Source organism: Mya arenaria, chromosome 17, assembly GCF_026914265.1.
Source record: "Mya arenaria isolate MELC-2E11 chromosome 17, ASM2691426v1".
NCBI lineage: Eukaryota > Metazoa > Mollusca > Bivalvia > Myida > Myidae > Mya > Mya arenaria.
The window spans coordinates 43,683,547-43,755,635 of record NC_069138.1 but is presented as its reverse complement, the minus strand read 5'-3'; the positions used below and the strand labels follow the sequence as shown (position 1 = coordinate 43,755,635).

The 72,089-nt window shown below is 36.8% G+C and overlaps 2 protein-coding genes across 2 annotated transcripts; one reads left to right on the top strand and one right to left on the bottom strand.

The window, feature by feature from the left end:
- Positions 1-13,308: 13,308 nt before the first annotated feature.
- LOC128222830 (uncharacterized) lies at positions 13,309-26,250 on the bottom strand. The gene is made up of 11 exons (XM_052931962.1): positions 26,194-26,250; positions 26,022-26,036; positions 25,824-25,868; positions 23,566-23,672; positions 22,256-22,327; positions 21,158-21,225; positions 20,556-20,608; positions 17,041-17,150; positions 16,294-16,365; positions 14,328-14,475; positions 13,309-13,491 (listed from the first exon to the last, which is right to left on the bottom strand). The coding sequence occupies exons 2-11, from the start codon at positions 26,023-26,025 to the stop codon at positions 13,394-13,396; spliced, it is 777 nt and encodes a 258-aa protein (XP_052787922.1). The 5' UTR covers positions 26,026-26,036; positions 26,194-26,250; the 3' UTR covers positions 13,309-13,393.
- A 37,734-nt stretch (positions 26,251-63,984) lies between these two features.
- Positions 63,985-71,254, top strand: LOC128222864 (paired box protein Pax-6-like). The gene is made up of 6 exons (XM_052932018.1): positions 63,985-64,069; positions 64,724-64,870; positions 66,530-66,688; positions 68,864-69,118; positions 69,339-69,538; positions 70,576-71,254. Exons 2-6 carry the CDS (start codon positions 64,726-64,728, stop codon positions 70,810-70,812), a joined length of 996 nt encoding a protein of 331 aa, XP_052787978.1. The 5' UTR covers positions 63,985-64,069; positions 64,724-64,725; the 3' UTR covers positions 70,813-71,254.
- Positions 71,255-72,089: the final 835 nt, after the last annotated feature.

The following is a 72,089-nucleotide window of genomic DNA, read 5'->3' as shown; positions in this document are numbered from 1 at the left end:
TAGTTCACACAAAAAATAGTGTAAATGTTGAAAAAGTATCCATTTGAGTATGTTTGCGTCATTTAAAGAGTGCTTTGCAAACGAACTGTTGTGAATGATTTTTTTTTCCGTATTTTTTCGGCTTTGAAAACCTGAAATTCTGAATTTTCCGTGTTGTAAGAAAAGACAATATTCAGCATATAACGCTCTGATGCGTAGTGTGGTAAGGGTAAACTAAATTACAGCTTAAATGGCAAAATGAAGTGTTTTGAATTTGAAGACGCGCTTTTTTAACCAAAACGACGGGAAACTTCGCACGATTTCGTCTTAGCAGAGCGATAAAAATCGAGTGAAATTGTAGCAAGATTACGTTAAATAATTAGTGTTCTTTAACATTTTACGTCTTATCTTTGCTTAAAAGTCATTAAACTTGGAATCATCCGAACGTTACACATAGTTAAAGCCTTGTATCCAGCCCGTGTAAAAATATCGTTATACGCTTGAGGCTGCCCTGGGCTGTCCCAGGCTGCTAGAAAACTAAAGTCGAAAAGTGGAGTAAAGTGATGATTTTAGTTCACACAAAAAAATAGTGTAAATGTTGAAAAAGTATTCATTTGAGTATGTTTGCGTCATTTAAAGAGTGCTTTGCAAACGAACTGTTGTGAATGATTTTTTTTTTTTTTTTTTTTTTTCGGCTTTAAAAACATGAAATTCTGAATTTTCTGTGTTGTTAGAAAAGACAATATTCAGCATATAACGCTCTGATGCGTAGTGTGGTAAGGGGAAACTAAATTACAGCTTAAATGGCAAAATGAAGTGTTTTGAATTTGAAGACGCGCTTTTTTTTAACCAAAACGACGGGAAACTTCGCACGATTTCGTCTTAGCAGAGCGATAAAAATCGAGTGAAATTGTAGCAAGATTACGTTAAATAATTAGTGTTCTTTAACATTTTACGTCTTATCTTTGCTTTAAAGTCATTAAACTTGGAATCATCCGAACGTTACACATAGTTAAAGCCTTGTATCCAGCCCGTGTAAAAATACCGTTATACGCTTGAGGCTGCCCTGGGCTGTCCCAGGCTGCTAGAAAACTAAAGTCGAAAAGTGGAGTAAAGTGATGATTTTAGTTCACACAAAAAAAAGTGTAAATGTTGAAATAGTATTCATTTGAGTATGTTTGCGTCATTTAAAGAGTGCTTTGCAAACGAACTGTTGTGAATGATTTTTTTCGGCTTTAAAAACATGAAATTCTGAATTTTTCGTGTTGTTAGAAAAGACAATATTCAGCATATAACGCTCTGATGCGTAGTGTGGTGGTAAGGGGAAACTAAATTACAGCTTAAATGGCAAAATGAAGTGTTTTGAATTTGAAGACGCGCTTTTTTTTTAACCAAAACGACGGGAAACTTCGCACGATTTCGTCTTAGCAGAGCGATAAAAATCGAGTGAAATTGTAGCAAGATTACGTTAAATAATTAGTGTTCTTTAACATTTTACATCTTATCTTTGCTTTAAAGTCATTAAACTTGGAATCATCCGAACGTTACACATAGTTAAAGCCTTGTATCCAGCCCGTGTAAAAATATCGTTATACGCTTGAGGCTGCCCTGGGCTGTCCCAGGCTGCTAGAAAACTAAAGTCGAAAAGTGGAGTAAAGTGATGATTTTAGTTCACACAAAAAAATAGTGTAAATGTTGAAAAAGTATTCATTTGAGTATGTTTGCGTCATTTAAAGAGTGCTTTGCAAACGAACTGTTGTGAATGATTTTTTTGATTTTTTTCGGCTTTAAAAACATGAAATTCTGAATTTTCTGTGTTGTTAGAAAAGACAATATTCAGCATATAACGCTCTGATGCGTAGTGTGGTAAGGGGAAACTAAATTACAGCTTAAATGGCAAAATGAAGTGTTTTGAATTTGAAGACGCGCTTTTTTTTAACCAAAACGACGGGAAACTTCGCACGATTTCGTCTTAGCAGAGCGATAAAAATCGAGTGAAATTGTTGCAAGATTACGTTAAATAATTAGTGTTCTTTAACATTTTACGTCTTATCTTTGCTTTAAAGTCATTAAACTTGGAATCATCCGAACGTTACACATAGTTAAAGCCTTGTATCCAGCCCGTGTAAAAATATCGTTATACGCTTGAGGCTGCCCTGGGCTGTCCCAGGCTGCTAGAAAACTAAAGTCGAAAAGTGGAGTAAAGTGATGCTTTTAGTTCACACAGAAAAATAGTGTAAATGTTGAAAAAGTATCCATTTGAGTATGTTTGCGTCATTTAAAGAGTGCTTTGCAAACGAACTGTTGTGAATGATTTTTTTTTCCGTATTTTTTCGGCTTTGAAAACATGAAATTCTGAATTTTCCGTGTTGTTAGAAAAGACAATATTCAGCATATAACGCTCTGATGCGTAGTGTGGTAAGGGGAAACTAAATTACAGCTTAAATGGCAAAATGAAGTGTTTTGAATTTGAAGACGCGCTTCTTTTACCAAAACGACCGGAAACTTCGCACGATTTCGTCTTAGCAGAGCGATAAAAATCGAGTGAAATTTTATCAAGATTACGTTAAATAATTAGTGTTCTTTAACATTTTACATCTTATCTTTGCTTTAAAGTCATTAAACTTGGAATCATCCGAACGTTACACATCGTTAAAGCCTTGTATCCAGCCCGTGTAAAAATATCGTTATACGCTTCAGGCTGCCCGGGGCTGCTGGGGGCTGCCAGAAAACTAAAGTCGAAAAGTGGAGTAAAGTGATGTTTTTAATTCACACAAAAAATAGTGTAAATGTTGAAAAAGTATTCATTTGAGTATGTTTGCGTCATTTAAAGAGTGCTTTGCAAACGATCTTTTGTGATTTTTTTTTTTTCATTTTTTCGGCTTTGAAAACATGAAATTCTTAATTTTCCTTGTTGTTGGAAAAGACAATATTCAGCATATAACGCTCTGATGCGTAGTGTGGTAAGGGGAGACTAAATTACAGCTTAAATGGCAAAATGAAGTGTTTTGAATTTGAAGACGCGCTTTTTTCTTACAAAAACGACGGGAAACTTCGCACGATTTCGTCTTAGGAGAGCGATAAAAATCGAGTGAAATTTTATCAAGATTACGTTAAATAATTAGTGTTCTTTAACATTTTACATCTTATCTTTGCTTTAAAGTCAATAAACTTTGAATTATCCGAACGTTACACATAGTAAGAGCCTTGTATCTAGCCCGTGTAAAAATATCGTTATACGCTTCAGGCTGCCCGGGGCTGCTGGGGGCTGCTGGGGGCTGCCAGAAAACTAAAGTCGAAAAGTGGAGTAATGTTTTTAGTTCACACAAAAAGAGTAGTGTAATTGTTTTTAAATGATTCATTTGTGTATTTTTGCGTCAATTAAAGGGGTGTTTTGCAAACGAACGTTTATGAATGTTTTTTTCTTCAATTTTTCGGCTTTGAAAACCTGATTTTCTGGATTTTCCGTGTTGTAAGAAAAGACAATATTCAGCATACAAGGCTTTGATGCGCGGTGTGGTAAGGGGAATCTACAGCTTAAATGGCAAAATGAAGGTTTTTGAATTTGAAGACGCGCTTTTTTTTTACAAAAACGACGGGAAACTTCGAACGTTTCATATACTAGAAGCCATGTATCTAGCCCGAGTAAAATACCATAAAACGCCCAGGGCTGCCTGGGGCTGCCCGGGGCTGCCCGGGTCTGCTCGGGGCTGCCAAAAAACTAAAATAGAAAAATGGAGTTAAGTGATGTTTTTAGTTCACACAAAAAGAATAGTGTGAATGTTGAAAATGTTTTCATTTTAGTATTTTGCGTCATTTATAGAGTATTTTGCAAACGAACTATTGTGAATGATTTTTTTTCATTTTTTTTTTGGCTTTGAAAACATGAATTTTGAATTTTCCGTGTTGTTAAGTCATTAAACTTGTTATCATTCGAACGTTTCATATACTAGAAGCCATGTATGCAGCCCAGGTAAAAATACCATAAACTGCCCAGGGCTGCCTGGGGCTGCCCGGGGCTGCTGGGGGCTGCCAGAAAACTAAAATAGAAAAGTGGAGTAAAATGATGTTTTTAGTTCACACTCAAAGAATAGTGTAAATGTTGAAAAAGTATTCATTTAAGTAGTTTGCGTCATTTAAAGCGTATTTTGCAAACGAATTATTGTGAATGATTTTTTTCATTTTTTTTTCGGCTTTGAAAACATGAATTTTCCGTGTTGTTAAGTCATTAAACTTGTTATCATTCGAACGTTTCATATGCTAGAAGCCATGTATACAGCCCGCGTAAAAATACAATAAAACACATGGGGCTGCCCGGGGCTGTCAGAAGCGTGAAATCGAAAAGTCGATTTCTTTAGTTCACAAAAAGGGAATAGTGTTAATGTTTTTAACTTATTCAATTTAGTATTTTTGCTTCATTTTAAGGTTTGTTTTGCAAACCAACTATTGTGAAGATTTTTTTCATTTTTATGTTTTTTTTTGTCTTTGAAAACTGAAAACCGACTGGAAACTTCACACGAGTTCGTCTTAGCATAGCTGCTAATCTGCTCAGCTGCTCAGCTGTTGACTTCACGCCGTCAGGCTTCCAGACTGCTAACTCGCGCTGCTATGCTGCTGGGCTGCTGACTTCACGCTGCTAGGCTCTCAGTCTGCTGGGCTGCTGACTTCACGCTGCTGGGCTGTCAGTCTGCTGGGCTGCTGACTTCACGCTGCTGGGCTGCCAGTATGCTGGGCTGCTGACTTCACGCTGCTGGGCTGCTGGGCTGCTGACTTCACGCTGCTAGGCTGTCAGTCTGCTGGGCTGCTGACTTCACGCTGCTAGGCTGCCAGTCTGCTGGGCTGCTGACTTCACGCTGCTGGGCTGCTGGGCTGCCAACTTCACGAACATTTAAATCTAAGGTACGAGAACAATTCTCACGAAAATCCAGATTTTTACGTTGGCAATGCTAACGTCTAGCAAATTTATGCAAGTTCTAGACGATCAGATATTAAATTTTATTCAGGACTATTACATCTAGAACAACTCATGGCCATTCCTATGTGGAACAACATTCTCCAAATTTTTAAATTTAATCGTATAAACCTCTAAAAATGAAAACTAAGAAACCATACTCACTGTTTACATCCATATTCCACTCATTGGCACTATAACGGAAGACGCGTTGGAGCATTTTCAACACATAACAAAATGTTATGGCTCCAATGATTACCCGGCGTGACAATGGTCGATACCTATTCATGTTATTTTGCATACATACACATGTTGCGTAATAACCCGCAAACGCGCCTCATGAACCGCCTTTGCGCATATGCAAACGTACCAAATACTGACACTAGGCCTAGTTTAAGGAATGTTTGGCATGATAATCCCCTGCTGTGCATCTCCTGCTTATTGCACTGGTGTCACAGTAGGGGCCAATTTCCTGTGTATTTGTTTATTGGCGCAGCGGCATTTAGGGTCCATTTTCTATAATAAAACATTATAAACTGCACAGCAGGATACTCAGATTGGCGATCTGATAAGACAAATAGGCAATGAGATTAAGATCAATTAACAGGTTGTTTACAGATACACGGTTGTTTGTTGTTGTTTTTGTTTTTGTTTTCTTTTCTTTGGGGGGGTCACTTATTCAAGGCTTAAAGTAGGCCTTAAAAAAGTCACAATGAAAAATAAATGCAGATTAACAGAAATAAATACACGACATATTTCAAACATGATGAAATCCAATTGGACTAAAAATTGTTTTGAACACTAAATAACAGTTTATTAACTATTTTATATTGATGTCAATTTTTGTCCAAACCTCTGTACAAAGGCCTATTCTGTAATCTGACACCCTTGTAATGTGAACGCTGATGATCATTGGAATAATTGCTCACAATGTATTTCTGATGTTAAATGTTTTGCTTCGTGTTATCTATTGTCATCTCTATAAAAACAAATATTAGAACGGTTTTGAAAATTTTCCCATGATCAATTAGTTATACTGAAATAATTGCCATTAGATCCAACTCATTCAACGAATAGTCATAACAACTAGTATAAAGTACACCATTGTTGTGTTTGCGGGCTACCATAAGGCCACTCCTTTTTATATTTTTTGGATTACAAACCGGCGGCCGTAATTTTTGGTAAAACGGAAAAAACTCATTTTCGCCGTTTTTTTTTTTTTTATTTTGTTTCCGACCGCACCGATAAGAGGGACGAAAATATAAAAAAGTAATAAATTGGTACGAATAAAATCAGTTTTGTACGTCGTTGTTCATTGGTCGGCGAAAGGTATTTGACACCAATGATGAGGCGTCTAGCATACATATGAACATTTTTTTACTGAGAGATTATTAAACTGGTTAAAGAACATGCACTTCAGGGTATTATTAAGATTGCCATAATTATAATGCTACACAAATTCACTGTAAGTTGTGATGCTGGGATTTATTCTGGTCGTTTTCTATATTGAAACAATGAAAATATAAATCGGAAGTTATTGAAATGAGCGACTTTTTTCCTGATTCCTCATCGGTTACTTAGACGCCATCCTGAGAAAACATAATAAGCCAGAATGTAACAAAACGTTTAATATAAGAAATATAAGCATCCACAAAACACTAATGATACAAATATCGGAATGAACCAAGAAATTTTTGACTGTCATAAACTTACTGGAACTCTTCGGCCTAAAATAAAGCAATGTTTCCCCTCGTATAACTTTTCAAAAATAATGACTCGCCTCAAATTATTTTATTGCTAAAAATGTCACGATATTATTGGATTTTGAACAACCCGGTTTGTAACGAAATATTTGATTCAACAGCCTTTTGCTCGCAACTTACTTTTAATAGAAAGAAACACTTTTGACAAGATCCGATTTGGAAAGTTACCCGGACCTGGTTTGATTGCGATTAGGGTCAGTTGCTTTCGATGAAACTGTCCTTTGACGTGGAATGTAATGATACCAAATGTAGTCCTTGCGCCCTTAAGTTTCTTTCCGAGCGCCCTTTAAGGAAATTATAAATGGCCGATCGAAATATAAACTTGGGACCGCTTTGGATCGCGTCAAGGGTCACAGTGTAACATTCGATAAAAAACACACGTTTGATCTGGGGCATGATAAGGTCTTTCGATCTTGGCATCCAATAAATGACTCTATAGGAGCCCCTTAACAAATTGTGCATGGTCGTTCGCAATTTCGCATGATAGGAAAAGTCCGAGAGCGCAAATGTTTAGGGACTCGTTTGGTTCTCGTTAAAAGTAAAATTAACTCAGTCCCTAATGGTCAATCAATAGACTCATGTAAACAGGGGCGTAAATTTGTCATTTGCCCATAATGTCCAAAAGTTGAATTATCAGCGCCGTTTATTAGAGCGGATAGTTCTATGCTTCAGTGAGATATCGATTTTATTTCATTGAGTGAGCACCGAAAATTTTCGGTGAACACGTGATGAGAACAAATCGATTTCCCAGTGAAACAAACTTTTTTTTTCCTTTAATGCTTCCAACGAAGTGATTAGCGTTTTCCCGTATTTACTCACCATGACCTTTGCCATACGCACCCTTTTGAATGTCTCATATTTGACCGCATATCTGAATTATTAAAGTGCATGTCGGAGTAAATCAGGGCTGCATTGCAATACACAGTCATTTATAGCATTCCTTTTTTTAGTAAACACACAATTAACAAACAATTCTGATAAACAGTACATACTGATCTTTAAACAACAAACTGTTTTTGCGATAGCTTCAAAAAACATTTGATTGCGTATGAATGCATTCATCGATAGTACATTGAGTGAGTCATAGAAAAACTGTCAACATTTGTTCATATGCCAAAACACGTGGAAAATAAATACATGCCATCAGTCTGCTGATTCAAAACGATGAAGTAAACAAGTGTTTAGTTGTCACTGTCACTGCTGTCGGAAATCATGCGGATTATTTTGTATTCGCGGGAAGAAGACTGGCGAATGGCGAATTTCTGATGATCGGAATATTTGTTTGATTTGCTGTTATTTAATTTGCAGTGTTTGTTAATGCTGTGAATGAAATCCAGCTTCTCGAAATATTGTGAAATAATTGGTGTGCATGTAGCAAAATCATGCATTCAAATATTTGCCTGTTTCGGACAGCTTGGCTTCTACTCCGGATAGATCATGACATTTACCCGTGAACGAGCTTTTTTAGTGGAAGTTATGACGATCATCACAGCTATCAACAGGGTGTCGAATCAAGTGACTTCAACGGGGTTCTCACACGGGTCACCAAGGATCAAAACCGATGTTAACAAAAAGTATGAGACGTTGATTTATAAAATCTTTTGGTCTGAAAAGATATGAAAATATTCCTTAGCCTATAAAAGACTACGCTTTTTATCTGCTTTTACACGTGTGAAATATTTTATATTTGCTGGTATTTTAACGATGCTATCCTTAGCCAAAATTTGTTTAACGATGCAACGCTGTGTGCGCCGTGATTGTTTATTTTGTGTGCATTTTTATTTAAAAAGTTAAAATATTTAAGAATCAAACATACGTTAAAAGGTTAGGTTTTTTATGGCCTTCATCAAACGAATTGTTAGTAACGTGAATTTAAGCTCTAGCAATGCATATCGAATTTTCAAGAAATGTTTTTAACGTGAATTTTATATATGCTGTTAAGGTGAACTTATTATCAGCTATATAAAGCAAACTATGTTTAATATGTATGCTTTACAAATTGATTGTAAAATGCTTATTTTATTTTGTTCTATAGTGTGGATTACTCTCTCAACTGTGACGATAATGCATATAACATAAAACTATTATTCCAAATGATCATTTGTTCATGAAATGAATTTATATATCAATTTGATCGATTTAAAAAATGTTAAATTTATGTTCTAGGTAGGCCGCCATGAGGTGACGTTCGAAATACTCATTGTCCCTCTGTATGAGACGGCGGCGGCCCGCATACGATTCACCAAATGTTAACAAAAGGTGGGTAAATGCAATAGATTAAGACATGAATGCAATAAAATGAAAGGCAAAATCTACTCCATTCAAACCCAAGGACAGTAATGTAAGGCCCGTCAAGATTTCCTGGTTCATTGTTTGGGGTGAAAACGCCCTCGATTTGGCGAGAATAGACATTGTTTTCTACATCTTTCAATGATATTTTATTAGAAACGACCTTGTGCACCGAATGAATGGCAATTGCTTGTTTACTATGACGCTTGATTTAGATGAAAATTAAGTCTTTATTAAAATATCTCCTAAAAACTATGCACCTTCTAACTAGGCGTACCGCCTTACTCACTGCACTTTATTCTTTAAATCTACGATTTTATACCGTTCTCGTTCGTGCAAATCTCATCCGATATCTTGTTTTGGTCAATGAAAGGTATTGTTATTGTTTTCCAGCGCAGATCGTCAGTTTTGGAGATAGAGCAGCACATTTAAGGAAATGCTTACTGTTTCATTCTGCTCAATTTTAGAACCCAGGCTCATCCCAAATCTGGTAAATATATGGTTCAGTAAAATAACGATTAAAAGGCGAAGATTTATGTTTTCCTAATTCATGTATGTGTACCTTAAAACGTATAAGAGGGGTCATTTTGAAAAGTACCTCAAAACTAACTGCTTAAAGTAAAAGTCATTATAAAGTATTGTAAAATTATCTACGAAGTTTTAAAAACTGATGCTGATTTGCTTCCAAATAAAGTATCGTGGGTAACATTACTTCAACATTTATTGTCATCATTCGGATTTTATGAAGTTTGGCTATCTCAGGGTGTTGGTAATGCAAATGTTTTGTAAGCATTTTTAAACAACGTTTGTGTGATACAAATGTACAAAACTGGAAAGCGAAAATTGAAAATTCACCACGCAGCACTTTCTTTATAACCATTGTTTCCTTTGGCTTTCAGTATTATTTAAAATGTAACGTATGTAATAATTTAACTATAGCAATGTCTAGGTTACTTCTTTCATCTCATAATCTGTCCATTGAAACAGGTCGATGGCATCGTCCAAACTGTATACCACGTCAAGACAGAAAGTGTATTACATGCAAAAGATTGGAAGACGAATACCACTTTGTGATAGAATGTAATTCATATACTGAACTCCGTAAAAGATACATTCCAAAATATTATTGGTCCAATCCCCGTATACGAGGATCGATAGTTTTGTCTTTGAAATACGTAAATGTTTAATTTGTAAAAAGTTCACCTTTCTTAGATTTCTATGTTGCACTATGTTGGCACTGTATGTATTTATAGGTATATGAACACCTTCTCCGTATATGATGTCGACTTGCACCTTTAAGTATTACGTTGTCTCTAATCATGTCATTCGTTACCTGTAAAATCTTTCGTAAAATTTAAACAAGCCTTACGTGCTCCACTTGCTATGTCATTTGTAAATGTTAAATCGTGTATTTTGTTTTTCTCACGGGCCATGTGGCTTATTGAACATGTTTTCAAAATAACTATTTATCTATCATTATATTTGGGCGGTTATAAGTCGAGACACGGTTAAGGTTTTCATTGAAATAGTGTTTACTTAAGTTGTGATTAACTAAATTTAACATGTTAAACTGTTGACAGTTTCCTAAAGGTGTTCTCCCTTTTTATTTTCATAGCCAAATTTAAACATATTGCTTAAAGACATCTGCATACTCTGCAAGGTAAACTCTTTGTTGTTTTTTGTTTTGTTTTTTCCAAAAAAGGCAAATCATAATAGTCCACGATTTTGCTATTATTGATAAGAGTTTAGTCTACATAAAACTCGATGGATCAACACGTAGCAAAATATCACGACTATTTTAATATACTTTTAACAACCTTTTCTTTATAAATTTTATCATCAATTTCAGTTAAAAATGTCAGCTACCTCTGTCTGTCATCACTGCGGGTAACTCTTTAAAAGCAATAAAACATGACGGAAACGTCTCGTCTACATTACAGAAAATGTGAGTGCTGAGTTTGCAGATGACATTCTAATATTACAAATCAGCATGTGATTCATTTCATGATGATTCATGAAACCTAAGTTTCGTCAGCTTACTCCATTTTTCTTTTAAAAAATTGTAGCAAACCCCTAAAATTGTATATTATTGAATGTTTGTTCTATTTAAGGGAAGAAACTTAAGGAAATACTTTGGTTTGTATTAACTACCAGGTTTTGCTTCCACAAATGGAGCATTTACAATTTTAGTTCGATTAAGAAACAAGGGATACAAATCCGGAAGAAGAAGTTTCCTTTTAAAAACGGTGAAATATCATATTGTTATTTCACTATTTTAAAACGATATATCAGCGTTTTAAAACAGTGAAATATCAAATTAAGTTCACTGTTATATCTCTGTAAACCATCGGAAAGCATGAAATTAATGTCGATATCTACCGTCTCCGTGGCATAGTGGGGAAGGCGTCCGCCTACGGAGCGGGAGGTCGTGGGTTCGATCCATGATTACGCCAGCTGCACTATGTACGCCTCTCTGGTTCCACTGCATTTACGCCTTTCGCGCGTTTTTGTTTCAAATGCATTAACTAAAAGCGTCAGTGTGTTGTGCCCTTGGTTTTTGTAAAAAAAAAAAGGCGCGGAAAGCGGATACATTATGCTTCAAATGATATTTCCAGCATTAGCGTTCAGCCTCGACAACACTGTTTGAGACTAAAATAGAGGAAATAGTCACAGGGACTTAAATCTGAAAGGGACACACCGACGTTCAAGCGAAAGTTCATAGTTTGGTCTAGAAATGACACCAACACCTTAATTAAATGCGCTCGAAAATTGTTCTGTAACAGGAAAATGTAATTCCGTGTCCTTCTTTTCATATCATATTTTTGCTTTAAAAAGTACATATTGTCCAACTCTTTTCCCGTCATCTGTTGCACAGCAGCAATTGCTTTACTGTCAAAGGTGAATTTACCGTCCATCACGGAGATTATCGACCATCTGTAAATATCTTTATCTACCGAAGTTATCATTTTAACTGAATATGTTAGATAGCTATTCATAGAGATTAACTTGAAAATCCAATTAGAATGTTTAAAAATGATGTCTGAAATGCTTACTTCGTAATACACAGTCCAAATAGTTTCCTGGGTATGAGATATGAATAACCTTTTAATTACTACATAAAATTCAACGAACCTTTCTGGTTGACCAAGATGTCAAAATTTCCTTCATAAATTGCCAAATTTAAGCATAAAATATCATTTGTAACAGAACTGTATTAAACTAACACTACACCTCAGAAATTCAGCGAAATATGAAAACAGCGTTCCTTAAGCATTACTTTTGTATTATCCGTTGGCATGTCCATAAAACATCTTTATAAATTTTTAAAACATCTGGAAATCTCTTTTAAATACATTGTAAGAAGCACTTTTGGCGCTATTTGCAAGTGGTCTAATTACGTCACTGGTTCAACTGGTGTTTTTTTTATCGTGCCATGAGCTTTTAAACATGCATTTCATTCTATAAAATTGGCATTAAAATATTGTTTTATACTTTAAATTCGGATTTTTATTTTATCTACGCGGTATTTTTGCCGTTCACAATACATGTTACGCCCAGTACTTTATTTCCTTAACACTTCATTTTTCACTCAGTACTAAATTTAATCTATGCCGTTCACACAATTCACCGCGATACTTCATTTCGTTCCCATTGCATAATTCATCCCGATACTAAATTCACCAGAGTACTTCATTTCGCTCACACTACATTATTCACCCGGTACTAAATTCACCAGGGCACTTTATTTCGTTCATACTACATTATTCACCCGGTACTGTATTCACCAGGGTACTTTATTCCGTTCTTTCTACATTATTCACCCGGTTCTATATTCACCAGGGTATTTTATTGCGTTTATACTACATTATTCACCCGGTACTATATTCACCAGGGTAATTTATTTATTAAAAGAAGTTCACACAAGTTCACCGATGTTTTCACCGATGATCGAGGGACACATTTGTTGAATCGATGGTCTCCTATTTCTCTAATACATGGATGCGAAACAGTGTCTCCAGCTCTTTTAGGAGCTGTATATAAAAACAAGAGCCAATGGCACTTCCGAGCTAGTGCAAAAAAAAACAGACATCATCATAAAACGTACCTATGACTCGTTATTTTATTTAATATCACAATTATGAGGGCTTATTTGAGAAATCGGGGAATGCAGTGCCATATAAATATGTTTAATCTTCACACGCGTTTCGGTTATTTTGAAAACATTGTTTATGGAGTTATAAGACCGATTCTTCCAGCAAACACATGCATGACCTCACGCGGCCTTTCGCAATATTTATAGGGCAGAGCCTTATGCAGTATGGTATATACATTTCGATGATGCACGTCATTTTATTAACGAAACAAAATGAGAATTTCATCAAATTTTTTAGATGGTGTCCGTTGCACGGGTCTATTTTCCGCCCGGCGACTGGGTCGTGCCTCCTGATTTTGATTCCAGAGTATCCAGGTCGAAGACCCCGTTATTCTTGTACTGGTCATAAAGTTGATCTGAAAATCAATTTTTAAAATTTAAATGCGTTTCCGTCTTATTGTTCATAACTAACTGCCACAACATTTGGCAATTCATATTAATGAAAAAGTATAAATTCATGTGTAACAAAAGCCAGTTGTTCAAACGCGAGAAACGATCCCCCATATACAACAGCAGCAGTAGTTTATTATGAAACAGTGGAAAAATAAATTTATAGAATCACTGTTTTTTTAGCCCGTTCTCACTTCCAAATCAAACGTCAGCGCGAACACGTTAGCTTACAATTTGACGCGCTTTTCTGAAAACTACACTTATTCGTAACTGTTAATCCATTTTCGAAATAAAAAGAACAGATTAACATGTTTGTTATAGTGTAAAATCGCAAAATGTTTCACTTCGTGGACAACGAAAGCAGCTCGTTAAATACAGCTTTTGGTGCTTACTCGGTGAAATATGTTACGATCCTACACTGAGACAAACAATTATCTTATATAAAGAAAAGAATCATGCTTCTGTGTTTACGGAGAATCCAGAACGAAGAAGACTTTTGATAATGCGATCAAACCACGAAAGAAAACCGGGACCTTGAAAAAACAATATTAATTCAACACAATATTCGATTAATAGTTTGATTGAAGTAATGGTTTGTTTTACTATGTTTACATATTTTTTTAATTCCGGACATTTAATTACTTTTATTTATTAAAGGTCTTCTAAATTACAGGGGATGGGTAAAACGTTTCAAAGATATTGACTCATTCGTTTTGAGGTAAAGTTTCAAGGGTTGAACTAAAAATATGTATATAGCATTACTTTTAATAAACGTATAACACATTTTTTAAAAGTAGCTTACTTCTGATAACATGGCAATCACCATAGTTACACCCTCCTCCTCGACAACAGACGTTACAAACGCCACTGTTGTCGGTCCCACAACTATCTCCGCCATTTTCACACCGCGCAAGGTCATCGAAAGCGGTTTTCATCAACACCCTACACATCTAAAACAGAAGTTAATACTAGTGTGGCTGAGGCGTAAAATGTTCTTTGTTTCAACTTTTTCATATCTAAATGGTAACCAGTAGGCAGAGCGCTAATCGTGAAATAAATAAAATAGCATGCAAATGAAATATGTGCTGGTATTCATTATCGGTCTTAATTTCATCCACGAATGTTGTAGCTAATCGGATTACCTGTTATTAATAACTGACCAAAAGAGTGAATGAAGTCAATGATGTATGACCCTTACAATAACTTGCATATTGAATACCACCCATGAAGATGTTTACTTATATGCAAACGACTTATGGAACGCCGTCCTTGACAATATTAAAACAATATTAATATAAATCTAGACCCGAAACAAGAATACAATTTATTATTGATTAAATAGTAACACGTAGCATTTAGATATCAGGAAAGACACTATACATTATAATGTTAGCGAGGATATCAACGAAGTGACACAAATCCTGCTCAGCTTTGTATAAGAAAATAGAAGGAGTCTTTAACATAGAAGAATGTTCGCAATTAAGCATTTCTATAGTTTTATACATATTTGGCCGAGCACGATGACGTCTAAGCAAACAACCGGAAACCTTAGTTTCTAAAACCTTTATTATTTGGATCATGCAAAGAGCATGACCATTCGGCACTCACCGTCGGATCTGCGATAAAGATACGACCTAAGCAATCATGATTCAGATTTCGCTTCAGAGATTAAACTGGATTCGGATTCTAACTAATAGCGCAAACTTGAAACGGATTCCACCTAATAGCGCAAACTAGAATCGGATCCCACCTTATAGAGCAAACTTGATTTGGGTTCCATCTTATAGAGCAAACCTGATTCGGATTCCACCTTTTAGCGCAAACTGATCCGGATTCTGTCTAAAAGCGCAAACTGGATTAGGATTCCACCTTATAGTGCCAACTGGATTCGGATCCCACCTTATAGCACAAACTGGATTAGGATTCCACCTTATAGCGCCAACTGGATTCGGATCTCACCTAATAGCACAAACTGGATTAGGATTCAACCTTATAGCGCCAACTGGATTCGGATCCCACCTAATACCGCAAACTGGATTAGGATTCAACCTTATAGAGCAAACTGGATTTGGGTTCCATCTTATGGCGAAAATTTGATTTGGATTCCACCTTATAGCGCACTAAGATTCGGATCCCATCTAATAACGCAAACTGAATTTGGATCCGATCTTATAGCGTAAACTTGATTCGGATTCCTCCTTATGGTGTAAACTGGATTCGGACTCCATTTTATAGTGCAAACTGGATTAGGATTCCGCATCATAGAGCAAACTGGATTAGGATTCAATCTTATAGCAATTTTTATACAGTTTAAACACCATTTGTCGAAGTCGTCGGAACCTCGGGAAGTACTTCGAGATATCGAATACTCGATATAACCGAAATACAAAACTCTGCTTATTAAAGCCAATACATTCGAAAAAATTCGAAATAACCAGAACGTCGAGAGTAAATAGTTCGACATAGCGACTTTTGATTGTACTAAATAGATTTCTTAATTCCAGTTTAAAAAAGAAAGGGATTTCGGATTCCGATCCGAGGTTAAGTGATATTTTGGAGTCCAGGGGACATCTTAGTCCTGTGTCCGCCAGTGTATCCTCATAAATTACTTACGTTAGATTGCAACCGATGAATGTTTTACCGTCCTATATTAAGTAATAATGCTTAATTGGTTGTTTCCATGTATAAATAGTTTGCTATGTTATTTGTTAAACGTTCACATTAATTCAAAGTAGGTAAAGGTTAAAAAAGAAATTCATGATTCTTACCTCAAAGTTGAAGCACCCATATCGGAACGACGTTGGTTGCCCAGGGTGATACTTATTTTGGCCGAAACACGCCTAAAAGAAATTCAAAGTCTGACTTAAAAGTCAATTAGGGACGATGACCCTAACAAAATTCCGTATTATACGCAATTAACATGTGTGCATGTAAATATTTTACATTTGTTAAAGATGCACTATTACTCCCAAATAAGATTTAACACATTTAATACAATTGTTTAAAAATACCAAAAAGGATGAACAAATGTCGAAAACAATGGTTCTTATAAAGGATGCCGAGTTTAATTTAAAAGAAATGTGCAGAAAGCATGGTATTGCTACCTTATGAGACCATAGTAAATCGCAGTAAATCTTTTAGCATTCACCAATCAATTAATATTTTTGCATTTTCAGCTATTAAATACATAGTTATAATATTGTTTATAGTAACTAATATTTTCCATGAATGCATTATTTATTAAGTAGTTGAGGGTGTATGACTCAAAATTTAGGTTTGTTTTACATGTATATGTATTGATTTTGAATAAGAGTGTCACTTTAATAAGCTGCTTACTTCGAAATAAAGTTTATGTTATGTTATGTAATTTTATTATTATTTTCATCAATGAAATAAACAAATACAATATTACTAGGTGTTAAAATCAGTTCAAGTTGTGAACGAATGAGGCGATACGATCTAATCATACAACAAATAGAATCGAAGATTCGTCTTTATAAAAGGAGTCAGCGAACCTGGTCTACGTCGCAGGTTGTCATAGTGATACAATCTTCAGGATCAGTGACATCACCCTGGTCGGAGTGCGCGGAGTCGCAGAAGTAACACTGGCTAATGTTCACAAGGGCTGTATGGAAGAGAAACAGTACATATTATTGAGTTTGTATCTACGGTATAAAATGTGATTGTGTCTCCCCCGGTTAGTGATACTCAGTTATTACCGTTTACAATTATGGTGTTTGGAACACGTGGTTCAATTCAAACAGTTGACTGACCACTGTTATTAATGTATCCACGCATTAACCAGGGATGTTATTTATGAAGCATCCAATGGCATAGCTAGCCCTCTATTGATGTAGATTGTTCATGACAATTATGAAAACAATGGTACAATCTGATGCATTCTGGGCGTCCTGATGTGCTTTATTTAATACTGGAAAATCGATAATAACTCAACAAATAAACCCTTTACTCGGCAGATTTTTTTTATAAAATGGGAAACAAATGAGCCCCGATTTTGTTAATAACATTCAGTTTGTCTAACAGAAACGTTCGGTTATTTTGCCATTGAACTGTATAATTACATTTCCATTACAATGTCAATGTCCATAGGTCTGTAACAACATGTATTGTCAATAGTCCAAATAATTTTACGTTGACGTTGTCTTTTAAGATTTTCGATATAGAAAATCCTTCGAATTTCGTATCGGTGCCGGATAGAACCCGCAAATGAAGAATGTGGACGGAAAGAATCCGCTTTGCTTCATCACCATGTAGAATGCAAGTAGAATCTCTGAATGTTTGGTGAATCGTTTCAACAATTATTTAATTGGGTCGCTATTTACACCGCTGGACTGAGCTAGCCGAGATAGGTGAAACATATGAGGCGCTGATTGACGTCATGATTCGGGAACAGCTCATACAAACATGTTCTAAAGAGTTGAGATCTTTTCTTGAAGTGCGCAGTGTCATTTGTATGCCTTTTTGAGAAGACGTTTATCATTACCATTGAAATAAAACATTGAATCAATTACTGAGTTTCATATCATTTGTCCCATCTGCATTTAAATTTGCAATGAACTCTTTAAAGCACTAGATTATTAAAGCCAAAGCGTTGATATTAGTAGGGTAGTTTATACCTCCAACAATATCATCTCATTTAAACACATATTTGTATGCCAGTTTACCCAATAACAGTACCATACACCTTAACTGTTTGCGGTTGGTCAAGCGTAGCGAGAGATAAACTCTGCCATTATTCGCTTGGCCATTGTTTGATAAGCACAATTTACAATATACACATGTATAGTTAACATTTATATTGAAGTCTTCTACGAACCTTAAAAGCCCATCCGGTAACAGAAGGAACGTGGCCTCAGAACATCCGAGAAATTACCAAGCTTGCAGAGCAATACTTGAAGTCACATGTTGGCCCCATGACAGGCAGAATCAAGAAATCATGGCAACAAGCAGCGGTTCAACAAGGCAAAATTTGTTCCAAATAATAGGCCGGAGCATACACCAAGCTCCAACCCATCTCGGTACGATAAAAAGCCAACAAAGCAACTAAAGTTGATCGTGAGGGACACATTGCCAAGGATTGTCTACCAGACTAAAATGAGCCGTAGCAAAACAGGTTCTTAGACTAGTTAAGTTTCGGGTTTAACTATGTTTGTCTTTGAGCAAAATACTGTAGACGGGGAATTAAAGCTTGGTAATGGTGATACAATGCCGTTTGTCTCAGAGGGTTGCACGATTGAGTCCATGGAAGGCAGGCGGAATTGGGCACTAATAGACAATAGTCATGTTGGCTCACAAAATGTCTGCGTGCTCCGCCACACTGAATGTGAATTAGCCGCGTCGAGGCAACACATTGAATGTGAATTAGCCGTGTCGAGGCAACACACTGAATGTGAATTAGCCGCGTCGAGGCAACACACTGAATGTGAATTAGCCGCGTCGAGGAAACACACTGAATGTGAATTAGCCGCGTCGAGGCAACACACTGAATGTGAATTAGCCGCGTCGAGGCAACACACTGAATGTGAATTAGCCGCGTCGAGGCAACACACTGAATGTGAATTAGCCGCGTCGAGGCAACACACTGAATGTGAATTAGCCGCGTCGCGACAACACACTGAATGTGAATTAGCCGCGTCGAGGCAACACACTGAATGTGAATTAGCCGCGTCGAGGCAAGAACTGGTGCAAACTGACCAATGGCTTGACAAAGGTTGAGTCATGATAAACATTGATGTGGCGGCAGAAACAATATGTTAGAATGGCTCATATAATGGTTGATACACCATATATAACAAAGACAAACTTGAGCTGTGATTTGATTTTTGGGAGCATATCAGGGGTCAGGGAAAGACCAGACCAGAAAGTCTGCATGCTAGGGAAACTCAGTTTAATTCCGATTTTATGCAAGATGTAGATAGATTGGTGTCTGTTAAGCAGATATTTACAACACCGTGCAATCCAATGAGTAATGAATTATGTGAGATAATGAAAGGTGTTCAAAGGACTGGGCTAGATACTTGCGAGTGGTATTGTTATATTGAAAAGCTCGAGAGCTGTGTTCAAACAGAAAGCTTTGTGGATGTAACAAGAGGTCTCTTGGCTAAAAGCTAGGGTATCGCACCCGAATATCTTGTATCTCACTCTATTTCTTCATGTTTCAATGTCTAGATTTGACTGCGAATTGCTGTCACTTCTATCTCGTGTCACTAAGGCATTTTAAAAGAGTTTAAATCGTGATGACGTCAAAGCAGGGTCATTCCATAATGTAGCCAATAGGCGCGGGCAGACCTTAATAAACTCATATAAACAAACGTAACAGAAGACATTGTCAGATTGCTAAGCAGGACTCATTATAAGACATTACTAGCTATTGTTACGGTATAGGTTGCATGGGCTGATCAAACCCTAAGAGAGAATACCAGCGACAGAGTAGCAGTGCATGGTTTTCGAAGCGTTTGGTCATCGCACAGATAGCTTGTATTCGTGTCATCGGAAGACAACCGGAACAACCTTGCGCCGAAGAAGTTCTGAGACGCTCATAACATCGACATCGATCTTGGTTTGTCAAAACGAGGATAGAGTGACAGAAATTCGGGCTCGTGAAACCATTAGCTGTATATATTGCTTCGAACGCAGTGAATTGTGTTGACAGCTGAAACCTAAATCACCGTCCGACACCTTACGGCCGACCCAATATAAACATCAGACCACAGGGCTAGGCAGCTCCACAGCATCGGCCAGGCCAGAGAAATCTCGACAAGGATGTTATTACTAATTTGTAAAATAAAGTACAGATAAATCATGGCTGATTGTTATTTTGCTTACCCAATTTGAACGATAAATGACCGATTTTTCAATCTTTTAAGGTCAAAAGGGCATATTGGAAGAATTTTTATAGGCATTTTTTTACATATTCTTTATCTTTCATCGAATACCAAAATAATACGAGGGCACCAGACATCAAAAAATCATTTTATTGTACATCAAAATCCATGAGTGTAACACTTACTTGCTTGGAGTCCACAAAGTCTCTCGTTACAGTCATCATCCTTCGCACAACACCTGTTATATACAAAAACTGATGATGAAGTCCCAAATATTTTTTTAGCTCATATGGGCTTACAGATTGCCAAACTAAATTGAAAATTATCAATCACCATATAGTTTTCGAAACATTTTTTCCCCTATACGGTGGCCTTATTTTTCCTATTTGCCCCATATTTTATGTTTGTAAATCGACAGTAAGCCGTTTTGGTTTCAACCTGGTTGTTGTACGGTTAGCGCAGTGGCTAGCGCACTCGCTTCGAGACAAGGTAACTCGGTTCCGATTCACAGCATGGGCGCATATGAGTTTGGATGGTGTGCTTCTCCGGGTTCTCCGGTTTCCCACACAACACAAGTCAACACTCTCGCATAGCATCGTGCCAGAGCGAGTAAAATATCGTAAGTTCCTTGTATATTAAATAACGTTAAAACTAAGCAGGTACATCGATTGATTGTAATTGCATATTTATATCAATTAAAGTGGTCGTCCTGCTGCTTTTACCGTGCCAGAGTTAGATGTTTTGTTTGGTGTTTGAGGGTGGATTAATTTCTACGAATTCATAATACCTGGAACAGGCGATCAACTCTCCGTCTGCTTGTCGTTTTCCAACTTGCACTGAACTACCTTCGCATTGCTGCAAATAATGTCGTGGCGTCATTAACAAATCACCTTAAAGAAACAGACCGCCCAGTTGGTATAAGTGTTTTCGATCAAACAAAAGCCTTATTTGAGGTCCCCGGACCAAACATGACGTTGATATTTTCTCTTTATAATACAATGAAAAATACATGGACAAGCCCAATAGTCGAACATTTAAAAATATAACCTGCACAAAGCAATGGTTCAACCGACAATGAACTACAGACACATACATGTTGACATCACATACACAAATACAAACACCAAAACCAAACTTACATCACATACACAAATACAAACACCAAAACCAAACTTACATCACATACACAAATACAAACACCACAAGCAAACTTACATCACATACACAAATACAAACACCACAAGCAAACTTACATCACATACACAAATACAAACACCACAAGCAAACTTACATCACATACACAAATACAAACACCAAAACCAAACTTACATCACATACACAAATACAAACACCACAAGCAAACCATACCCTTATCAATATTGCTTACCGACATGCCATGATAAGCTACAAGTGGGGTTTAATGTTCACCCATTGAAGACAATGTGTTGACTACATTACTCCGTTATGTACGCCAATGCCAAGTATATAGGGTTAATAATTAAAAGTGACAAATGTCACTAATTTCGTGTCTGCTCTGGTATCTCTATCGATCAAGCAAATCTTATACAGTCGAAACCCGTTGGCTCGAACTCGCTTGGCTCGAATTCCTCGTTGGCTCGAACTTGATTTAGGGGACCGATTTCTTTATACTGAAGGTTAACGATTCCGCTTGACTCGAATTTCCGACGCTCGAAGTATGTTTGCCGGTCCCTGGGAGTTCGAGCCAACGGGGTTCGACTGTATTGCTTTGCCTAATTAATGAAATGATTTAATCTCTAAATGGAGGTCATGTTAATTAAACTATGAAAACACTGTAACTGTAACTGTTGACGCTAATCCGCTGCCTAGCAAGCGATGAAGTATTAATGAAATAACTTGGTCCAACCTGACGTGCCCTGCATCCTGACCGGTACACAATTTCGAAAGTCGGCGTGATCACTTGATCCGTATAACACTCCTGAAATTAGAAGCATTGTATTGTTGATCAAGAAGTCTTGGAACATCAAACTTACATCAGTTCAACAAAGCACGATTTCAGCTCTTGCACCGAAGAGACAGTCGTTTTGTACCACCTCAATGGCAGCTTCGGACAGTCAGTTTTAACTCTTCAAACAGTTTCGAGCCTAGTTTAAAACCACGATTTGATTCGTTTATAAAGTGCAACAACTGCATACAGTATATGTTTAGTGTCCGCACTTATGTGTGGGCCAATGACAATCGAGGATTTACCCCATTTACTGTAGCCCCATATCATGTGGAGTAGATCTGACAGTATATACAGCATTTATTTCATAGGAAACGTTTGTTGGTCTACTTGACTTGGTACAGTCGTCTATTTTTCATATATCGCTCTGCCCTTTGCGCATGCGCGAAGGAACTAACACTTGACAGTTAAGGCTGCTGATAAAGCTTACGTCATCAACCAGACATGACAATTATTCTGTGCACATGAATAAAAACACTTAACAAGGCCAACCCAGTAAAGATCTGTATGTCTACTATGCATAGGTAATTCCTATTTTCTGAATATCAACAATTTGTTGATTTTAAACTAAAAGTACAATACACGCTGATGTTTCAGTGTGTTTTCATTTTTTCTGTACCTACATCGATCAATTTTATTTGCTTTTATAACATACGCATAAAGTCAATTTACCATTGCCCGATACTCATTTAATGAAACTAACGCCTTGGTGAATTGACTTTCGGGCCAAAATACCACGTGACTACACAAAAGGCGGAGCTAGAGGGTCAAATAAGTTCGCCGCTCGCTCTCAACCGATCAACCTTTGCACCAGTCAATTGTAACCAAGTCCCCCCAAATCCCCCAGGTCCGGAGGTATATCGGGGATAGAGGGGGAATGGGGCGTATTTTACCATCCAGGTGGCCCCGCAGTGCCGCGTGAATTCGGTGGTTTTGTTTTCGCGCCGAAAAATAGATGGAAATGGGCCTTACCTAGGATGTCTCCGGCGTGTGGGGGTATTTGACGGGGATTTTATCAGCAGTTTGTCCCCTGTTTTACCTGGGAATGGCGTGACCGAAAGTCAAAGTCCCCGCTTTTCACCGGACCTGGGGTCTTTGTTACAATTGACTGGTGCATTTTACAATCAGTACTGAGCCTGACAGCTCTGACTAAAACTTTGAAATTTATTTTCTTAACTGAAAAGGATGTGTGTGTGTTCAAAGAGACCTACCTCCGTTCGGTTATCACAGATGGTTAACGTCGAGCAGTCGACCAGTCCATTAGCGTTGTTGCAAAGGCGACATTTGAGCTTATCTGCGTCCGGAATTTGGGCAAACACTGCAATATACGAATACGTAACTGATCGATCAATTTAATGGATGTAGCGGAAATCATGCAAGGATTAATGCTGTGAGCAGCAAAACGTTACAATAAAGAGTCGCCCAGCGAAATTAAGAAGACAGCATTTATGTACTAGGTACATGCACATACATATACTGTTTACGTGAAATAACCAAACCGGCATTAATGACTGTATCATTGCGCAATAATTCAAACATGTGATGTGTACGAGCTAAATAACTTAGAAAAAAACAACTCTTTTTTTAAATATGGCCCTTCAGTCCTTTTAAAATTGTTAAAAATAATAACTTTTCTTAAAAAATATGGCCCTCCAGTCCTTTGATATTGTTGTCCGGTTAGCGCAGTGGTTAGCGCACTCGCTTCTCACCTAGGCGACCCGGGTTCGATTCCCGGCTTGGGCGCATGTGAGTTTGGTTTGTGGTCACCAAGCCGGACAAGTGGGAATTCTCCGGGTTCTCCGGTTTCCCCCACAACACAAGACCACACTCCCGCGTAAAATCGTGCCAACGATAGTGATTAATATAATGTTGTAATAACTTGTTTCACAATCGTTGTAAAATAAATATGTTTAAACTAAACTATTGTTAAAAATATGGCCCTTCAGTCCTTTGAAATTGTTTAACAATTAACTTCCTTTTAAAATAAGGTTCTTCAGTCATTTGATATTGTTTAACATTTCAACAAGAAATAATTAAAATTGATAAAATGACATTTAAATAATTTTCTATGAGTATAACTTGAAAAAACATCATTATGCATATATGAAATAGACAAGGTTCCCATGTCCAGAAATCCCCATACCCACAGTTGCCCTAAACGATGACAAATGTTTCCTAGAAAATGGACAAAATGCTATAGTTTTTACACTGCCGGAAAGGTAAAAGACTAAGCTACAAGAAAAATGTAACTTTTATGCCAATTCTCGATACAATTCTAACATAATCAGACGAAATGCGCAGAATCAACGCTGAAAACGCCAATTACGAAACAATGCAGAGGTTCAATAACTACGAAAATTAGACCAGTTCTCAATAAAAGTTATGAAAACCTACCGTATTATTTTGGAGTGATTACTAGTAACAAAGAATTTTTAAGGGGCTTAGTGTGAAACCATTCGTTAGTTTTTGTTTCTTGTTATAAGCATTCATTTGAAAAACAATATTTAAAAGCGAAATGAATTTTTTTTATTTAAATAGGAACATTTTTATATGTCCTGAACTTGTACTTTTTCTTTAGAAGAACATAAGCGTGTTATAGTTTCCAAGTCTTTAATTTTTATTGGCAATATCGGCAATACGTAAGCCTTTGGTCATGAACATGGAATTATAGGTTGACAAAATTGAAAAGGTGACATATACAAAACAAAACAAAAACATTTAATATCTACTAGCGGAGTAAAGTTAACGTGTGCACAAAAATATACTGCTTATCATTACCTTATGGAGCAGCAATTGTTAGTAATTTAACCCCTCCATAATTGCATTGACGTGATTACTGAATGAGTTTATTATCTTGAAATAAAACAAAAAAAACTTCTCTAAGCCAAATAAAGCCATGTTATCAATGCGCGTATCGTTCTGTTGTGGGAGAGTTGGTGCAGTTAAAGATGCACTCTAAGTCTCAAATAAGATTTACAACAATTAAAACAATTGATTTCATATACCAAAAAGGATGAATAAATGTCGAAAACAATGGATACCGAGTTTTATTTGAAAGTGCAGAAGACACGGTATTTCTACTTTATGAGATGATAGGAGATCACTGTCATTCTTTAATCACTGACCAATCATTTAAAAAAAAAATTGCGTTTTCAGCTTTTAAATACACGGCTACTGTCTTGTCAGTAATTAATATTTTTCATAATTGCATTAATTAGTAGTTAAAGGTTTATCACTCAAAATTTGTTTTTGCTATGCATTTGTATGTATTGATTTTGAATAAGAGTGTCACTTTAAGCCAAAGTGTTTATTTGATTTAAGAGTAAAAAGTTCAATCTGATTAGCAACAAATCCCTAAATATTTAATTCAATTTCTTGATTTAACGGCATTTTGTTGCACCGTCGTTGATAAAATAAACCCTAAGTTTATTAGCATTGACACGCTTATTTTTGCAACAACTGGCCTTACCTGACAATGCACAAAGTCCAAGCGTTATTCCAATACTGGTCCACTCTGAAAAATGCACTTGGAATACAAAATCTTATAAAGTTTTAATTTGACAACGTCTGTCTCAGATTGTGTACCATTTATCAACTTTAACCCGACTGAATTTGACAAGTTCAAGGTGAAATAAGACACTGTAAAAAAAGTAAAAAAAATACTTACTCATAATGGATTTAGCTGAAAATAAATAAAAATCAAAATAATTAAAATGTTCAATAAATTATTAATGAATAATTTCAGCGTAAATGTAAAATTATTTTAACGGTAGTGTAATGGTTGTTACTAAATTCAGACTGCGTTGTATTAGATGCGCGTCCCCTTAAATACAGCGCACCTGCTGCACGCGAAACGAAGAATGGTGGAGTGCGCGATGGAACTGACGTGCACTCAGTAGACGGATGCCGGAGCTTGATGCATTATCAGACAATATAGAGGCCCGCGATAACGAATTTCAATGCAGAATTAGGCATGTATGTTATCATATGCACAATTGCACTAAAGGACGTTTATGGTATACCGTTTGCACAATAATTATCAAAACCCGAGGTATTGCAGTTTTTGAACACCATGAAACAAAATCAGCAACCTGGAAATCTGTTTTTTCAACGTTTGTTAATCCACATGTGTTATGTGTACAATGTTGACTGTTCAAATATTTGGCGACCAGTCTTTATTCATATATGTGTCCATGTTAACTTGTTACTTGAAACACAAATTAATCGATTAATGTTTATTGATACATGTTTATTATTTATTTAAACTATATTAACTTTGACAACTGTTTTAATTATTTTGTAATATTTTATAAAAGTATCTTTGTTATAAAATTTTATCTGTTTTAAAGCCCCACTCTCACGGATTGAACGTTTTGATAACTTTATAATATATATATATATAAACAGGCAATACACTTTTCTGATGAAGTAACGTAATATAAATGTGAAAGTTTAACTTGACATTATGTCTTATTCATCAGTACTGTCAGAGATTTAATGTCCAATTAAATATTTCTCATCAAATCGATGCAGATTATTTTGATGCATGTTTTTCGTCGTAAAATATTGCAAGTTTTGCAATATCGTAACAGTGCTCCAGCCAGGATTTGAAAAGGGCAGGGTGCTAGGTTAAAAAAGGCACTTTCAATGAGCCTTGATCAGGCACTTGCAAGGGCCAATGTTGAATTCTTATTGTGTATTTGTTGTAATTACTTTCAATCCTAATAGTTAGTTATGAATACCTTAGCTGTTTTCTTTAATTTAGTGTCAAACCTATTTATATTTATTATTTTCATACTTATTTCTGAAAATTGACTCTGTCAAACAAAAGGGCACAGCAGGGTGTAGTAAAGGGCAGCAGGGTGCTGGACAAGGGCAGCGGGGTGCCCCACCCTGCTATTTAGGCCCAGCTGGAGCACTGCGTAAATTACAGTATATTGAGCCATGAAACATCTTTTTCAGCTGAAAAATTATTGGTCTGTTTAATTACGTCATATATTATTGAATTAAAACAGTTTTCTACAAGTGAAAGCTGTTCGAAGGTTTAAAATTATTTTATAACGAACTTTAAAATGCTGTAGTTTCCAAACGCAACAAAGGGCAAGGCCTATCCATGTCTTAAAATGATGGTAAGATGATACACTTTCATAAAATCATGGTCTACAAAAAAGACCTAGGGGGGGAGGGGGTAAAACCTTTTTCCCCTTATCGTCTACGAGTGATTAACGGTACACGTGCCGAAATGTGTGAAAAAAAGTTAATGTCATAAAAGAAGGGAAATGGATTCTTATGGATATTGAAATTAAGCTTTTAATACTAAATTAATGTACAACTTTTCCAAAATGTAAACAAACAGATTGACAGTTGACTTGTGTAAAACATTGGTTGTGTATTTTTCTTGAACAGCTGCTTTGCATGTTACATTGTTTCACATTTTTCAATAAAAATGATGAATGTTTAGTTTTGTTCGAAATTTAATTAATCCTGAAGAGTCGTCTTCAGGAATAAGTAACGATTCTTCACAAATAAGAAACGAAACATTTTAAAAATCTAACGCCCCTGGATGGCTGACAATGTAGGGCAAACACTAAATTAATAAATAACCCGAGTTGAAGGACAAACCAACTTAGTTATCTTTGGTAAATATGCGTTTTAATAACTCCTTACTTGGATCGAGAGTGATGATCCTTTACACACAACAACAGTGATCTTACTCCTTCGTCGGGTCAAGAGTGTTGCTCCTTTGCATTGCATACAATAACAGTGATCTTACTCCTTGTTTGGGTCAAATGTAATGCTCCTTTGCATACAACAACAGTGATCTTACTCTTTCGTCGGGTCAAGAGTGATGCTCCTTTACATACAATAACAGTGATCTTACTCCTTGTTTGGGTCAAATGTAATGCTCCTTTGCATACAACAACAGTGATCTTACTCTTTCGTCGGGTCAAGAGTGATGCTCCTTTACATACAATAACAGTGATCTTACTCCTTGCTGGGTCAAGAGTGATGCTCCTTTACATACAATAACAGTGATCTTACTCCTTGCTGGGTCAAGAGTGATGCTCCTTTACATACAATAACAGTGATCTTACTCCTTGTTTGGGTCAAGATTAATGCTCCTTTCATACAATAACAGTGATCTTACTCCTTGCTGGGTCAAGAGTGATGCTCCTTTACATACAATAACAGTGATCTTACTCTTTCGTCGGGTCAAGAGTGATGCTCCTTTACATACAATAACAGTGATCTTACTCCTTGTTTGGGTCAAGATTAATGCTCCTTTCATACAATAACAGTGATCTTACTCCTTGTTTGAGTCAAGATTGATGCTCCTTTACAAACAACAACAGTGATCTTATTCCTTGTTCGGGTCAAAAGTGATGTTTCTTTACATAAAATAATGATGATCTTGCTCCTTGTTCGGGTCAAAAGTGATGCTCACTTACATAAAATAACAGTGATCTTACTCCTTGTTTTGGTCAAGAGTAATGCTCTTTTGCATACATTAACGGTGATTCTACTCCTTGCTGGGTCAAGAGTGATGCTCCTTTGCATACAATAACGGTGATTCTACTCCTTGTTTGGGTCAATAATGGTGCTCCTTTGCATACAAGTATATCGATCGTATTCTTAGTTTGGATGTTTTAATCTGACAAGATACATTTTAGCTTAACGACTGTCACCTTTCTGACTCACACAGTCGTAAGCTCATTTTGGCAGGACATCTGATTTACAAGCAGGGGGTCACGGATTTGATCCTCGGAATTACCGCTTATTTTTCTTAGCATGTGCAATTCTCCGTCCATCGACTGACCATTACACCCCTGTCTTTATAATGCGTTCCCTGTGATTAATAGTTTATCCCTTAGCAATTGTGTCTGAAAATCGAAACCGAATTTCCAACCTCGAATGGCACGCCAATAGCTCACACCGGCCATATAGTTTGCGAGTGATTCGGGCCAGTAAGCTCAGATGGCAGAGCGTCAGACATGCAAACACCGGACCCGGGGTCGATTACCGGTCTGACAAATTACTTTACGCAGCCTGTGACACAACCTGAATACATTATTACAATCCTGCTTATGTTCGTGATATTTTCATTTATCTCAAAGATAATAATCGGTCCTTAATGTATTCACAGAGGTTGTGCGTAATACGTGTGTGTGGTGGGGGTGTTGGGGAGGGGGGGGGGGGTGCTGGCGAACTAAGTTTAACATTTAAGTCTACTCTGCGTGTGCAATTATCTTAACAAATATGTTGTGCACGGAATGCGCTTTATTAAAACCTTCAAATCCGTATCAGTTTTGTTCCTTAAATCCTGAAACTCGAAAGGTTTCTTGATTGTCGGCTCGTGCATTTTGCTCCATCAATTTGTCAATATCTTTCTCTGACTTTCCTGACTATACTTCGCAATTCTCAGCAACAAGAAAGTACCGGTAGAAAGTATTAATTTGCGCATATTCCGTGCACATCATGGTTTTAGAAAAAATATGGTTATTTTTGAAATGCATGTTTTTTTCATCTTGAACTTTAGCGCACTTGCTCCATTATATTCGGGAATACTACTGCTCAGTTATATATTGCGAATATGATCCAGGATACGAATCTATGATCCAGGATATAAATCTATGATCCAGGATACGAATCCATGATCCAAGATACGAGTCTATGATCCAGAATACGAATCTAAGACCCAGGGTACGAATCTATGATTCAGGGTACGAATGCATGATCCAGGATACGAATCTATGATTCAGGGTACGAATGCATGATCCAGAATACGAATCTATGATCCAAGATACGAGTCTATGATCCAGAATACGAATCTATGACCCAGGATACGAATCTATGATCCAGGATACGAATCTATGATCCAAGATACGAGTCTATGATCCAGAATACGAATCTATGACCCAGGGTACGAATCTTTTATCCAGGATACGAATCTATGATCAAGGATACGAATCCATGATCCAGGATACGAATCTATGATCCAGGATACGAATCTATGCTCCACGGTACGAATCTTTGATCCAGGATACGAATCTATGATCCAGGATACGAATCTATGCTCCAGGGTACGAATCTATGATCCAGGATACGAATCTATGATCCAGGATACGAATCCATGATCCAGGATACGAACCTATGCTCCAGGATACGAATATATTATCCAGGATACGAATCTATGATCCAGGATACGAATCTATGATCAAGGATACGAATCTATGCTCCAGGATACGAATCTAGGATACGAATATATTATTCAGGATACGAATCTATGATCCAGGACAGGAATCTATGATCCAGGATACGAATCTATAATCCAGGATACGAATCTATGATCCAGGATACGAGTCTATGATCAAGGATACGAATCTATGCTCCAGGATACGAATCTAGTATACGAATCTATTATTCAGGATACCAATCTATGACCCAGGACAGGAATCTATGATCCAGGATACGAATCTATAATCCAGGATACGAATCTATGATACAGGATAGGAATGCATGATACAGGATACGAATCTATTATCCGGGATACGAATCTATGATCCAGGATACGAATCTATGATCCAGGATACGAATCTATGATCCACTCAACCAATTTTGATGTTAAACAGATTGCCGATCTACGATCCAGGTCGACACTTATTTAAAGGTTGTTTTAATTTGTCGAGCTACGATCTACGATCCAGGTCAACCAATTCATTTACTTGTTGATGTACGATATATGAGCTACGCACCAACTTAACACACCTTCGCGAATACCGTAGCCCCATATATGTAAATTTAACTGTTAATTCTAATTTTGAACTAGGGCCTAACAGTCTGCTTGATAAGAAACCCCGCATAGTGCTTGACCCGAATATAGGTCGACAAGTTCGCTCATTCGTAGATGCATAACAACAAGGAATATGTGTGATAACGCATGGAGACGATTAGAACAGTGCTGCTTATAGACGTACAGTACTGATAACGTGTCCATACTTAAACTCGTATATTTAATATTTAATCGAGCGGTCAGTTTTATCCTACAAATGCTAATATATAATTTGTTTATATGGAACACGGCTCCTCGCCAAACCATATTCTCTTTTTTTCAATTTCAATTCATTATAAGAGGTTGAAAAAGAAAAACAGTTATGAGAGTGTAACTGGCACCAATTTTACGTGCATACTTTAAAACAGTAACACTTGCTTTAGCAGTTTTTCCATTTCCATGAATGCCTTTGTCCGATATCAGAAGGACCAGAAAATATTTAACAACGGTCAAACCCCGTTGGTTCAAACTCGCTTGGCTCGAATTCCTCATTGGCTCGAATTGGATGTGAAGGCCCTATTTCTTTATACTGAATGTAAGCATTCCCGTTTGGCTTGAATGTTTTGAGGCTCGAGGTATATCCGCCGGTCCCTAGGAGTTCGAGCCAACGGGGTTCGACTGTAATCAACTAAATTCTGAACCAATAGGAGCACCCATTTGGTTGACCAACGAAGGCGAATGAAAACTAAAATTATATTTTATGAGCTTAGAACAATGTTATTTTTACATTTATATTTCAATATTTCTGGCAGGTGTGACAGAGGCGGGTGCAGCTGTGGCAGATGTGACAGATGCGGGTGCCGCTGTGGCAGGTGTGACAGAGGCGGGTGTTGCTGTGGCAGGTGTGACAGAGGCGTCTGCCGCTGTGGCAGGTGTGACAGAGTCGGGTGCCGCCGTGGCAGGTGTGACAGAGGCGGGTGTTGATGTGGCAAGTGTGACAGAGGCGGGTGCCGCTTTGACAGGGGCGGCAGTTGTGGGTACAGCTTTGCCACGAGCGGCAGAATCGGGTACAGTCGTGGCAGGGGCGACAGAAGCGGGCGAAGCTGTGTCAGGGGCGGCTGCAACAAAGGTGGCAGCAGTGGATGCAGCTGTTCCGTTGCTCGATGATGATAAAGTTTCCATACTAAATAAAGTGTGTGTGTATAACTGCACTGCAAAAGAGTATTTTTGTTATGCGTTATTACTTGTATTATTTATTTCCTAGAACGAGTCTGAAATCAAACCACGTAATTTACTCACCAAAATAGAGAACGATACCTGGGAATCAAAGTATTAAATTTCGTTTACTTGTTTTTGCTTGAAAACAATTTGAAGTCGACTCAAGAGTAATGAAGAAACGTTTCCGACAGTAGTTTAAATAGGCCATGCAAAGTACTGTACGTTAGTCTTCTGCAGATCAAAACAATACATATGAAAAACAAAATTGTTATACATATTCATACCATTTCTGAGTCGTATTTGATATGGGGCTACACGAATGACAAAATGGTGACAGCCACTCTCCGTAATAAATGGGGTTTTTTTAAACTAACGAATGATTTACGCTAGCAGCAACTTCTTACAAAAGCAGATAATTGCGGGCAAGTGTAACTGCATTTGTCATAATGTATCGTTTGGATATATATTGAGCCATTCCCAAGTTCAGCTACGTTATGAACAACTTCAATTTTTTCATAGACGCAACAAGGTGAGTGTATTTTCGGTGAGACTCTAAAAATATGTAAACATGTTCGACGTTATCCATGCAGCACATGCAATATGGCTCCATTACAAACACAGCTGAATCGTTTACACTTTAAGACACCATGTACACGCCTGATTCTGATTCATTAAGAAGTACGCCTCTATTTCATATATACAACTGTTAATGTGTATTTAGAAGTACGCCTCTAATTCATATACACAACTGTTTCTGTTTATTTAGAAGTACGCCTCTATTTCATATACACAACTGTTAATTGTATTTAGAAGTACGCCTCTATTTCATATACACAACTGTTAATTGTATTTAGAAGTACGCCTCTATTTCATATACACAGCTGTTAATTGTATTTAGAAGTACGCCTCTATTTCATATACAAAACTGTTAATTGTATTTAGAAGTACGCCTCTATTTCATATACACAACTGTTAATTGTATTTAGAAGTACGCCATTATTTCATATACACAACTGTTAATTGTATTTAGAAGTACGCCTCTATTTCATATACAAAACTGTTAATTGTATTTAGAAGTACGCCTCTATTTCATATACACAACTGCTTCCGTTTATTTTAAAGTACGTCTCTATTTCATTAACAAAAATGCTTCTGTTTTAAAGAGGTACGCCTCTATTTCATATACACAACTGTTTCTGTTAACTTAGAAGAAAACCTCTATGGGAAGCTTCTACAGTAGCAGTGTGTATATACCACGTGATCAAATGCGTCATAATTGTTTTTTAAGGCAATATTATGTTTCGAATGAAAGGTTTAAAATAAAATATGTGTGTGAAGTTGGCTCACCCATCGGCAATCGACAATCGACATTCGATATTATATAGCAAATCTTCAATGCCGAGCTGCAATGTCGAGCTTGACGGAATTCTAGCTCGACATTCGATATTATATAAGAAATATTCAATGTCGAGCTGGACGGAATTCTAGCTCGACATTAGATATTATATAGCAAATCTTCAATGTCGAGCTGCAATGTCGAGCTGGACGGAATTCTAGCTTTCGGTATTTTACCAGAGTTTGATTGAGTGTTAAGTTTCTTAAAACACTTCAACCAACCTTTTCACAAAACGGCCGTCTGACGGAGCACTGTCAAAACATTATTTTGAAAACAAGTTTTGGAGGAAACTGATCACTTAATCAAACGACATAGACGGCCCTTTGGTTCATTTAAAATGGTGAAGAAAAAGGAAAATTATCTTTGTTTTGTGTCTTTATTTGAAGCAAAATGCTGCCTTCCGGCGTAGCATTTATGACTTCATTTAACACGTGGTATACACAAGCTGTGTACTGGGTTTAACAAGAACTCCAAGGTTTCAAATGAGAAACCTGCAAAATAGCCGAGGTTTACTTTACTTAAGAAAAAGCTATTGATATACACCTGGAATTACTTGATATTGCTTAATCTAAAAGGTTACTTATATACACCTGGAATTACTTGATATTGCTTAATCTAAAAGGTTACTTATATACACCTGGAATTACTTGATAATGCTTAATCTAAAAGGTTACTTACATACACCTGGAATTACTTGATATTGCTTAATCTAAAAGGTTACTTATATACACCTGGAATTACTTGATATTGCTTAATCTAAAAGGTTACTTACATACACCTGGAATTACTTGATATTGCTTAATCTAAAAGGTTACTTACATACGCCTGGAATTACTTGATATTGCTTAATCTAAAAGGTTACTTACATACGCCTGGAATTACTTGATATTGCTTAAGTTAAAAGGTTACTTATATACACCTGGAATTACTTGATATTGCTTAAGTTAAAAGGTTACTTACATACACCTGGAATTACTTGATATTGCTTAATCTAAAAGGTTACTGACATACGCCTGGAATTACTTGATATTGCTTAAGTTAAAAGGTTACTTACATACGCCTGGAATTACTTGATATTGCTTAATCTAAAAGGTTACTTACATACACCTGGAATTACTTGATAATGCTTAATCTAAAAGGTTACTTACATACGCCTGGAATTACTTGATAATGCTTAATCTAAAAGGTTACTTACATACACCTGGAATTACTTGATATTGCTTAATCTAAAAGGTTACTTATATACACCTGGAATTACTTGATATTGCTTAAGTTAAAAGGTTACTTACATACACCTGGAATTACTTGATATTGCTTAATCTAAAAGGTTACTTACATACACCTGGAATTACTTGATATTGCTTAAGTTAAAAGGTTACTTACATACACCTGGAATTACTTGATAATGCTTAATCTAAAAGGTTACTTACATACATCTGGAATTACTTGATATTGCTTAAGTTAAAAGGTTACTTACATACGCCTGGAATTACTTGATATTGCTTAAGTTAAAAGGTTACTTACATACACCTGGAATTACTTGATATTGCTTAAGTTAAAAGGTTACTTACATACGCCTGGAATTACTTGATATTGCTTAAGTTAAAAGGTTACTTACATACACCTGGAATTACTTGATATTGCTTAAGTTAAAAGGTTACTTTTACCACCAAAGGTAACTGGTAACTTGATAGTGACTAAAACAATCGAAATAAGATGTTCTTTTGAACGTTACTTAGATAAATAGTAACCGAAATTGCTTTGAAATTGACCTAGAACCTTACTTAGATTGAGCATGTTAATGGAATGAGAAACAAGGAACTATATGTGTGTATTATATATTTCACTGCCATTCACCGAGACTGAGTCATTCCTACTTTACCTTTTATTTTTTAAAGCTGCACTCTCACAGATTGAACGTTTTGACAACTTTTTTTTTATTTTTTGTCTTGGAACTACCCAATATTTTCGAAAATTCATGGAAACCAGTTAAGTTAGACTGCTGACAAAAAATTAGATCGCAGATTTTTATATTTAAGTTCCAAAATTGATGTTTTGGGGCATTTTTCTTAAACCGTTAGTAACGGTTTCTGCTATAAAATATTCATTTTCGAGCGGAAATATGAAAATCTACGATCTGCTATTTTGGCAGCAATTTTATATCATTGGTTTGCTGATATTAAAGCAAAAATTTGCTCTTTCCAAGACAGAAAATAAAACAGTCGTAAAAAATGGTAAATATGTGAGAGTGCATCTTAAAGAAGGAAATGTTGATTATGTTGAAAGGTACTTTAACAATTAAAGGCAACTGTGATAGCGTTAAAAATAACCAAAGCCGATTGTATTATGCACAAATACTTATTAATAATGAAAATGACAATACTGATCACAACCAGCAATACTCGTTTAACCTACAGTGAACACAATTGAGAACAATATATTGTTCATTATGTCACATTCTAAATAGTTCAAAGCATAGCCGTCTTTATATCTTAGACATTTAAACAGCTCTCTCTCTCTCTCTTTATATATATATATATATATATATATATTTACATTTGATCGCATCAGTACTTGCTTGCGTATCACATGCTTGTCTTGAACTGGTAGCACCGCAGCAATACCTGAGAGGGGGGATGTTTCTTCGCCCATTGACAATAGTTCATGAACAAGGGTTCCGTTTCGTGCTGTTTACGATTATTTCACATTTGGTCACATTTGATAAAGATTGTCCAGTACTGAGTGTATCTGTTTAGAATGCTTCCTGGCGGTTACTAAGTACTTAAGGCATTAGACCCATCAATAAATGTGTATCATAGGTATAAAGATACATGTATACATGCATATAAACAACATACCGTTTATTAGAAAAATGGTAATCCTGTTTTGCGAAAGTTTTCTTGAACGTTAAAGCAGGGTGTTCGAACATTTGATTTCATACAAAGCATATTACAGACGAAAACAACTGCTCAAACATAAAAACGATGTTAAATCATAGTTCAAACATCTTTTTGAACAGTATGTCGTTGTAATATATAAGATTTCCCGGAATACTCACACAATAATTGCAATATTAACTGATGATTTTTTACTCCACCCACGCCTCAAAATTTGTCAACAACGTATCTGTTTTCAGCTATGTCTCTGCTAAGCTATTTCATTGAAATTTTAATTCTTAACGAATATTCGAATACCCATTTTGGTATCCGAATACTTGCGTGATATCCGGATATCCGGATACTCGGATATTCGCTTCCATCCCTAGTTTTCACTCTTTACCTGTACGACTACCTGTCTTCATACGAATCAAAGAGGTCTCTGACAGTGAAGGATAACTGAGTACCCATGTATCATTAAACAACTTCTAAAACAAAACAAACGATTTTTATCCAATGATTATCCGACCTATCAAATTGTTATTCAAGTAATGACGGCGTAGTAATTTGGCCATGTATTAATGCCTTGTTTATTTTAAATTGCTTCAGATTCAATGCTTCCGTGCATTGACTGTTATCATTTGGAACATAGATGCGTGAATAAAAATTCATCGATTGCATTGAAAAACGATTGAATAATAAGCTATTGAAATATCGGAGAACTGTTTATTGACAAACCGGACATAGATAATTGGCAGCAACGTCATCAGCTATAATTTTGTGTGATGGAGTGTCCCACGGGTGGCGGCATAAAAAAACGCTATTTTCAAGAAGGGCGTATTTAGAAAAATAAATGAAAATACTAATAAAACTCCAAAAATGAGCATAAAAGAAATAGAAAATTTGTTCATCATAAAAAAGAACTAAATTTTCATTCGTGGCTTCGCCAATCGTGAAAATATGTTTTCCTATGACAGTCGTGAAATAAAATACGATCTTTTATTTCGGAGATTTTGCGTTGGTAGACGGGTCTTTTGTTTGTTAAAAAAATGCACTAACCGTTTGATTTCTTTACATGTTTACATTTTAACCATAAACAAGACATAATCTAAATTCCCAACTCCTGACTGGTGGGTAGTTGAATATTCGCGAATAACCGACTGGAAATGACAGAATAACCGACTAGAAATGGCCGAATAACCGACTGGAAATGGCCGAATATCCGACTGGAAAAGGTCGAATAACCGACTGAAAAACGTCGAATATCCGACTGGCGAATATTCAAATGACAGTGATTTAAAACACTATTTGTTACGAAAAACATATGTGTACACGAATAAAAATAAAATAACTGTTTGATTTCTTTAGGTGTGTACCTTTAAATCATAAACAAGGCGAGTGAACGAATATCCGACTGGCGAGTGTACAAATAAAAATGATTTAAAACATTGTTTTGTTACGAAGATACATCTGTGTACCTACATCAAAATTCATTTGAAGTGTGATTTCTTCACATGTGTACCTTTAACCATCAACTAGACAAAATCTGAAGTACGATATTCGCGAATAACCATCAGAAATAGTCGGGTAGATTACTGTTTAGGGAGACTAAGGGACAAATAGCCTACAGTTTAGGGAGACTTAGGAATACAGTCTACAGTTCAGGGAGACTAAGGACATATAGCCTTCAGTTTAGGGAGATTTAGGACATAGAGCCTTCAGTTTATGGAGACTAAGGACATATAGCCTTCAGTTTAGGGAGATTTAGGACATAGAGCCTTCAGTTTATGGAGACTAAGGACATATAGCCTTCAGTTTAGGGAGACTAAGGACATATAGCCTTCAGTTAAGGGAGACTTAGGATATACAGCCTTCAGTTAAGGGAGACTTAGGATATACCGTCTGGAGTTTAGAGATACTAAGGACATATGGCACACAGTTTACGGAGACTTAGGACATATAGCCTACAGTTTAAGGAGATTAGGACATATGGCCTACAGTTTAGGGAGACTAAGGACATGCATCCTATAGTTTAGGGAGACTTAGGACATATAGCCTACAGTTTAAGGAGATTAGGACATATGGCCTACAGTTTAGGGAGACTTAGGATATACCGTCTAAGGTTTAGGGAGACTTAGGACATATAGCCTTCAGTTTAGGGAGACTTAGGATATATAGTCTACAGTTTAGGGAGACTGAGGATATACCGTCTACAGTTTAGGGAGACTTAGGACATATAGCCTTCAGTTTAGGGAGACTAAGGATATACAGCCTACAGTTTAGGGAGACTTAGGATCTACCGTCTACAGTTTAGGGAGACTTAAGACATACAGCCTTAAGTTTAGGGAGACTAAGGACATATAGCCAACAGTTCATGGAGACTTAGGAAATAAAGCCTTCAGTTTAGGGAGACTTAGGATACACCGTCTACAGTTTAGGGAGACTTAGAACATATAGCCTTCAGTTTAAGGAGACTAAGGACATACAACCTACAGTTTAGGGAGACTTAGGATATACCGTCTACAGTTAAGGGAGACTTAGGATATACAGCCTACAGTTTAGGGAGACTTAGGATATACCGTCTACAGTTTAGGGAGACTTAGGACATATAGCCTTCAGTTTAGGGAGACTTAGGACATACAGCCTACAGTTTGGAAAGACTTAGGACATATAGCCTACAGTTCAGGTAGAGATAGGACATACAGCATATAGTTTGGAAAGACTTAGGACATTAATCATACAGTTCAGGGAGACTAAGGACATACAGCCTACAGTTTGGAAATACTTAGGACATACAGCCTACAGTTTGGAGAGACTTAGGACATACAGTTCAGGGACACTAAGAACATACAGCCTACAGTTTGGAAATACTTAGGACATACAGCCTACAGTTTGGAGAGACTTAGGACATACAACCTACAGTTTGGAGAGACTTAAGACATATATCATACAGTTCAGGGACACTAAGAACATACAGCCTACAGTTTGGAAATACTTAGGACATACAGCCTACAGTTTGGAAAGACTTAGGACATACAGCCTACAGTTTGGAGAGACTTAGGACATACAGTTCAGGGACACTAAGAACATACAGCCTACAGTTTGGAAATACTTAGGACATACAGCCTACAGTTTGGAAAGACTTAGGACATATAGCCTACAGTTTGGAGAGACTTATGACATACAGCCTACAGTTCAGGTAGACTTAGGACATACAGCCTACAGTTTAGGGAAGACTTAGGACATATATCCTACAGTTTAGGGAGACTTAGGAATACAGTCTACAGTTCAGGGAGACTAATGGCATATAACGTACAGTTCAGGGAGACTGAGGATTTATAGCCTACAGTTCAAGTAAACTAATGACATATAGCGTACTGTTCAGCGAGACTAAGGACATATAGCCAACAGTTCATGGAGACTTAGGAAATATAGCCTACAGTTCAGGGAGACTGAGGGCATAGGGCCTACAGTTCAGAGAGATTGTGGACAAATAGCCTACAGTTTAGGGAAACTTAGGACATACAGCCCACAGTTCCGGGAGACTTAGGACATATATCCTACAGTTTGGAGAGACTTAGGACATAAAGCTTACAGTTTGGGGAGACTTAGGGAATACAGCCTACAGCTCAGGGAGACTTAGGGCATACAGCCTATGAGCTCAGGGAGACTTAGAACAAATAGCCTACAGTTCAGGGAGGCTTAGGACATATAGCCTACAGTTCAGGGAGACTTAGGGCATACAGCCTACAATTCAGGGAGACTTAGGCCAAATAGCCTACAGTTCAGAGAGTGTTAGGACAAATAGTCTACAGTTCAGGAAGACTTTTGACATACAGCCTACAGTTCAGGGAGACTTAGGGCATAAAGCCTATTGTTCAGGTGGACTTAGAACATACAGCCTACAGTTTGGAGAGACTTAGGGCATATAGCCAACAGTTCATGTAGACTTAGGGCATACAGCCTACAGTTCATGGAGACTAAGGGCATAATGTCTACAGTTTGGGGAGACTTAGAACAAATAGCCTACAGTTCAGGGAGACTTAGGACAAATAGCCTTCAGTTCAGGGAGACTTAGGACATACAGCCTACAGTTTGGGAGACTTAGGACACACAGCCTACAGTTTGGGAGACTTAGGACATACAGCCTACGGTTTCGGGAGACTTAGGACATACAGCCTACTGTTCAGGTAGACTTAAAACATACAGCCTACAGTTTGGAGAGACTTAGGGCATACAACCTACAGTTTGGGAGACTTAAGACATACAGCCTACAGTTCAGGTAGACGTAGAACATACAGCCGACAGTTTGGAGAGACTTAGGACATATAGCCTACAGTCAGGGAGAGTTAGGACGTACAGCCTACAGTCAGGGAGACTTCGAACATATAGCCTACAGTCAGGAAGACTTCGGACATATAGCCTACAGTCAGTGAGACTTCGGACATATAGCCCATAGTCAGGGAGACTTCGGACATATAGCCTACAGTCAGGAAGACTTCGGACATATAGCCTACAGTCAGGTAGACTTCGGACATATAGCCCATAGTCAGGTAGACTTCGGACATATAGCCTACAGTCAGGAAGACTTCGGACATATAGCCCACAGTCAGGTAGACTTCGGACATATAGCCTACAGTCAGGGAGACTTCGGACATATAGCCTACAGTCAGGGAGACTTCGGACATATAGCCTACAGTCAGTGAGACTTCGGACATATAGCCTACAGTCAGGAAGACTTCGGACATATAGCCTACAGTCAGGAAGACTTCGGACATATAGCCTACAGTCAGTGAGACTTCGGACATATAGCCTACAGTTTAGGGAGACTTCGGACATATAGCCCACAGTCAGTGAGACTTCGGACATATCGCCTACAGTTTAGGGAGACTTCGGACATATAGCCTACAGTCAGTGAAACTTCGGACATATAGCCTACAGTTTAGGGAGACTTCGGACATATAGCCTACAGTCAGTGAGACTTCTGACATATCGCCTACAGTTTAGGGAGACTTCGGACATATAGCCTACAGTCAGTGAGACTTCGGACATATAGCATACAGTTTAGGGAGACTAAGGAACATATAGCCTACAGTTTAGGGAGACTTCGGACATACAGCCTACAGTTTAGGGAGACTTCGGACATATAGCCAACAGTTTGGGAGACTTAGGACATATAGCCTTTAGTTTAGGGAGACATGGGGTATATATATATTATATGAACAATAATCATTTTTGGATCAGTATGGCAGCATATTTCATAGTGATTAATTGAATATTGTGAATCTAAGAAAGAATGACGATAACCACCATTGAACTCACATGAAGAACTTTAATTCTAGTTTATGATCTAACCAAGACTGATGCAATGTTCCGTGTATAAAGTACAGACTCTTTTTACATACCGATGCTTTTGCTGAATTACAACCACCAATTAGGGTAAAATTAAAGCTTCAAATAAGCAGGAAACATTTTATTTTGTATATTTATCTTCCCTTATCAACAAAGCTTCATTTCATTTAAGCAGCAACGATGCACGTTAGATGGTCCCAGTTTATCCTGCAATGGTTGCGGGAGGGTTAGTTGAGCTTTGAGGAGCATTGGTCACAGTAGTAGGCGGATTGGTGGCGACCGTAGGGGCGGCAGTGACGGGTGCGGCTGTCGTCGGGGCGGGTGTTGCTTTGGTTGGAGCTGTTGATTTGCTTGATGAGGTCAAAGTATTCAAATCAAAAACCCCGTTTTTCTTGTACTGCTCGTAAAGCTGCTCTGCAATTTAAATAATGCTTAGTTTACTGCGTTTGTTTGTTCCACCTTCTGGTACAAAAACCTTTTTAACAAGAAAATGTGTGAAAAACACAAAAGTTATAAAATGATTTAGGTACATTATATGCTAATACTACTACTGCTGCTCCTGTTGATGCTGATGATAATGATGCTGCTGCTGATGATGATAATGGTGCTGCTGCTGATGATGATGTTGATGACGATGCTACTGCTGCTACTGCAGCTGCTGCGGCTGATGATGATGATGATGATGATGATGATGATGATGATGATGATTATGATGATGATGATGATGATGATGATGATGATGATGATGATGATGATGATGATGATGATGATGATTATGATGGTGATGATGATGGTGATGATGATGATGATGCTTACTCCGTGTCGTATGGCAGTCACCGTAGTTACAGCCTCCATCTTTACAACATACGTTACAGACGCCATCGTTGTCTTGCGCGCAGTTTGGATCCGTACCGTCGTGTCCGTCACATCTTTTCAAGTCATCGAACGCAATCTTCATCAACACCTTGCACATCTTACACAAACAAAATAGAAAAAATGCATTGACAGTTTTGACCGTTGCATTCGCTAATAATAATCAAGAGGATGCTATCGTTCTTGAATGTGTGTTCAGACACTGTTAATTCAATATTGGCAGACTATCTTACAACATTCATATTTCTCAATGATGGAGAACAATCTTTTTGTATTTGATTGATTGTATCCTATATATGGAGAACACTAGACAGTTATGTCCATTGGCCAATTTGGACTCTTCTATGCCGTTCGTTTTGGGTCAAGGGTCGACTTTTACTTGTAACTATTGCTACCTTTAAAATAGAGGTATTATGCATTTTCATTTTTAAGGTACGCATCGACATGTATATTTATACCATAACATGGATAAATACTTCTATAGATGCACCATATCATACCCACAACTATAACTCTATTTGAGAGGTGAATCTCTATCCATAAGAACAACTGGACCTCGATATTTGGAGGTGCACCTCTATCCATAAATACAACTGTACCTCAATATTCAGAGGTGCACCTCTAGTCATAAGATCAAGTCTACCTCGATATTAAGAGGTGCACCTCTAGCCATAAGGACAACTGTACCTCAATATTCAGAGGTGCACCTCTAGCCATGAGAACAACTGTTCCTCGATATCTAGAGGTGCACCTCTAACCATAAGAACAACTGTACCTCAATATTCAGAGGTGCAAGCAGTCGCACATGCATAAAATTGTTACTTAAGCATAAATCCAACCCGTTGCTACTTACTTCAAAGCTAAAGCATCCGTATTTGAATGACATTGGTCTACCGGGATTGTAAAAATTCGTTGCATAACAAGCCTGAAAATGAAATGTATACAGAACCTTAACCTAGGTGTTGCAGGGTAACTCAACCGGATGTTGCGAACTCATTCTATGATTGAAAGGGGGTCACGTCTTTTAATTCAGTTATAAATATAAAATGTCATAAGGAAGTGGAACCGGTAGTAAGGGCGGTCAAAGAATCGGTAACTGTGCACGCCTCCAAAAGATGATTTTACTATAGTAGCTTTATTTCTTGCATTTTCTTATTTAAAATGTGTGTATCAATGCATCTTTAACACTTCAAGCGCACACTACCAGGGGTCGTATTCGTAATGGAAGTTAGTAAAAACATATCAACATAGTGAACACAATGCTTCATTCTTTAATCTTAACATTATTTTTTTATCAGATTGACTGATTTGTCGACGATATTTCAACATTTTACAAAAGCTAAAAACCCACTAGGGTTATATAATTGGATTTTCAGCTTTTATAAAATGTTGAAATATCGTCGAAAAAAAATGATACAGTCGAACTCCGTTGGCTCGAACTCGCTTGGCTCAAATTCCTCGTTGGCTCGAACTATATGTTAAAGGACCGATTTATTTAAACTGAAGGTAAATAATCCCGCTTGGCTCGATGTATTTTTTCGGTCCCTGGAAGTTCGAGTCATCGGGGTTCGACTGTAAATAGTTGTATTGTGTCCCATGACGTGAATAAGCAGCCCATATACTAGTAGTATTGTATTTTTTTTTTCATTTTCAGGGTCAAGACTGATTTCACCCAACTGAGGCCACAGGCAACTATTAAAAGTAAGCCAGGGGCAGTTGTTGGGATCTGCATCATACTTTCAAGTCTCTGTGGGTGTGGATGGGGAACTAAGGCAGCGTTTAATTCTCGAAGGAAGGGTTTTTGACACGACCTATGAGAATTGTACCTCCCAAGACTTTTAATGCCAGTAATGTCTTTAACCGATTATTGTACCAGGGCATTATTTTAAACAATTAAAATTTGCAAAAAGATATTTGTATTTGTACAGACAAAGTATTCTCAGCCCTTGCTAAGAACAAAATATGAATTGATGCATAATTGACAATGTACCTGGTTGACGTCACAGGTGGTGAATGTAATACAATCGTCGGGTTTACTCACAGCTCCCTGGGATGAGGACGAGTCGCAGAAGTAGCACTGTGATTGATTCACCGCCGCTGTACGTACAGAATATGTTTATTGTAGTGAAACACTTGAAAAATGTTCAACACGTATTTACACAATATTTTTAACAATCGTCTAAAGGATTGTGAAAAGCTCAATGTCCGTATATGTGTAACATAGAACACGTCATATTTTAATACCACTCGTATAAGTTACCTAAAATCATCTGGTATGTTCCTCCATATAATCTAGGTTGGATACCCTTGAAGTAGCTTAGAATAAATTTGGTGTTGCCATACAATTTAATCAGAACTTAATAGTTTTTATGCATTTCAACTAAATGGCCTACATACTCGCCCCGATGCCGCAGAGTCGTTTATTACAGTCATCATCTAAGTTGCAACACCTGTAAAACAGAAATGAAGAATCGCCTGATACAGTAATAATAATTATATAATTATAAATAATTCTCCAAAATTATGCACTTGTTAGTCAGAAATGAACAGAGACGCTTATTTGATGTTTGACTCTTGCTTAAAATGATCACGGTAAAACACGTCGTGTAACTCGTTTCCTTTATTAAAGTGATACATACAAACAGAGAGTAACACACAGTAAGTTACGGAACGTTATTATAAATACATTGTGTTATGTGTAAACATTTTAGGTATGTGTTAATATTGAAGTTATGTGTAAATATTGAAGATCTGTTTAAATATTGAAGATATGTGTAAATATTTGAAATATTTGTAAATATTGAAGATCTGTGTAAATATTAAAGACATTTATAAATAGTGAAGATCTGTGTAAATATTTAAGATATTTGAAAATATTGAAGATCTGTGTAAATATTAAAGATATTTGAAAATAGTGAAAATCTGTGTAAATATTAAAGATATGTGTAAATATTTGAATGTGTGTAAATATTGAAGATCTGTGTAAATATTAAAGTTATGTGTAAATATTTGAAGATATGTGTATATATTGAAGATATGTGTAAATATTGAAGATCTGTTAAATATTGAAGATATGTGTAAATATTAAAGTTATGTGTAAATATTTAAAGATATGTGTAAATATTGAAGATATGTGTAAATATTGAAGATCTGTTAAATATTGAAGATTAGTGTAAATATTGAAGATCTGTGTAAATATTAAAGTTATGTGTAAATATTTGAAAATATGTGTAAATATTGAAGATATGTGTAAATATTGAAGATAAGTGTAAATATTGAAGATAAGTGTAAATATTTAAGTTATGTGAAAATATTTGAAAAATGTGTAAATATTGAAGATATGTGTAAATATTGAAGATCTTTGTAAATATTGAAGATCTGTGTAAATATTGAAGTTATGTGTAAATATTTGAAATATGTGTAAATATTGAAGATCTGTGAAAATAGTGAAGATCTGTGTACATATTGAAGATATATGTAAATATTTGAAATATGTGTAAATATTTAAGATGTGTATATATTGAAGATATGTGTAAATATTGAAGATCTGTTAAATATTGGAGATAAGTGTAAATATTAAAGTTATGTGTTTATATGAAAGTTGAATATGAATATATGAATGTGTCAATATTTATGATATGTGTTTAAGATATTGATTTTAAATACCATTTGTCGTACATTCATGAAAGCACGTGAGAACTTTTGAATAAGCTATGGAGTAAGAAATTTACAGTTGTGTAGTGTAGTTGCACACGGGTGCAAATTTCGACAAATTATGGTAAATGACGGTTTCGCGGAATTTATGCCGAATCAAAAAGCCCATTGCCCAGATTTACCAAAAGATAACCTTATACAGTTTATCAGTTTATGCACATGGCTGATTATTCGCAGAAGAAAGCGTGTGTTAACCATCCAACGCTAACAGGTATGACGTCACCATTGCGTCATATGTACTTCCGTTGTGTGGGAAATTCTCAATAAAAAAATAATGTTTTTATGACTAATAGACATGTTTTCACATGCTCAATACACTGTAAATCAAAAATATCATTATCCTGAAACTTTTATACCTTGAGTATCTATTATTGCTTGATTTATCATTTAGAATAGAAATTTAAGCATAAACTGCTGCGCTATAGTTGAAAGGTCATTTTGAAAGAACTGTCATGGCGAACTGTGCAATTTTTAGAGTTTGTTTGTAAAATGGAGATATTTTTTCTTAGGAATAACTTGACCCCCCTTTTTTATTGGCTTAAAAGCTTGTACTTTAAGAATATATATGTTTATCATAGTCTGCATTCGCTCAAAATGCCTTGACATGTTGTCTAAAAATAATCATATCATATTGAATTATAGAGGAAATGACAATGGTGGTGTGTAAGCTGGTAACAAACGCTCAGAATAGATAACGTGTAAGAAATTGTTCCCTGCTCAAGTTCCCTTATCCAGCGTATGCACTACTATATAGCAAGGACACACTACAAAACAGTTTTCTAACGCTCAGGACTGCTGGCCTTAACCGAAGGCAGACAGGCATTTGCTTGACCAGAATTAGTGGCAATTAAATTTTCATTCCAAAATGTATTTCGAGGTGGATACGTGAAATAAAGTGTGTTCCTTGAGCTAGAAATGAGTTCGTCAAAGCGTGTAACATACAGTGTATCATGAGTCAGCAATATGTTCACCCTAGCGGAACAAACAGTGAACCTTGAGTCAGCAATATGTTCACCCTAGCGAAACAAACAGTGAACCTTGAGTCAGCAATATGTTCACCCTAGCGGAACAAAAAGTGAACCTTGAGTCAGCAGTATGTTCACCCTAGCGGAACAAACAGTGAACCTTGAGCAAGCAATGAGTTCATCCCAGCGGAACAGTGTACATTGAGTCAGCAATATGTTCACCCTAGCGGAACAAACAGTGAACCTTGAGCAAGCAATGAGTTCATCCTAGCGGAACAGTGTACATTGAGTCAGCAATATGTTCATCCTAGCGGAACAAACAGTGAACCTTGAGTCAGCAATATGTTCACCCTAGCGAAACAAACAGTGAACCTTGAGTCAGCAATATGTTCACCCTAGCGGAACAAACAGTGAACCTTGAGTCAGCAATATGTTCACCCTAGCGGAACAAACAGTGAACCTTGAGTCAGCAATATGTTCACCCTAGCGGAACAAACAGTGAACCTTGAGCAAGCAATGAGTTCATCCCAGCGGAACAAACAATGTACATTGAGTCAGCAATATGTTCACCCTAGCGAAACAAAAAGTGAACCTTGAGTCAGCAATATGTAAAAATTTACCCTAGCGGAACAAAAAGTGAACCTTGAGTCAGCAGTATGTTCACCCTAGCGGAACAAACAGTGAACCTTGAGCAAGCAATGAGTGCATCCCAGCGGAACAAACAATGTACATTGAGTCAGCAATATGTTCACCCTAGCGGAACAAACAGTGAACCTTGAGTCAGCAATATGTTCATCCTAGCGGAACAAACAGTGAACCTTGAGTCAGCAATATGTTCACGCTAGCGGAACAAACAGTGAACCTTGAGTCAGTAATATGTTCACACTAGCGGAACAAACAATGAACCTTGAGTCAGCAATATGTTCACCCTAGCGGAACAAACAGTGAACCTTGAGTCAGCAATATGTTCACCCTAGCGGAACAAACAGTGAACCTTGAGTCAGCAATATGTTCACCCTAGCGGAACAAATAGTGAACCTTGAGTCAGCAATATGTTCACCCTAGCGGAACAAACAGTGAACCTTGAGTCAGCAATATGTTCATCCTAGCGGAACAGTGTACGTTGAATCAGCAATATGTTCACCCTAGCGGAACAAATAGTGAACCTTAAGTCAGCAATATGTTCACCCTAGCGGAACATACAATGTACCTTGAGTAAGAAATAAGTATAACCCATCGGAACAAACTGTGTATCTTGAGTAAGCGATCAGTTCACCCTAGCGGAACAAAGGATGTTCTTTGAGAAACAATATACCTTGAGCAAGCAATTAGTTCACCCTCGGTTTGTCTTTTATCGGCTGATCTCTTTCCAATCTGTACACTGCTGCCAGTGCATTGCTGAAACAGGGAAATGTTGTTTTCAGAAGGTATTGTTTTATAGTTATAGATCGTCTACTTATAACGGAGATAACGTGCGCTAACACCAGTCCGTCAACATTATTTTCCGTTCACTAGTTTTAGTAGAGTTCTTGTATTCAACATACTAGTAAATAGAGCACAACGCCTTTAGCTTAACATGATCTAGCACGCAACCTTTCCGGTCTTAAACCTATCTTAATTATCTTGAAAAACAAAAAAGATCATGTTACAAACCTGCTTAGCTCGACATCCACCACGGAATACAATTTCATAAGCTGTGGTGATAACTTGATCGATATAACACTCCTGAAAGTAGAAAATGGCAGTTGTTATCTCCGGTTGAGTTAAAATAGTTTTCTTAACAACGGTTTATTAACACATTTGTCAATGTTATATATATCGATCTCGTCGGTAAGATGCTACGCCTGAGGGACACGTTATCACAATACTGTATTTATTGCTCTAATCCGTACGATTCTACGGTCAAGGAACACTATATCACAACATTGAATTTATCGATCTCATCGGAACGATTCTACGGTTAAGGCTTTGTCACAACATTGAATTTATCGATCTCATCGGTATGACTCTACGGTTAAGGAACACGTTGTCACAACAATGAATTTATCGATCTCATCGATACGACTCTACGGTTAAGGAACACGTTGTCACAACATTGTATGTATCGATCTCATCGATACGATTCTACGGTTAAGGAACACGCTGTCACAACATTGTATGTATCGATCTCATCGATACGATTCTACGGTTAAGGAACACGATGTCACAACATTGTATGTATCGATCTCATCGATACGATTGTACGGTAAAGGCACACGTTGTCACAACATTGTATGTATCGATCTCATCGATACGATTGTACGGTAAAGGCACACGTTGTCACAACATTGTATGTATCGATCTCATCGATACGATTGTACGGTAAAGGCACACGTTGTCACAACATTGTATGTATCGATCTCATCGATACGATTGTACGGTAAAGGCACACGTTGTCACAACATTGTATGTATCGATCTCATCGATACGATTGTACGGTAAAGGCACACGTTGTCACAACATTGTATGTATCGATCTCATCGGTACGATTGTACGGTAAAGGCACACGTTGTCACAACATTGTATGTATCGATCTCATCGGTACGATTGTACGGTAAAGGCACACGTTGTCACAACATTGTATGTATCGATCTCATCGGTACGACTCTACGGTAAAGTCACACGTTGTCACAACATTGTATGTATCGATCTCCTCGGTATGACTCTACGGTTAAGGAACACTATGTCACAACATTGAATTTATCGATCTCATTGGTACGACTCGTCGGTTAAGGAACACATTATCACAACATTGAATTTATCGATCTAATCGGTACGATTGTACGGCTTATGAACACGTTGTCACAACATTGTATCCATTGTTTTCATCAGTTCTATTCTACGCGAGGCTCGGTCTTGTGTTTCGAGATTTGGCAGAAACCGGAGTATACTTAGGAAACCCACTTATGAGTTATTTGTGAACTCACAATTGGGAATATGTCAAACAATTCAATATGTAACATGTAGCAAAAGTGTACCAACATTTTGGAACAAAAATACTTGAAACTATGGGACGTGCCTCTTCATTAGAAAAAAATATTAAAAATTAAAGGAAATTAACAATGACGTCAGAAATTTACACACTTGTCTTTACAGCTCAGTCAATATATGTTAATACGACTTAAAAAGATATGATTCAACTACATATATGAACATTATATTTTTCTTATAATTTATACAAACTTTTTCAAATTATGAGACTTGGAATTTGCAATACCTCAGTTCGATTGTCACAAATGGTGTCCGTGGAACAGGCTTGAATATCCTTGGCATTGTTGCACAGTCGGCACTTCAGCTTATAGGCATCGGGGATCTGGGCGAAAGCTGTGAGACAGCAAGATGGTTTTACTTTAATACATACGAAAAAAAATCATCAAAATGCCACCGTCAGTTAAAAATAAGAATATTTGAGAATGCAACATTTCAATGAACTAGTATTTAAAAACAATGTATTCTTGCAGCATAAAAGACATGCGTTCCCGTATTTTACCAGGCGAGGAAATCTCTGTCTTCCCACCCTGGGTAAAACAACTCGCGTACCACAACAGAGCATCTCAGAATAATTATCTAATGAATAATGATACGCGATTAAAATTGAGGTGTTTTAGAAGCACACAGTCAAATAAGATATATTTATAAAAACAGAATGAAACAGAACTGTGTTAAAACCTTGAAACGGCGATCTTTATCTAAAACTATTTGAACATTATCTTCAAATTACTGCGCATATAATGGCAGAAACGTCACTTAACTACACACACACTATTTGTTCAAGTGTGTTAAAACAGCATTTTTATCATATATAACGTTTCCGGTATACAAGAAACAGTGTAATTCTCGAGTATGCATGGTGACATGGAAATTTCAAACATTGGGCTCGTTGAAAAAGATACTTATGTTGTGTAAGGGTACTTACTGAATACAGTTAATCTTCCCGTAGTTTTAAAATAGATACTATTATTAACTATTAGCATTTGAATGTTATCCATTTTACTTTTGTACTCCTGAAAAAACGCGGACTGATATTGCTGAACATAAAATGTTACACAGACGATGAAAATAGAACTGAAGCTGCTCCAAATGTTTACAAATTTGCTGAGATAACCTGTTGCTATCGAAGCTAGGAAGATGCTTAAGGAGTAACTTCGAATTATACTGATTTTTTTGGGCGTCTTTGGGCGCTTCGTCCTTCTTGTTCTTCTGTGTCCGATCATAGATACATTCGCCCTAACGACACAAACAAGGCCCAAGAACATTGTTCTCGGGTCAAAATTCCACACTACTTACAAACCGGGAGGACCGAGAACTACACGAGAACAAAATGGCGGAAAGTAAAGTTAAGAACGATGCGTGCATGATTTACAGCGAACAACTCTACTACCGGTTCCCGGTGTTAGGGCGTTTTACGCGAGTTATACGTTCCGAATCGACTCGATTCTATCCTGGAAACAAGCGCCCAAAGACGCCCCTTGTTACAGCGAAAAGTGTACTGCAATGCAAGCTATTGAGACTATAAGTATCTTCCATGGCCGAGAGTGTAAGATAGGTTCATTCCGACCCGAGCGTAGGGTGTTTTGCGGAAACTCGGTAAACCGAGTTTCCGCAAAACACACTGCGCGAGGGTCGGGTTGAACCTATCTTATACGAGCGGCTATGGTAGATGCTTTTTCTCCCACCTCAGTTAAACAAAATTAAGTAAAAATGTATTTTTTGCTGAAACTCTTTTTTGCTTAGTGAAAATAATTGCGTATGGATATGCGATAGCACGTGGTTGTCATGGATATACGCGCAGATATCAAGTTAATGTTAATAGTCAAATCGGTCTTTTTAAATAGTTCTAAGGAGAATGAAGCATTATTTCTTGAATGTTGCCTGAAAACTGTTTTATGGTGACATCTGAAGCGAGAAATGATTAATTAGCGTTCTAAATATTACCATAAGACAAGATTTCCTTGATGCTACTGACGACAGTGTTCAACAAGGGAGGTAATTACAATGTGGTAAAGGAGTTCCATACGGGCATTTTATCTTCGCACGTGGGCAAGATAAGAATATCTAGCATGGTTAAATTATTGGATCTACTTATCTGAGGTGGGAGAAAGCTTCATCTGTTACTGCATTAAACGTTACCAAGTTATAATTATGCGATTACAAATATTACCGAAATACTGCCATCCAATTAGATAAAAAATAATTTAGAACACTAAACAAAGAAAATGGGCTTGTAGTATCGCAGTCGCTCGGCCATTTATTTGGTAAATACATACTATAAACCTTTTAACCAGCATAGTGTTTGAGATTAAATCCTGCCTACTGACCCATCCTTGTATCAATAATAAATCATCATCAATGGTTCATACAAAGGATATTGTATTTATTGTATTTTTATATTTAAGTGTGGCAGATTGTGACAATTAGTCGGTCAATAGATTTTCGTAGCTAATGCTTTCTCTGTTATGTCATACCGACTAAAAATAAAATTTGATTTGATTTGAAAATGCCAAGTTTTTATCTACCGATTAACCGATTATTGTCAATAACGACTGACTTCTGTACGAAAATTAAAAAAAAATCCATCCCATTGCACGAAATTAAATTTCGAACAATAAAGCTGATATCATGCCTTCAATTGTACACGTGGTGCAACATTTGCACGAGTTTTATTTTACTCGTATCTTTACCAAAACAGTTTGTGTTTGCATTTTTGTGCGGTCCAATGACAAATGAGGATTTTCAATAAATGTTCATTACTTGTACGTAGATTGATTCTGAGGAGTGTCCCATAAAAAAAAAACCCAAATAATATGCAGTCCAAATTTTGAAGATCTACAGAAAATAGAGTTGGCTACCTCGGCCTACGCACGCCGGCCCTCTATCCTGTAGATCGCCAAAATTGGGCTCGTGCATATGTGTGGAAATGTTAATATTCACTAAACACTGTTGACTGTTACGCTTTATCAAAAGAAAAGAAAACATATAAAATATCATATCTAAACTTACCCCCCAGGACACAACACCCGAGAATTATTCCAACAGTCCAATCTGAAATAAATTATTGATATCAATACGCCTTCACGTCTTCCTAAATCCTCCCAATTACCATTATTTTTACGATTGAAATATTTGGACTAAATCATATGTTAGCTTAGTTCATCTATCCAAGCAATTTTCATATACACGTTTTACAATATCATTTTAAAAATGGATACAGATATAATTAAAATGACTACATTACAGAATTTATTAAAAAATAGTAGGCACAACTTACTCATTGTAAAATAAGCTGAAAATGGAATCAAAAACAAAAATGTATAAAGATATATGTAAGAATTTCAAAACAAGTAAAAAGATGACAAATTGTGATTAAACAATCTACGGTATACTTTATGAAAAATAATGAGAGATGTATCTTATATAGACAAGTACAAACACTCTTACGGTAGTCAACTGGCGAGTATTTGTAATGCCCTCTGTCCTCTATGACACTGATAGTGACATCTGGAGGTTCCCGGTGACACAAGAGCACTGAGGCCAGGTCCTGTGCCCTCTCTCATCAGTATGAATTTAACAGTATACACTTTAATTTATTCGTAAAAAGTCCTAGCTTTTGATGTACAAATAATTTTGCCTTGTATTTTGGGGGTAGATAGCGACGCACCTCACAGAACTCCTTGAACCCCTTCCCGGACATGGTACCTCCGCAACCCAACCCGCACAAAGAAAAACAACAAACCATTTGCATAGGATGGCAAAATTCTCCACATATAAAATGCAAATTATCTGGCTCATTGTTAAGGTAATTACTTTTTTGTAATAGTTAACTGTAAAATGATAGTTGTTTTTAATGAATATCTGTTTTAATTATACAAGATGTCACTCCAAAAACCTCAAATATCGTCTTGAACTGAGCATAAAACACGTTTTTTTTTCTGATTTTCGAGACGGGCCTTTCGTTTGATAAGACTTACTATAATATTTAGGTAACGACTAAGACTTGTGTAACTGATCATCTAGCTTACAGTTCAAAGTGGCAACAGCAGGAAATATAGGACAGTTATGTTTCTGATTGACCCAAGCGTATTTAGTATATATTAAAGACCCCACTTAATGCCTTGAAAACGTTACACACATACACTAGTATCAAGGCTATGATCATAAGACACTGTACAAATGTAAAAAGCCTATTTTCAGTCCAGATTATATGAAAAAACTAGTATTCAACAATTTGTTCAAAATGGCGTCCATCCAGACGTGCGATTCCACAAAATGCAACCACTAAACAATCCTTAAATTAAACAAAATATCGCATCAACCGTTAAATCCCAGATATAAAACAACTTTATTCCCCATTAAATCGAACTCTTTCTGTTAAATTTGAAAAATAAAATTGACACTTTTCATGTATATTATCGTATTGTGTAGATTGAGTTCAGTAAATGGATACGCTTCAAGGCATAAGCAAATGACGTCATCGAAGTGAACATGAATGTGCACGACTTCTTATTTGCGTAATGATTTTTCCAAAGTAGGGATTTCGATGATGATCAAACAAAGGCATTTTTTGGGGTCATAAACATTAAAAAGCCGGAGAAATGCTTTCAAGTTATATTTAGCCTGTTTTGCTGATAGTAACGACCTCGAACAGACGTATCAGTTTTACAATGATTTACATGTATATTTGCCGACAATACGTCTCTGTATGCATACCTTTTTACAATAATGCCCAACATATGCATTCACTTTATTGGTGCTTCGTAACACAAGATATGTATCGGTTATATAATTGCTGCATGTATTTGTCAAGTGCCATATCGCCACCCAGGATTGTAAGTATCTTATATCGGTAAACCTCGTTACCGCAGTACACCCTACGCGAGGCTTGGGATGACCCTTATGCACCAGTCAATTGTAACCACGGCTCCCCAGGTCCGGGGGTATACCGGGGATAGCCGGGGAAATTGGCCGTGTTTTTACCTTTCAGGTGGCCCCGCAGTGCAGGGTGAATGCGGTAGTTCTGTCTTCGCGCAAAATATAGCGGGGAATTTGCCTTACCTTGGCTCCCTGGGGCGCGGTAGCATTTGGAGGGGATTTGACCATCAGTTCGCCCCCGCAAGGTGGAGATTTTACCCGGAGTCGCTGGACCGAAAGTCAAAGTCCCCGCTATTCCGCGGACCTGGGAGGCCGTGGTTACAATTGACTGGTGCATTACACTCACCGCCATGATAGATGCTTTTTCTCCCAACTAAGTTAAACAAATTATAGTTAAAATGCATTTTAATTTATTTCGTACTTTTTTATCTTTGCGGGCGTGACAAGCACGCACGCAGGCACGCACGGTCGCCCCACCCCACAAACACCAACGCACGTGTAAAGCTATTAATACTGTTAAGAAGTAAGCGAGGTAACTACCGTAGTATTTACAAATATCTCGGAATAAGGCAATTCAAATAAATTTAAATGTATATCTCGGAATAAGGCAATTTAAATAAAATTTAGTACTATCATGCTTTGCATGTATGTATGTTTCTGCCAAGAATGTGAAAACAGTGGTGTTTTTATGACATCTTAAAGAAGGCGAAAATGGCACACCTGCTAATATAAATATTTATATAAGGCGGTGGCTATGTGCCAGCCCTAACCCTAACCCTATTCTCACAATCACCCTAAGGCCACACCAAATTAATGTTTAATTCCTCGGATTTTTGCCAAAACAAATTGGAGCGAGCGAGCGAAAAAAAAAAGATAAATAAAAGTTTGTCAGTTTTCATAAAAACCGAAGCGAGCGAAGAGCGAAAAATATATTTTTCCTTATATTCAATATAAATAAGAAAGATTGTTCCAAATAATTGCCCTTAAACCCATTTTAATGCCATCTTGAACTGAACCTCTAATGGACATTGGAAAAATGTCGGAATACATACTATTTATTCATCCGTGTTTAGTACAAACATTATATGGATAAATCTAATTTCTTATATAATTAAAACGTACTTTAATATGACAATCATTCATAATAATAAATAACACTGCTTTTGTAAAAAGTTTGAAACGACTTATATAAATCTACCTGAATCAGTTTAACATCATATGCAACTGTATTTAGACATAATGTAGGATTGATTTGGGATTTGTAAAAAATGATCACTTACACAGGCATCATCAAACATCAGACTCCATATAACATAGACTAAATTTTGTTTTTATTATCACTGGAAATGCAATGACATGTGCTTATTAAAACAAAAAGAACAAGGGTATTTTTCAGAGTACTTTTTTGGTTATTTAAATGTTTTTATGCACCAGCCAATTGTATTTGCCCCCCCCCCCAAGTCCGTAATAGCAGGGACTTTGACTTCAGGTCTCTCAAAACCCGGGTAAAATACCCGACCTGCAGGGACACACTGCTAGTAAAATCCCTGCCAAATGGCCCTGCAACCCCGAATACCTATGTGAGGCAAATTCATGACTATTTTCAATATGAAGACAAAACCACATTCACTAGGCACTGCGGGGCCACCTGAAAGGTAAAAACACAGCCCATTGCCTCTGCTGTCCCCGGTATACACCTGGAGCAAGGGCGAGGGGTGGGCGGGGCAGTGGTTACAATTGACAAGTGCATTACAATTCCGGATTATGCTGCAAATAAAAACAAAATATAAGGTGATAAACTTAGGCTTACTTATGTTGAGGTATATCCAGACCAGTGTTTATATCGCTATTTGTGAAAAGATATTTGTTCAAAACTGTTGTTTTGTCAGAATTTGATCAAAAATGAGCTTGATACATCAATTTGGACCAAACAATGACACATGTTGCAGTTAAGTTGACCTGTCCGATTTCCATTCAAAACGAGTCACTAATTACGCAATATAATCGCTACCAGTCTTAGATACCAGTACACATTCTTTATTGCATAATGATTGCTTTAAATAATGACCCTTTAGTGCATGAGGCGATCAACAATGACTTCAAGCATGCTCAAAACATATTTATTGTCAAAAATAAGATTTAATTTCCAAACTTCGGAAGCCGCCATTTTGATTGAATTTATTGAAACCCATGCTAAACCGATCGATATACAGTATAAAAACACTACGCATCGGTAACTTCCCTTTACAAAAACACGAAAACTAGCGTAGAAAAATTATTCTTGATTATTTTTAGCCTTTTAATAATTATTACCTTAAAAATCTGCCTTGGCGATCAAAATGGAGGTGCGGGCGCACAAAAAAAAATAATATTTTTTTTACATTTTCAAAAAAATAGGAGCGGTAAATCCGCAGAACGAAATATCAATTTGGTGTGGCCTAACCCGAGGGTGTATAATTAGTAAACGCCCCGCCTACAACCGCTACTGGATATTATTTAGACTAACGAGCCGTTGGTCTTGCTGGACATGATAGCCTTTTTAAAAGTCGTTAATATGATATATATGTTTACAAGAAAAATTAGACAGATTAATGAAAAATTAGAAAAACAATCTCAAAGGAAGGATAATTAATGCTTTCCTTCCATGTACTCGTGGCTGTGTCATCATTTCAGAGGTATTCCCGACTATCAGCAAACAGAACGTGTGCCAAACGCTGCTGATGAAAGTTGTCAGTAAAGGCATCCCATCCATCATTTAGATATGAGGACGTCTTGAACCCCATATACGATTGCTATCATTAGGGCCCTCAGATAATGGTAGAGAAACAAAGACCTTAATGACGGCGACATCACGAACTCGATTTTTTGGACCTTTAAAGATTGTATTTTTTTAAATTTCAATCGCTTTTGCGAGAAAAATTTAGATAATAAATACACAATCAGATCGCAGATATTCATATTTCCGTTCGAAAATTAATGTTTTAAGGCTTACTAACGGTTTAAGAAAAATGCATAATACACCAATTTTTGAATTTAAATATAAAAATCTGCGATCTTTTTTGTCAGCAGTCTTATATAACTGGTTTCCATGGATTTTCGCAAAAATTGCCTCATTCCAAGACAAAAAAAAATACAAAAAAAGTTGTCAAAAAGTTCAATGTGTGAGAGTGCAGCTTTAAACAACCGTTTCAAATGAAAAAAGAAATTGAGCATTACGGCCAGTGGGACTTTTTATTGATGTTTGAAGTAAATATATCAATCATTGATGTATCTTCAACCATCACTAAAGAAATATCGGTTGCTGGTGTCGTTAGTAGTTTCACAATAAAAGTGGAAGACCCCGCTTCGATTATGATCAGACAGACATACAGACAGACAGTTACTCCGGTTTTTGCGGGCAAACTCTTTGCAAGTCTATACGATTTTTTATTATTATTATTATTATTATTAAAACGCAGTTTACACTAAATACGGGTATACGCGTGTTTTGAGGTTGCATGTATACAATATCTTTGTATAATTCACATTGCAGCCTAACTTTTCGGCCAAAATTTATTAAACTATTATTTTATTTATAATTTCACAGTCTTAGGCCTCACGACCATTACTGAAACGGTGCCCATGTCCACGGGTTTGAAATAGTATTTCAAATAAGTTACACGGATGCTATGTTCAAGATTGACATTTTTTGCGATATGGCTATGCTTGATATTTTCCCATAGGCAATTTATATTGCCTTGTTATCCGATGATGTTAGTATTTATACAGGTAAATCAAAGTTTAATCAGATTGACATCTTATTTTTTGTATTGCTTGTATCTATGCAGTAGCGGCTCCATGATTCGACGTAAGAAAGGGCGTAACTTAAGGGCGTAACCTTTTAACCGCCGCCCCTCCCTCAGAACCGAAATTTGTTTGGTTCAAAGTGTTGGTAGGGGGTTTGGGTGTATTCCCACAAATTTTAGCAATTTCTAGTCCAAAGTTAATATGTACTCTTTAAGTACAAATTCCAATATTTATTTTGGTGTACTGGTCCTTACAGCGACTCGCATTGTTTATATATATATCAAATTTATAAGTGAATATCAAGTCGGACACCGGCTATTAATAGCCATTTTATATATAACAATTTTCAAACTTAGGTTATTTTAGATTTAGTTTTTCCTTTCACCCATTTCAAAAATTATATAAAACTTGCCACAACGCACTCAAGTAACGGTATAAGTCTAGTATCAACAGTCTACATCTGCTATCACATGGGATAATTAAGTCATGATTGGCGACAATCTAAATGACCACATGATGTTATCAGCAACAATTCGTGTACCATTATGAACATACAGATAAATTGCCAATTTGCCGCTAGAAAAATCGAATGAAATTCATTTCATGTTAAGCGGAACCTTGCGTGCGCAGCTAGCAACGAAATCTACCAATCAACACTGAATAATTAGGATAGCTCCGCAGTAACACCTGCCATTGATTTTTATTGGACAGTTCATCATTCCTCAATGTTTTAATTACCGTTGAAGTGAAAAGTTATCAAACGTTATTCGAGCGAGATTAAATCTCAAGAATATTGATAATTATGAAGAAATGTCATTCGAGAATCCCTCTTGACTTTCAATCTGGCTACATACTTCTGGTTCGGGTTACCCGACCATAATGCTCTTACATAAAACCAAATTAAAAAGTAATAATAAACTTCATTATTTGGTCTGAAATTATCATTGAAAGTCATTTTTGACAAAATACTGAAAATAACAAGAATTTCGGACAATTATCCGGTCACAAATCAATAGATACACAAGGAACTTTGCTTCGGACAGACCGAAAAATAGCTAATATTACTTGATTTATGATTCCTGCCCAAAATATAATTCTGAACATTTTTGGTTTCAAAGTTTATCAGCAAATCGGCCGATTTTGGCCAAGTTGACGTTATTGTACATTATCATTGTATATTTGACAAAATAATAGATTCAGATACATTTTGATAACATAGTTTACATGTACGATTTTGTCTACCAATATAATTGTACATGCTAATTTCAATTCAAGACAATAAGAACTCTAAGATTGTGCACCAGACACCACGCCCCCAAGGTCCGGGGAATAGCGGGGACTTTGACTTTCGGTCAAGCAAAGCCCGAGTAAAATGCTGTTAAAATCCCCGCCAAATGCCCCCGCACCCCAGGGACCCTAGATAAGGCCCATTCCACGCTATTTTTTGGCGCACCGCATTGGCCCGGCACTCCTTGGCCACCTGGAAGGTAAACGTTTTTTATTTTTTTTATTGTGGACTTCAGAGACAATTTATGGGCATATATCAGCATCTGTTGAAGTGTTCACGCCGACAGTATCTTAGTGTAATGCACCAGTCAATTGATACCACGCCCCCCCCCCCCCCCCCAGGTCCGGGTGTATACCTGGGATACCGGGGAAGTGAAACGTGTTTTTACCTTTTCAGGTGGCCCTGCAGTGCCGGGTGAATGCGGTGGTTTTGTCTTCGCGCAAAATATAGCGGGGAATGGGCCTTACTTAGGGTCCCTTGGGTTCGGGGGGCATTTGGCGGGGATTTTACCATCAGTTCGTCCCCGCAGGTCGGGGATTTTGCCCGGGGTTGGCTGGACCGAAAGTCAAAGTCCCCGCTATTCCCCGGACCTGGGGCCGTGGTTACAATTGACTGGTGCATAAATACTCTTTATAATTCGCCACACTTTATTTCGGAATATAAAAAATCCATAAAAAGTGCATTTTTAATACACACCATGACGCGCTCCTTTAGATGAGTGTCCGGTAAGATGACATAAAGATTAAGAATGGGCGGAGTGAGCGAAGCAAACAAGCCCTTCTTAATCATTAACATATTACTTCAGGTCATCTACCTGACTTAGATTACAACCTGATTGGCTGACACATTGTCAAATGACGCAGGGAATGTGTATCGGATGAATGGTAGTAGGCGGGCCTTTCAACACTCGCGAAATGAGATTCTTAATGATTAACCTAGCCGATCGGTAATTTCATTGGCTGAATAGTAAATAAAATGGATTGATATTTGTACATAAAAAAAACACTGAAAAGCACCGAAACATGAACGTTTTCGTTTAAAGCTGCACTCTCACAGATTGAACCTTTTGGCAACTTTTTTATTTTTTTGTCTATGAACGAGCCAATTTTTGCGCAAATCCATAGAAACCAGTTATATAAGACTGCTGACAAAAAATTAGATCGCATATTTTTATATTTAATTTCAAAAATTAATGTTTCATGCAATTTTCTTAAACCGTTAGTTTAAAGCATAAAAACATTGATTTTCGAACGGAAATATGCAAATCTGCGGTCTGATCTTTTGTCAGCAATCTTATATCATTGGTTTGCAGATATTTACGCAAAAAAATTCTTTTTCCAAGACAAAAATTAAAAAAAGTTGTATAAACGGTAAATCTGTGAGAGTGCAGCTTTCAAGTCAACAAATTGTTGTTATATAGATTATTAAAATTGCCTGGGAGTAGGATTAAATATTGGTTGTTTATATTGGTCCCTTCTTATTCATTGACATATTAATGCAGGTCATTTACCTGACTTAGATTACAACCTCATTGACATTGGTGGAATTGCCTAAGAAGTACAGAACTTTACTGTGGTGACCTCGTCAAGTATAAGGAAGAAACGTAAATGCTTATTTTTTATTTGAAATTGTCACATAGATATCTTAAGCGTGTACTGAATAGTTGTCAATATTTGAAAGCTGTTTACACACATCTATTTTAAATTCTGGTTTATGACGTAAGCTTCAACCGCCTTCAGACTTCAACACCCTTAGCTGTCAATCAAAATTACTTCGCGCAGAAGGCAAAGACACCTTTGAAAAATAGTCGACTGTACGAAGTCACGTAGACCAAAACCAAACAATATGCTCTATGCAAGTAAATGTTTGTATGCACCGTATTAACTGCTCTACATGATATGGAGCTACAGTAATTTGAGTAAATCCTCGATTGTCATTGGTACAAAAATAAGTGCGTATACTAGTAAATTTTGCTTGCAAAACATATTTTCTTTTTAGTACATATGTGCTCATATTAATGGATAGATTGTTCATTTTTTACTGAAATACTCCCAATTTTATTAGATTTTTTTTGTGTAAAAATGTATTATTGTTTTTCAAGTTATAAATTACTGCTTATATAAATGAACATGATTCAAATAAATACATCCATTTTTTTAATATCCAAACTCATTCAAAATTAATGTCTTGTAGATGTGATGTTTCAAAAAGCAGGGTTATTGTTTATTACGAATTAATATGATCATTGTTTCCTTAAAATTTTAGAAATTTTGATTTTCCTCTTTTGTACTATTAAACTTTTAAGGTTTTTTAGTTGTCGACTAGGGATTTAGTTCAAGATAGTTTTCAAATGGCTTAAAGGGCATATATTGGAAACTCTTTCTGCTTTATATTGATTATAAGGACAAAAAATCTTTGTTAGCTGGCTTTGGTTTTTATGAAGAAAAAATGGTATGCTCTTTGGATACAATTTTGGAACAAAGACTTTGCCCACATTGTAATGTCTTAGAAGACGAATTTCATTTCTTGGTTGAATGCAGCCTGTATACAAATATTAGATCTAAATATATTCCTAGATATTATCGTACTAATCCAAATATGTTTAAAACCATAGAATTGCTGAATACAGGTCATACTGATTTGTTAAAGAATCTTTCTATTTTCGTGTATAAAGCATTTGCTCAGAGAAAGAATTTCATTACTTTACATGATTCATGACTATTATATGTTTTTAATACCAGCCGTTATATAGTTGTAATAAGGATTTTTTCGTAATAATTCTTCTTTTGATTAACATTTGCTACTATTTTTGTTACTGTAAAATGTCTCAGCTAGTTAAAAAAAAGATATAATCACCGCCAAGCAAGTGTTAAATAATGGAAATGATCATGGACTATCATAGTCTACTTCATTGATGTATATATGTGGAAATAAACTTGTGTTCTGTTCTGTTCTGCAATTTCTTTCCTTAAAAATCGCACATGGTAAATATTTTCTTTTCAGTACATATTTTTTTATGTGTTCATATTAATGGATACATTGTTGAATTTTTAATGAAATACTCCAATTTTATTTGAATTTTTGTATAAAAAATGTATTGTTGTTTTTCAAGTTATAAATTACTTCAAGCCGTTTAAATCACCACATTATTACGAAGAAAATCTTGAAATAATAGTTTTAAATCTGTTGGTATTGTCGCAGTAATTACAAGAAAGATAACATCCAGTTCATGCAGAAAAAAACGGAACAAACATATTTTCAAGAAAGCCAGGGATACCAATCTGACAGCTATAGAATTTCAATTACATGATGATATTTGTCAACCCAGTGTTATCTGATTCTAAATGAACAAGATAATGCCTTAATTAACTCAATACACATCCCAGCCCAGGTGCGCTATGGCTAACGGTGCCTTATTGATTGGCGGTACCTTAAAAGGCGATGCATCTTCAAAGCAACATTAAACTTGCCCACAGTACACATTTAGTAACCCAGTTTCCTTTACACGTGTATAAATACACTGTAATGATACCGATGCCATATTTCACCGGAGATCGGCAGACAAACAGGTACTTCATTTTAATTTAATCACTTTGTTATTGTTTTGTTTTTAATGTTGTTTCATGTATTAATTTATTCAATTATTTGTTTTGTCTTTCATAGTAAACTGATTTATTAATTTGTTTCATTTATTCATTTGATTAATTTGTTTATCTAATGATGATTTTTGAAGATGCACTCTTACTCCCAAATAAGATTTGCCACAATTAATAATTTTGTTTTAATATTTCAAAAAGGATGAATAAAAGTGGAAAACAATGGTTTTCATGAAGGATACCGAGTTTAATTTGAAAGAAATGAGCATAAAACACGGTATTTCTAACTTATGAGACCAAAGTAAATCTTTTAGCACTCACCAATCAATTAATATTTTTGCAATTTCTGTTATTGAATACACGGTTACAATCTTGTTATCAGTAATTAATATTTTCCATAAATGCATTATTTAGTAAGAAGTTTAAGGTTTATCTGTCGAAACTGATGTTTGTTACAATGTGTATGTATTGATTTTTGAATAAGAGGCTCACTTAAGTTGATGCTCATCATTATTTTTTTCTCTTTGATTTTCATTATTCTTAATATTGCGATTTTCTTACTTAAATATGGTATTGTACATATTTCAAAAGTATCTTTACATAGAGTTTTATTTCTATCCAAAACAGCTATGCAGAGTTTTACCGACTACAGTAGATTGACGTCACTGTATCAGGACGTTTCACGAATGGCGGTACCGACGTCACAACTGACGTCAAGTCACCCGTTTACGTCACTGATGCCGGGAACTGGTTCTTTTGTAGATGGAATTATGGGTATGTAGTTTTATCTACACAAGAGTAATTCGTTCAAACTGCAAAATGTATGTTATAGCAACCTATAGAATGTGATTGATAAACACACAGACATTCATTAAATAAGCGTGCACCCGCCATGGTATTTGGCATTTAAAGTGAATCCTAAGGCCGCTATTCCACAAATGCGCATCTGCATCCATATCCGCGTCAGTGTCCGTACAACAATATATCGCTTCAGTACAAATAACCGAATCACCGCGTCCGTAGCTGGCCGTCCAGTCCAGTGAGCGATTTGTTGACGAATGCGTTCCAGTTGTGGACGAGTCAAGATTCTTAATTTAGCAAGTTCGATTCTACATATTTTAACGAAAAACTGATCGAACTAGTGTTGTAAACTTATATATTCTGTTGGTGAGTCGGAGTGAGCATCTTTTCCATTCCAGAGATAATAAGAATATAATGGACGTTTGCGTGAACACTCATGCCGGCAGGCCTCTTTCGTGACTCTATTCCGTTGAGTCTTCGTCTTATAAGATTGTTTTAACAGTACAATTCAACTAAACCTGCATCGGATCAACCAAGCCGGAAAAGTGCATTTTCTCCAGGAACTACACATTATCGCGCATCACCGGGCTAGCGAAACTGACAAAGCCTTAGTCAATAGAACATTATTCACAATCATTGTTAAATAAATTAATTCTAATCTATGAAAATATAACGCTGGTGATACGCAAATCAATTGTGTATGGCATAGACCTTACGGAATGGAGACACGAATTCAACTCCCCGAATTGAGTGTATTGACCATGGGGGGATAAACCAACACTGTTAAAATCAGGTATATTTACATGCTCCAGTAAGACTTAAATAATACCTTCAGGGAGGTTCCCCTTAATTAGTTGTATTCGGTTCCGGGTGGATTGCCATAAGTTGGCCCACCATGTACACCCCCAATCTAACTTCTGGACCCGCCCCTGTCTACTTACATGTATATGTGTTATGCCGTGTCTTAGTTTATTTGACGTTGAGCGTACAAACTATTTATCGTAAGTTATTAACTTGTTCTTTAACAACGGACTTTTAATACAACAGGGACGGACCACTTTTGTAAAGAACAAGCCTAAATTTGCGACCCACAGAGGGTTTTGCTCATGGTTTGTAAAATACATTTTTAAATCACGAAATAAAGTGTGGCAAATCATAAGAAGTGTTAAAACAAAACTACCAAATCTGGAACCCTTCAGCAAATGTTGATATTTGCTCAAATTTCGTCTTTGAAGACCACAATTTTCATTAGCGTTTATGACGCGATTGAAACTTTATAACGGCTGTGGTGTTGCGTGATTGGTTGATTGACATTATCACGTGATGTTACAGGTCAACATATCCATCTTAGTTAAAGTCCCGGTGGCCGTGTGGACTGACCGTTTTTTTTGTTGTTTTTTCTTGACGTGCGCTAACCCCACTAAAACCAAAATACTTTTTATTATGCTATAACTGTATTTTTTCTGCAATTTCGATATAGAGTAAAACAATGATAAAATAAGTGTGGGGAAAACTAAGTTTTGGTCCAAAAACATGAGCGAGTCACTTTCAGTGGGAACAATTATAGACATTCTCAATAATTTCACAAAAATAGAAAAGGAAATATGAAAATAAGTGTAACATCCCCTTCAGGTCGCTACTACGAGCCTTTAATGCAGTTGAGGCGGAGCGCTGTTGGTGGAAGCAAGCCGAAGGTGGCTACGCCCGAGGTGGTGGAGAAGATAGAGGGGTACAAGCGGGATAATCCAACCATCTTTGCCTGGGAGATCAGAGACACTCTCCTCACAGACGGTAGGTTACTGTGTAGATATGAGATCAGAGACACTCTCCTCACAGACGGTAGGTTACTGTGTAGATATGAGATCAGAGACACTCTCCTCACAGACGGTAGGTTACTGTGTAGATATGAGATCAGAGACAATTTCGTCACAAAAGTAGGTTACTGTGTAGATATGAGATCAGAGACAACTTCCTCACAAAAGTAGGTTACTGTGTAGATATGAGATCAGAGACAACTTCCTCACAAAAGTAGGTTACTGTGTGGATATGAGATCAGAGACAACTTCCTCACAAAAGTAGGTTACTGTGTGGATATGAGATCAGAGACAACTTCCTCACAAAAGTAGGTTACTGTGTAGATATGAGATCAGAGACAATTTCGTCACAAAAGTAGGTTACTGTGTAGATATGAGATCAGAGACAACTTCCTCACAAAAGTAGGTTACTGTGTAGATATGAGATCAGAGACAACTTCCTCACAAAAGTAGGTTACTGTGTAGATATGAGATCAGAGACAACTTCCTCACAAAAGTAGGTTACTGTGTAGATATGAGATCAGAGACAACTTCCTCACAAAAGTAGGTTACTGTGTAGATATGAGATCAGAGACAATTTCGTCACAAAAGTTGGTTACTGTGTAGATATGAGATCAGAGACAATTTCCTCACAAAAGTAGGTTACTGTGTGGATATGAGATCAGAGACAATTTCGTCACAGAAGTAATTTACTGTGTGGATATGAGATCAGAGACAATTTCGTCACAGAAGTAGGTTACTGTGTGGATATGAGATCAGAGACAGACTCCTCGCAGACGTTAGGTTACTGTACGGATATGAGATCAGAGACAGACTCCTAGCAGACGGTAGGTTACTGTATTGATATGAGATCAGAGACAGACTCCTCGCAGACGGTAGGTTACTGTATGGATATGAGGCCAGAGACAGACTTCTGACAGACGCTAGGTTACTGTATGGATATGAGATCAGAGACAGACCAGACGCTAGGTTACTGTATGGATATGAGGCCAGAGACAGACTTCTGACAGACGCTAGGTTACTGTATGGATATGAGATCAGAGACAGACCAGACGCTAGGTTACTGTATGGATATGAGGCCAGAGACAGACTTCTGACAGACGCTAGGTTACTGTATGGATATGAGATCAGAGACAGACCAGACGCTACGTTACTGTATGGATATGAGGCCAGAGACAGACTTCTGACAGACGCTAGGTTACTGTATGGATATGAGATCAGAGACAGACCAGACGCTAGGTTACTGTATAGATATGAGGTCAGAGACAGACTTCTGACAGACGCTAGGTTACTGTATGGATATGAGATCAGAGACAGACCAGACGCTAGGTTACTGTATAGATATGAGGTCAGAGACAGACTTCTGACAGACGCTACGTTACTGTATGGATATGAGGTCAGAGACAGACTTCTGACAGACGCTACGTTACTGTATGGATATGAGGTCAGAGACAGACTTCTGACAGACGCTACGTTACTGTATGGATATGAGGTCAGAGACAGACTCCTCCCATACGGTAGGTTACTGTATAGATATGAGGCCAGAGACAGGCTCCTCCCATACGGTAGGTTACTGTATAGATATGAGGTCAGAGACAGGCTCCTCCCATACGGTAGGTTACTGTATAGATATGAGGTCAGAGACAGGCTCCTCCTATACGGTAGGTTACTGTATAGATATGATGTCAGAGACAGGCTCCTCCCATACGGTAGGTTACTGTATAGATATGAGGTCAGAGACAGGCTCCTCCCATACGGTAGGTTACTGTATAGATATGAGGTCAGAGACAGGCTCCTCCCATACGGTAGGTTACTGTATAGATATGAGGTCAGAGACAGGCTCCTCCTATACGGTAGGTTACTGTATAGATATGAGGTCAGAGACAGGCTCCTCCCATACGGTAGGTTACTGTATGGATATGAGGTCAGAGACAGGCTCCTCCTATACGGTAGGTTACTGTATAGATATGATGTCAGATACAGACTCCTCCCATACGGTAGGTTACTGTATAGATATGAGATCAAAAACTGACTTTGCATATTAAACAAAATCTGATCAGTCAAGGTTACGTTAAGGTTGTGTATGGTAAAGGAACAACACATTAATGTTAATTTGTAATGTTGTTCTCCATTTTAACCATTGTCATTCCAGGAGTGTGCAGTACTCACAATGTGCCAAGTGTCAGCTCTATAAACCGGATATTGCGTAACAGGGCGGCTGAACGAGTAGCCCTAGAGTACACGAAGATCGCATCGAGGTCGCTGCTTCATATGTATTCGCCAATGTGGAACCTTGCATCACCACTTGACTACACATGCGCATTGGGTTCACCTGGTTCTTCCGGTGTGATGGAAGAAAATAAATTGAATACCTCCTCCGAAGTAGATCCAAATGAGGATATATCCGGTAATTATGAGGGACAACGAATATTACCAATTTTCTTTCTGATCATTTTGTTGGTTTTGTTGTGCAATCTTTAGTTGATTCAACATTTTAAAGACCTTTTTTTAGATATTCACTTGTTTTGCGTATAATATAATGCATGCTTAATTTTAATTTTAAGCATGGAACGCATATTTATTTTGTTTTTCTTCGTTATGTAAAAAGGGCAATATATGTTCAACAGTTGACGACAAAGATGAGAGTTATGGCTTGTTGCCATCAGACGACAGTCGCGTGCAGACGAAACTCCGCCGAAACCGCACCACATTCTCCCAGGAACAACTTGACGTTCTAGAACGAGAATTCTCCAAGAGCCACTATCCAGGAGTGTGTACGCGCGAAGACCTTGCCGCCAAAACTAGCCTTTCCGAGGCAAGGGTTCAAGTGAGTGTTTTTAGTAATTCTGAACGTATTGACTAACTAACATACAATTAATTACATTAAACTGGTATTCTTGTAAGAATATAGCTGCCATCTGATGTACAGACGTCACTCATATATTGTACTTAATGAATGGCCATTTTTAAATCGGTCCCTTATGCAGCGAAGTTTTTGTTTGTTTCTTTAACACTTCAAAACTAGGATATATATACATACTGTCACTTATTTTATATTTAACTGAACTTTTTATTTCAAGTTCATTCTAACCTATTTTGTGGTGTGGTCGGCGATAAGAGAGTGGTTATATATATCAGCAAGCTATTTTGAAGTGTTGTCTTAGTGCTGTTCCATTTATTGTCTAAATAAGGAACCATTTCCAACGTCATTGCCTTTACAAATCAAACTGTTGAAAAAATATATTTAAAAATCATTAACTGAGTGTAATTATTTTTAAACTGTATTTATAACTACACATACTTGTATCAATAACTACTCATATTTGTATGTATAACTATGCATATTTGTATATATATAACTACACATATTTTTATGTATAACTACACATATCTGTTTGTATAACAACACATTCCTGTACTTTATGTTAAACTACACATATATGTATTTATAACTACACACCTATACTTTGGGTATAATTACACATATGTGTATTATATGCATAACTACACATATTTGTTCTGTATGTATTACAACACATATTCATACTGTTTGTATAATTACACATATATGTGTGAGTTTGAAATAAAAAAAAATAAGGGGATGGTCGAAGTAGGGCAGTGAATTTTGGTTATTATAACAACTGGTTGATAATTGGTATGTATAAAAGAAATCTAAGAAAATAGTCCCTACTCTAAATATCTGTATTTTTTTACATTTTGCCATAAGTAAACTTTAACATGAACATGAGCTCGTCCATTGTTTTCAAGAGCTTGTTTTTCTATATATTTTTTTTTAACTGGGTGCACCCATTTCTGTTATTAATTGAATTGAGGAAATATATTTCAAGCTGATCTTCGTTTTAGGTCTGGTTCTCAAACAGAAGGGCAAAATGGCGACGACAACAGCGGGTGAGTTTCCTGCAGACGTCCCGACAGATGATCATGCAACTTCCGCTTCTTCCGTTACCGAGGAAACACGTCGTATGTATGGACACATCGACGTCACGAACATCCCCAATTGCTTCATCGATGACGTCATCACTTGCACTTGGCAGTTCTTCGTCTGCGTTTGACAGATTGGAATTCAGATCTAAGGAATAAACTGGGACATAATATTTTTAACAATAGAATGTTTATGATCAGTCTGTGCCTGTGGTGTGTGCATCATGTGACTGTTGGCTACACAATATAGTATGTATGTGTCTGTATGTATGTGTCTGTGTGTAGTGTATAAGGGAATGCTGATGGCTACACAATATAGTATGTATGCGTCTGTATGTATGTGTCTGTGTGTAGTGTATAAGGGAATACTGATGGCTACACGATATAGTATGTATGTATCTGTATGTATGTGTCTGTGTGTACTGTATAAGGGAATGCTGATGGCTACACAATATAGTATGTATGCGTCTGTATGTATGTGTCTGTGTGTAGTGTATAAGGGAATGCTGATGGCTACACAATATAGTATGAATGTGTGTGTATGTGTGTACTGTATAAGGGAATGCTGATGGCTACACAATATAGTATGTATGCGTCTGTATGTATGTGTCTATGTGTACTGTATAAGGGAATGCTGATGGCTACACAATATAGTATGTATGTGTATGTTTGTATGTGTCTGTTTGTACTGTATAAGGAAATACTGATGGCTACACAATATAGGATGTATGTGTATGTTTGTATGTGTCTGTTTGTACTGTATAAGGAAAACCTGATGGCTACACAATATAGTATGTATGTGTATGTTTGTATGTGTCTGTTTGTACTGTATAAGGGAATGCTGATGGCTACACAATATAGTATGTATGTGTATGTTTGTATGTGTCTGTTTGTACTGTATAAGGGAATGCTGATGGCTACACAATATAGTATGTATGTGTCTGTGTGTACTGTATAAGGGAATGCTGATGGCTACACACTATAGTATGTATGTGTCTGTGTGTACTGTATAAGGGAATGCTGATGGCTACACACTATAGTATGTATGTGTCTGTGTGTACAGTATAAGGAAATACTGACGGTTACACAATATAGTATGTATGTGTCTGTGTGTACAGTATAAGGAAATACTGATGGCTACACAATATAGTATGTATGTGTCTGTGTGTACAGTATAAGGAAATACTGATGGCTACACAATATAGTATATATGTGTCTGTGTGTACTGTATAAGGGAATGCTGATGGCTACACACTATAGTATGTATGTGTCTGTGTGTACTGTATAAGGGAATGCTGATGCCTACACACTATAGTATGTATGTGTCTGTGTGTACTGTATAAGGAAATACTGATGGCTACACAATATAGTATATATGTGTCTGTGTGTACTGTATAAGGGAATGCTGATGGCTACACAATATAGTATATATGTGT

What these genes read in the sequence shown, in the direction of transcription:
- LOC128222830 (XM_052931962.1), bottom strand. An exon ending in TCTGTGATAACCGAACGGAG is followed by an intron (nt 22,328 to 23,565) that starts GTAGGTCTCTTT and finishes TTCTAATTTCAG; the next exon opens with GAGTGTTATACGGATCAAGT. An exon ending in CAGGATGCAGGGCACGTCAG is followed by an intron (nt 21,226 to 22,255) that starts GTTGGACCAAGT and finishes CATTATTTGCAG; the next exon opens with CAATGCGAAGGTAGTTCAGT.
- LOC128222864 (XM_052932018.1), top strand. Translation starts at nt 64,726, where the DNA reads ATGCAGAGTTTTACCGACTACAGTAGATTGACGTCACTGTATCAGGAC. An exon ending in TCCAAATGAGGATATATCCG is followed by an intron (nt 69,119 to 69,338) that starts GTAATTATGAGG and finishes TATGTTCAACAG; the next exon opens with TTGACGACAAAGATGAGAGT. An exon ending in TTTCCGAGGCAAGGGTTCAA is followed by an intron (nt 69,539 to 70,575) that starts GTGAGTGTTTTT and finishes TCTTCGTTTTAG; the next exon opens with GTCTGGTTCTCAAACAGAAG.